This window comes from Thunnus maccoyii, chromosome 6, assembly GCF_910596095.1.
Source record: "Thunnus maccoyii chromosome 6, fThuMac1.1, whole genome shotgun sequence".
Classification (NCBI taxonomy): domain Eukaryota; kingdom Metazoa; phylum Chordata; class Actinopteri; order Scombriformes; family Scombridae; genus Thunnus; species Thunnus maccoyii.
The window spans coordinates 31,277,904-31,349,992 of NC_056538.1; positions in this window are offsets into that span (position 1 = coordinate 31,277,904).

The following is a 72,089-nucleotide window of genomic DNA, read 5'->3' on the forward strand; positions in this document are numbered from 1 at the left end:
TTTTTGTTTATTTCTTCTGAAAACCTGATTGACTCGAAACATGTTGGAAGGTTCCAATGAATTTCCAGCATGGAAGTAAATTCGTACTTTGTTTTTTGTTTTGTTTTTTTAATTCAGATGATCTAATGACATATCAAATCAAAGTTATATTACATGAACCAACTGACACCATACATTTAAAATAAACTAAATTAAAAAAAAATCATATTTTATAACATTTTCTTTCCTTCACTGAACATAAAGCATGAAATGTCAAACGAACTGAGCTGAAACAAGCTGTAAGATTCAGATGTGAGGAATTGCTGCTTTTTTATGTTTTATATCATTGTTAAAATTTTAGAGTTTGGAACTATTGGTTGGACTCAACCAACCATTTAAAGACTGAGTATTGTGACTTTTCTGACATTTTCACTATTTCTTGACATTTTTAGACTAAACAGACAAAAAATATTTGACTGTATGTAATATATGATTTATTAATCAATAATGCAAACAGTTATTAGTTGTGGCCCTAAAACATTTTATTCAAATTATTTCAGTAGATCGAAATACACCTCCAGAATTAACTGAAGTGATAAAGGTGACATGATACAGATTCCTGCCAGTGGTTTGATCGACAGGTATTGATGGTAATGTTCCAAGAGACACAACAAAACATCAGCAATCAGCAATGACAGGAAGAGAGAAGACTGTAAGCTAGTAAACATGGATGAAACAATGCAGGTTTCAAAATGTTAAAACGATCAGCATTGCAAATAATTTATGTGGGAGGAAATAGATTCAAAATGTTGTGTGTTGATACAGAGGTTTTGGTAACACTGAATTATTTGTATTTTCTCACCTGAAACATTTCTCACTGCACATTAGATTAATCAGTGATGAAAACAATCATTACTTGCAGCCTTACCAGAGATCATATATTGTTTTAACCAGCCTCAAATACACTCCTACAACACATAACAATTCAGAAGTCACACATTCAGGTGGTGCTGAATGATTAGCTGATTAATTCATCAGCTGATTGACAGAAAATTACTGGATAACTTTGGGCTTAATCCAGACTTACAGGTCTGACAAAGCTGCCAACCATCTGACCAATCACCTTGTGGAGTTCTGAAACTAGTAATCAATGGCAGAAATTGCCTGATAAAAGTTTTGATGATTGATTAATCTTTCAAGTCAAGTTAACTATCAAGCAAAAATGACAGCTTGTTGGATGAGAGGGTTTGCTGCTTTTCTTTGTTTTATATACATTATACATTCTATAGATCAAATGATCATTGATTAATAACAAAATGATCAACAGTTGCAGCCCAATATTCATTGGTGTTGGTAAGCTCACAGCCTGCCAAAGTGTTCTTGAGCAAGACTCGGCTCTAGCAATGCTGCGCTCTGCTCTGCTACAGAGGAGGAGGAAAGATAATTTCCATATCGAAAGAAGAAACAGACACAGATACAGTTCTTTTGTTGTTGTTTGTGCGCAGGGGTTGAAGAGATTCAGGTGAGGGATGAGGAGGAGGAGGAGGAGGTGGAGGGCAGGATATGTTAGACAGAGCAGAGGGATCTTCCAATAAGCAGAAGGATTTAGTTGGTTGAGGCTTTGCTCCTGTAGAGATGCCTGCAGGCCTGGATTTCTTCTACATATCCGACTCGGGACACAGATAGAATGAACTGGCTGTCACACTCGGCCTCAAGCTCCTTACATCAGACATCCTGTCAGGTTAGAAGCCCACCAGAAAAGGCTTTGACACCGTCTACATCCCACACTTATACCTGCATTTTAATGCCAGTGTTGTTTTTTTTTTTTTTGTTTGTTCGTTTTTTTACCGTCTTGCTCTATTTCTATCTTTATGTTATAAATGCTTTACTTTATATTCCCACTAAAGAGCTACCCAGTGTTCATCTCTTTGTTACTGGGCTGCTCCAGTGGAACAACTGGGCAGTGAGCAGGAACAGTTATATAACCCCCTTTAGCAGGTTGAGTTTGTTACCATCAACACTGCTTTTTCATTCAATCATTCATTTCAGTCATTCAAGACTTTCAACTAGAGCTGAAATGATAAGTCAACTTGGTTAATTTCCTCCAAATTAAATGACCAAATACATCATTTGGTTAAGTGACTCCAGAATGACACATGGGAGTGTTTTCTAATCTGGTGCCCCTATCAGCAGTAATCAGCAGGACAACATCATTTGTCTGTGCTTTCCAAAACCGTTACACATCGCCGTTAAAAAATAATGATGTTTTATGATGTGACGATGCTGTGGTTAAGGTCTGCTTAGGTTTAGGGAAAGATCATGGTTTGGGTTAAAATGATCACTTTGTTAAGGTTAGAGAAACATGTGGTGGGTTAAAGTTATTACTTCCTTAAAGTTAGACCACCTTCATCGTCATGGCTGCAGTTGTAACCACAGGGTTAAGGTTAGGGGACGATTGTGGTTGCAGTTTGTAAATGTGACACTTGAGACAGGAAACGAACAGCTGTCTCCTGTTGCAAAGTCCACTGCTGGGTTAATGCCTCCATCCACTAAATGGGGAACTTTGTCAATTTATGTATATGTCATCTGAACTGCACCACTATTCTGGGTCGGAATTATTATGACTAAATGGCATCTGCCACTCAAATGTAACTATTTCAATCAGGAGAGACAAGCGAATGGAGAAAATATGATGTTTATTATACAAATAGAAATGATAGTCATAAGTCTTTGGCATTTGGACTACACAAGGACAAAGATAGATCCCCCCATGGAGTCCAGACACTGGTGGTAGTGGCTGATGACTTCAGATGGGACTGATGATCCTGCAGAGACTGGGCGGAGACAGGAAGGTGGAGGGACATGCACAGGAACAGCTGCATGCCAGACTAAAGCAGAGAGGGAGAGACATATTTAAAAAAGACAGCAACCAGATGATGGGCTAACAATGAAAATGTGTCGCTGTGCTGTTGGATAGAAGTGATCAGCTGGTGACAACTGAAACTCACACTACACCGCCGGTCATGACAGCCAGAAAATAGAGTGAGCATGCGTGAGAGATGAGTATGACTGAGCAGTAGAACTACACCTGGCATGCAAAAGATAGTATTCCTGACTGAACTTTTGCTAAGCTCCATATGTCATTTTTGGGCGCCATGACATTACGACATATTGTGTCATTTTTCTTGGGAGGACAGTCTCTTAATATTACAAATGTAAGGATTTTGAGGGTCTAAGGATAGAGGATGTTGCATATTGTACAGATTGTAAAGCTCCCTTAGGCAAATTTGTGATTTGCGATACAAATAAAATTGACTTGACTTGCCTCTTTTCTTCGTTTTTTTGGATTTCAAATTGAATTTCTTTGGGTTTTAGATTGTTGGTTGGACAAAACAACCAATTTCAAGACGTCACCTTGGTTCTCGGAAATAGTTTTCTCTCTCTTTTTTTGCTATTTTCTCACTTTTTATAGGCTAAACAATCAATCAACTCATTGAAAAAATAACTGATGCTGATGATGGATTAATCAATAATAAAACCAAAAGGCAACATCGCTTGTAATAAATCCAACACTCATTCAAAGAGTAATTGTTGAAGATGAATTAAAAACCTATTGTCAACCCATATCCTGCTTCTCTCTGTTTCATGTGATGATTGGATAAATAAAAAAATAAAAAAATGTCATGATTTAAATGGTGGTTAACCACTAAACTATTTTTGTCTTCATGACTGAAGAGAAAAATACCATCCTAGTTGTTGAAGGGCACCACATACTTTCACCTATTTTACTTAATTAGCACTAGCAGCTAAGTCCAGCTCCTTATCGTGTTCGCCCTCTGCCAGTACATGCTAAACTTTAAGTGGCCATTTTTCAAGCAATTAATAATTCAGTGTACTTTGAAAATGAGTTGTTAGACCAGTGTTTCCCTCAGAGGCAGATACTGGTGGGGCTGTTGTTTGTTCTAGTTCATTCTCGGGGAGGAAAAGCAGGGGTCACCTACATTCTCTCCTGGTTTCCTTTTAAAACTTCACCTTGAATTGTGCCAACCCTCCACCCTCCCTCTGCCTCTCCACCCCTCCACCTCCCTCTTTTCCTCCCGCTCTTGACTTTGTACCATATGATGAGAACACCAGGCTGTAGTTGTGCTCTCTGTGTGCTGAGCGGGCCAACACAAGCGAATGCTGTTGACGCTTTGATCTTTGCACAGGTAGAACAGGACACTGTTGCACCTGAGTCAGCCCTAAAGCTGAACAGAGACGGTGTGTCATGTGTAAATCATTCAGTCCAGAGTAACTGGAACCCGGATTGGAGGAGTAGACAACCTGTATAGCATGTGACTACTGCAAGGAATGAAAAAATAAAAAATAAAATGGTGATAATAAATAAAAACATTCTTTAAATTAAATAAATGGGAAAAATTTCCACAATGTTGTATAACCGATGTATTTTAGCAATCAGAGAATTCATCAGGGTCTAATGGAGGAGGAGAAACAGCCACCATATGGCATATTAAGCTAAAAAATGAGCAGTAAAGCAGTCTTAATGTTTCCGCTCCCTCCCTGAGGCTTTCGCTAGTGTGGCCCTGTTTTGGTAACATGTTTTAAATTTAAATGTGACACACACAATTAGTTACCAAGAGAAACTTCCTCCTTTTTGCCTTCTGAGTCTCTCGCACCTTCCCATCGAACCACAGCTGTCTTCTCTCCTCTCCAGCAGTTCTGCTAAAATTAAACTATTCTTCATTTTATTCCCTGCAGAGTTTCAGACTCCCTCTTCGCCTGCACCTTGTGGTTCTCCTTTGGGCACCAGTAGCCTATTTCGGCCTGTCAGCTGTATTCATGCTGCCTCCATGACCCCGTGACCTCTGACAGGGTTTGAAATCCACCAGGACTTCTTGTCCGGAACATAGACAGATGCCTGGCTCTGCAGGAGGTTCTGCTTTAGCCAAAGACAGAATGTGCAGATAATTAGTGATTTTTTCTGGCTCTTACCTGTTTTACATTTCTGTTTATGTTTATTAAATATTTTCAACACTAAACACATGTTGGTGACCATTGCATGAAGGTCATAACCGCGAGGAAGAGCTTATGGGCCAGTATTCTTAACTTATCCATATTTCTTGTGTTTTTCCATTTATCTTTCCAGTTTAGTCGTTATCAGTTGCCATGGCAAATCATTGTTACCACTGCCGATAGCTGATGTAACCAAACTAAGTTGGAGTGACAGGACGCCCCGGTAGCTTTCTGGTTAAGTGGTTATTTAACTGTTTCCTGTCTCTCTCTGCAGAAACACTTGTTTTCACCTGACAGTAGTAAATACTTATCACGGTCCTTGATGGCTATCAGAGGAACCCAAACATGCCCGTCACTCATTCATCATGCAGTGTTCTTAGTAACTTACTGCTGCTGCCACTAGTGGCTTCTGGCCACTGAGCAGAAAAGCACTCCAGTGCATGAACGAAGAAGAAATCCTGTACAATCTTTGTCCAAAATCACTCCCTCGTTCAGTCATGCACTCCTTACTATACAATGGACACTAAATAGTTCAGAAAATAGAGACTTTGGACGCTCACTAACCATCATCATTTTACTTCATTGCTGTCAGTTGTAGAGTTGCACAACAGTCATTTTTCACCTCTGTAACATGCAGCACATTGCATTAGAGAAAGTAATGTACATGCTGTGGGCACTGCTTTTTGAGCACAATATACAGTGGATAGAACTCACACAGGATGAATATAGTGAACTATATTGTAAACAGCGAGTGATTTTGGACACAACCTGTGATTTCACACGATCTCTCTTGACGTTAATAGGAGGCACTTTGACTTTTCCTTTAGCGCCACCAGCAGGGTAAAGTTTTCACTTATATCTCCAAATTTACTAGATGCATTCAGACACAATTTTTTGTTCCCTTGAGAATAGATCCTAATGACTTTTTTGTTTTTTAGTAACATGTCTTATCAACTATTTATGTTTTTTCATGTTAGTTTCACACTATAACATGTCCTGTTCAATAAACACCGGATACTGTTGGTCATAATACACTAGAAATCATTACAAAAATGTTTGTGTAGATGCTACACTATATTACACCATTGCACTGAATATGAACAGACAGTGAGGCCCTGGTCTGCCATGAACTGGATGAGTTATACAGCTAATGCCTTTAGGCTATGTTAAAAAATGAATATGGACATCAGATTATTTAAACTTTCAAATATAAATATTGTTGTTAGACCCGATGTGTGAATTCCCTCTGATGGCCACAACGTAAATGGATTCAAATTTGCACCTGGATATGACAAAGATGAGATAATTGAGTGTCTAATAATGGCAGTGTGTGACCTCCATACTACACAGCAACTTTATAGAGGCTGTTAATGTTCAGCCATATTTATTACAGTATGAATAAAGGGTGACATTTGTTCGTGGGGGATAACTGAAGGAAAAGGTCAGACGTGTTTTGCTTTGTTGTATTAATTTACAGGCTAAACGTACAAACTGCAGATGTGGATCACACGGAGGCTGATGAGTTTTGGGTTCTCGGTGGCTTAAGGGAGGTTTTCATCTTGATTAATTTATACGTGCCGTGTGGGAGATGATTCCAGACATTCAGAGCTTGTTTCACTCTCATTCATGCAGAATTTATGCAGAGTTTATTGTTGCATTTCAGCTAGTTTGCAGATACTAAAACATCTGGAAAGTATGAATAAAAACAAAACAACAACAACAAAAGTAGATGACAACCGTGTTGAGAACTTGTATCACTCTCTAAAAGCCATTTCACTTTCAATCCCTGAAGACGGACTTCCATTATTTATAACAGTATAGGCAGTACACATGTTTTTTTGTTTTTTATTTCTCTCAGGGATCCCCCAGTCTCATTAGAACAGGAAATATATTCATTGCTTTGATCTGACCTTTGATTTCAGTGTCAAACACTCACAAGTGCTCTCAAGCCTACACAGACTGACAGCAGAGAATATCTAAATAAGAAGCCACCAACCACAAATCTGATTCAGTTTTATAAATCTGTGCTTTTCTATAAATGCAGTATTGCAGACTTTACTGTTCACAAGGATATAAATCATGCTACACAGCAAACTAATGGATGGATATAATCCAGAGATTGGTGATAAATGGACATTATTAAATGCTTTAAAAAGCCTCAGTTTGGAGTTCACCAACTGATTTGTGGACAACCAACTCTTGATCTCTTGATCCCTCTAAAGGCTCTAATGTACCTCAAATGATCGGTCAATTAATCCATCAAAGGAAAACGAATTAAATGCAATACATCTACTGCAATCGATTAATTGTTTCGATAATCAAAAATCCTTTTCTGGCTTCTCAAATGTGAGGATTTACTGATTTTCACAGATTTATTTCATTGTAAATTGAATATCTTTTGGATTTAGCCTGTAGTTTACTAGCATAGCTTTAGGGATAGTTTCGGTCCCATGCAATGTTTTGGTAAACAGCACCTTTAACTGGATTTGAAAGGTGCTTGTCCTGTGTGTGTGTGTGTGTGTTTTGTGTCTGTGGTCCCAGACTTCTCCTCAGCGGTTCTCAGCCAGTCGAGTGTGCAGAGTTTGGAGCCGCAATCAGATTAAGGCTGAGCATCTCCTTCTGATCGCTGCTTTCTGCTCTGCACCGCCAACTCAATCTGATCCGGCCACAGCCTCGGGCCGCCTCTCTGATCAGCTACACACATACACACATACACATACACACACACACACACACACACACACACACACACACACACACACACACACACACACACACACAAATGTGTACAATCACATATGCACTCTTGAAAGCATGGCGGCTCACTCACACACAGATGCATTCAGACACACAGACACTCCACACAAATACATTCATACACACTCCCAAAGTGGCATATGCCAAGGGAGATGGAGAGTTTCAGTGTGTGTGAGTGAGAGAGAGAGGGAGAGAGAGACAGGGTGAGAGAGAGAGAGAGAGAGAGAGAGAGAGAGAGAGAGAGAGAGAGAGAGAGAGAGGGCTTTAGAGATGGAAAGTGGGCTGGTCAGAGAGACAATTTCCTATTTGGAGTCCTTTGAATCATTCATGAAGAAGAGATGGCAGAAATCAACACAGAATCAATGTGACACACACACACACACAGTCACACACACACACAGTCACACACACACAGACACCCACAGACTCATGCATGCGTGGGTGCTCTCTCAAAACATACCTACGGCATGCACCACTTAACCAGACTCACACACACACACCAGCACATACAGACACAGAAACATGCACACACACATCGACCAACCGACAAAGACACACACTGCCTCTCTCTCACTCATGCACACACACACACACACACACAGTACCACTTGGTTTAACAAGCTGTACCTTTGGTGTGGAGTACGCTGTGGCTGATAGTGAGTGTCAGCAGGCTAACTGTCACGGAGCGCGGTGTCCGCCGACAGAGAGACACTGGAATGGACTTCTCGTGTCAGAGAGAGAGAGAGAGAAAGAGAGAGAGAGGGGGGGAGGGTGTGACATACAGAGGAGGGAGCAGATGAAGAGAAGAAAGATGCTGCGGGAGATAAAAGGGACGGCAGAGAGAGAGAGGGTGAGGGGGTGTTGTGTGAAGTGTGTGTGTGTGTGTGTACGGGATGAATAAACATTTCATGAGCATCCAGCAGTGACAAAAAAATATGAAAGGAGACACAGGCAGCGTTGATCATAATCAGATTTCATACAACATGCATCTTATTATTGTAGCTTTTTTCCATCATTCCTATCAGGAATAATTAAATTTCGTTCAGCAAGTGAATACTGATCTGAACTTCCTGCTTCAGCTTTGACCTACTGTACTTACTGCAGTTGCAATTTTCTTGTGCAATGAGGGATTATTACAGACATTTCAGGTGCGCTCGCTTTCGGTTTGACCCCCATTGGATAATCTGGATGAACTGTCAGCTTGTTTACAACCTGTCTGATCATCTGACTCACATTTTTTGTCAATGTGATGTTGATGTTCTCCTAAATCTCAGCAGTGATGGAGAATTTAGTCAGATCCTTTACTTGAACAATAGTCCAGCATTAAAAAACATTATTTACTGTAAGTAAATCTAGAGAGGAGTTATGAGCAAAATGTACTGTCCTTGTATTGATATTACTGAATGTAATAATACGATGCTTACATGTCAATGTGGAGCATCTGCAGTAGTGCATCATGATCATATGTTTAAATTCTTAATTGGCTCAGTAAAGAGTGACTAGTAACTATAGCTGTCTTATGTAGTAGAGTATTATTTGTCTCTGAGATGTACTGGAGTTGAACTTTAGAATGACATTAAAGGACAGGTTCACAATTTTTCAAGTCTGTCTTAAAACAATAGTCAGGAGCTCAAATGAAACAGTTTTTTTCTTTCTGTAATCATTCCTCTTGTTCATACTGAACATTTGGCTCGAACTTGTACGGATGTATTTGAGAATTTAACAGTTCAAGTAAAGAATGAGGAAAAGTATTGAAATCCTGCTTCTACAGTTTGTTTGATGGTTTTTTGACGTAGCATCCGCAGCTGGCGGAAGTCTCCTGAGGGGCAGCTCCCTGAAGCTAACCAATCAGAACAGAGTGGGGCTCAGTGGGAGGGTTCAGAGAAGCTTCACATCAATGTTTAAATGCATTTTTGTGCAAAATGACTGTGTGGACACACTGTGGATTTTGGCCTCCATCACTTACATTGAAAGCACATTTGAAGGATCTTTTAATATCCAGTATGAACAGGAGGAATGATTACAGCGAGGAAAACCTCTTTCACTGTTCATATGGACACCTGACTGTTTCAAGACAGACAGATAATCTGCCCAGTATCAATAAGTAACTATAGCTGTCTTATATAGTACAGGAAAAAAGTACAATACTCATCTCTGAAATGTACATAAAATAGCATTAAATGGTAATACTTAGGTAGAAGTACCTTGAAATTGTACTTAAGTACAATACTTGACTAAATGTACTTAGTTACACTCCACCTCTGGATCTCAGGTATGAGTACAACTTCATCATAAGAGACTGAAATGGTGGCCAAAGCTAGAAAAAAAGTTATAACCCAAGTTATAATAAACTGGAATTCACTTTTAGCAGCTAAACTAATCGTGTTTACCGTCTTTCCTCCAGTCAATGATAGAGAGCAACCATCGGGTGATTTGTTGTAGAAATGTGTGTGGTGAGTTTACTAAACAGGAAAAAGATTACTGAGCATTTCTGCACCATCACCAATCTCCACTGGCATTAAAAACTTTACATTTTGCCACTGATGGTGCTGTAACTTAACCTAACACCCTTTAAATCCAGGGAAGGGTACGTTGGGGAGATATAGAGGGATGATATAAAAAGAGAGAGGCTGAGCGGAGATAATTTGAGAGATGTGTGTGTAGAAAGATACTACAGCATTGATTTTACACAGATGACACCGAGGCCATGAAAACAGGCAGTATGAATGAGAAACTGTCCAGACTTTGACGTTTTATGGATGCGTACATACTGCATGTTTCTCTAGTGACTATGTCTTGTTGTCAGAGGACCCGGCTGTATTCACAATGGTTTTAATGAGTATGTTTTTATATCCATCTGTGTGGTGAAACACTAAAATTCAAGCTTTTAATGTGGTCACTGGTGCTCTGTACCTGTCCTGTTCCACCTGTTCAGCTGACAGTGCCAGAGCTGACTCCATTACTGTAGTGAATATTCATGTTCGTGATGCTCTGCCAGTCGATGTTTTCACTGCAGACCAACAACAATGAGTGATGTGAAACAGCTTCACTAGTTTTAAGGACACATATTCTGCACATTTCCAGGATCTATATTTATATTCTGGAGCTCTGCTGGAATATCTTTGCATTATTTACAGTTAAAAACTCCTTATTCATCTTATACTGGTCCTTTATGCAGTCCCTCAGTTCAGCCTCTGTCTGAAACAGGCCGTTTTAGCTCCTGTCTCTTCAAAGCCCGCCTCCTGATGAGCCAACTCTGTTCTGATTGGTCGGCTTCAGGTAGCTGCCCCTCAAGAGACTTCTGCCAGCTACGGATGCTACATAAACAAACTGTGAAAGAAACTATAGATGTAGGATTTCACTACTTTTTCTCATTCTTTATTCAAAATCTTGATTTCTCAAGTACATCTGAACAAGTTCGAGCCAAAATCCGATCTGAAATATGAGAGTAGACACCATAAGCAACACATGGAAAAACCTTAGCAACAACCTTAGTAACCAAGGCTATGGAATGGATGACCATTTATGGGAGTGTGCAACAAGCTGATGTCAGCTCGTCTGCAAGGTAGGAAAAAAACGTCATAAACGAAGCTGTCGGTGCAGGTTGAAGCCCTGGCTTTTGACTTGCAGGCAGCATTTCTACATGTTAACCTCAAGTTTTGGAACTTTGACCACGTTTAACATAGATATCCAACATAATAACAGTATATAAATAACAGAAAACAGAAAAAAACCTGTAAAAAAACACAAAAAGCTTTATATGTCCCCTTTAAAGGTGCAGAAAGTTCTGGGTTTCACCTTTTGAGGTAGAAGCCGCGGACAAACAGGGTCAGTTTCTACAGCATTAACCATCTGTACCACTTCTATTGCATTATACTAAATATTACATAGGATTAAATACAGTCTTTTTGTCTGATGTCAAAGCAATCTTTAGGTTTTGGACTATACATTGGACAAAACAAGCAACTTAAAGACATCAGTATAACTAACTGCTAATTTATTAACCAGCTACTCTTTAAGAACAGAGTAAAACATCCACATATTGATCACTTTATGGAATTGTAGGAAGTGTAGGTAGTGTTTAAAACCAAAATATCAGTATAATGAATGGTGATGTACAGCTGTGTGCATAGAGGCCTGTGTTATGCGACTTCATTTGAGGAAGCTTGTGTGTTTTTGCGGTTTCATAGCCAACCAGAGATAATCAGCTGGAGAGGTGCAGCGAAGATGTGAGGGGGGTTAATGAGCTGCAGTGGTGCAGTGGATCAGGCTGCTGTGATGGGATGATAATAGTAATGAGTCACAGTTGTGGCCCTCCGTCATATTATGCAGGTCTTTAAAAAGGATTTATTTACCCTTCGTTTATGAGTTTTGCTGAGGAAATGTGTTCTCTCTTTGTCATAGTTCCCCGCAGTTACACACTGAACTTCAAGTTCTCAGGCCCTGCATGTATATTAAGTACTTTGACACAGTACAGCTCAGTCTACATTAATTAGTATTTTTGGATATTAACATTGCACAGAATTAATCCTTTGTGCCGAAATCCTAGAGAATTATCAGAAACTCTGCAGCTCTTTGGAAGTTTTTTAGCCTCTTTGGCTCAAAGTTTTGATTTTTTACGGCACATTTACTGTTTTGGTTCACACTCTCATAAAATAAGCTCTGATGAACCTACTCTACACCACCAGCACAACACCAAAAGGCAGACAGACAAAGCTAAAGACTAGTTGATGAACAAAGTGGAACATCCTGCAGCTACAGAGCCAGATAATTTTCTCAGGAGTTGATGGAGACCAAACAGCATGAAGCCACAAATCATTTATTTGTTAAACAACAAAAAGATTAGATTGAACTCCTTGGTAACAGTTGCTTGAAGAGTCTATAATCTATTAAATGAAGCTTATTCTCTGTTTTGGTCTTTTAGTGATTCTTCCAGAGATTTCTACTGAAACTATTTCCAGTAGAAATCTCTGATGCGTTCTGTAGCCGACTGGAATGTGTTTTAAAATCACCTGAAGGTAGATTTAATATATTTAATTCCCTTTGTGTGGTTTCCTCACAATGTCCTTCATTTGCTGCTGAAGGTTGCTGTGTGTTCTGAGACATACTAACTACATATCTGCATACTTTGAGGTTTTATTGTGGTTGGCATCCTTGATTTTATCTTCTTCAATGTTCATTCCTTTGAAAGTTGTCTAGTCAGTCCAAAAAACCAAACAGCCATTTTCTCCAAACTCTACTATACTTTTTTACATTGATCTCTACTCGTCCTGTTTTCAGTAACAGTGTGATAATTTCTTGACTTTCTTGTATGAGGACATGCTTTTCTGATCACAATCGCCCGTTGGATGTGTTCCTGTAATGAACGTTGCTGCTACCTGCTCTTTGCATTTTACACACGTCTGCATAAAGTCTTTGCTGTGTTTATATCAACAGAGTTCATATAACTTACAACTTACACAAGCACTCTCTAATTGACCTTGTGCACAGATTAATTTTGCTTCTTCAAGCAAAACCAGTGAATCCATTCAAATAAAATTTTGTGCAGAATATTTTGTGCACAAACAAGGGGGAATTTCAGCCAAGATTCTGATTATTTGTGGTTAAGATAAACTTGGTTGAAAATTATGAAACCAGATTTAAATTTAATCCCTGCCTCGTTTGAACTAACCCCCCTCAGTAAGCACTGATTTGATGACTGGCAGGTGAAAAAACATGTAGGTGAAATTTATTTGAAAAGTGAATGTTTCAGATGTTTAGATTTATTAACAGTTTCAGGAAATTTTTGATGACTTTCAGACAATCATTTAAATGTTCGACCTAGAGGTCTAAAAAACATTTTAATCCACTTAGTCAAGTTTAAAGCTAGATGTTTTTTGGCCTGCAGTTCACCATATTGTCCTTATTGGGTTCAATCTTGTAGCTCATCTGAGATTTGTCATCACAACCACCTCCAAACTGATTTAACCCTTGACCCACCGGGTCACCGGCAACCCGCTTAAGCCAGTTGTAAGCAGTAGCATTACGCAGTAATGAGTAAAAGCAATCGGCACAATTTGGCCAATTGGAGATGATTGGAGAGGTTCGGGGACACCAGTGACACTACAAACTAAAAACTCACATAAGGTTAGAGGCCTAGAGGTCTGGAAGATGTAGAAGGTTTATGGTGTTCCGTATAGTTCTGGCATAAAGCATGTCCTAATTATTGTTCAAATTGTTCATTGTTCATTCAAATATGACTCATTATAGACGAGGACCTAAAACACTTTTTCGAGCCTTATTTGAACTGATGTAGTTTTGTTTGTGTTTTAGCCGCATGCTAAACAAACACATTTCCACAAACTAGAAGATGTCATTTGTCAAATTAAACCTAATACATGCATTATGGCCTTACAGTTCTTCTGTTATAAGCTTTTCCATTTGGGTATGCCAAATAGGAGAAAATTCTATAAAAAGGGTGGATGTTAAGGGGTTAAAAATATATATCCTTTGTTTATTGAAATTTTCCTGATCGTATTAGTTCCATATCGTTTTGTAAACTTTTTGTAAATCTTTTTTAGTAATTTAAGCTTTTTGTCAAAGTTTAAGACATTATAATGGAATCTCTATCTTCAAATCAGTTTCATCAGGGATCAGTGTCTAATCATGACTGTCTTGTAGGATGTATTTATAAAAACAGATAAGACAGACATCAATTAAATTAACTTGTTTCATGCTTGATGCTTCATTAGTCATTTGTATGTGTATGTATAGAGTGTGTGTGTGCGTGGGTGGCTGTGTGTGTGTATGCAGGTATGGACATGATGTGTTTATTGAATATATACCACGTACTTGGACTCAACCGCCTGTCTGCTGGTTCAAATGCTAATACATTCATGCCTCAGCACTTCTCTTGTTTACTCCTTTACTTATACTTGAAACTATACACCGTCATCAGCATAAAAAGTTTCCATGCTGCATGCCATTAGCCCATATACCAACTTTGAAAAGGAAAGCCACACAATAATAGACTATTAGCCTTCCCTTGAATCCATACCTCCCTCCAGCACTCCTCCTTTACTTAGCATCAAAGTCTGCGTGAACTTTACGGCGCCCTCCCTGCTTGTTTTCTGCCATCACATCTTTAAACAGGCCTCACCGTTAATGATGGCACACAGAGGAGGGATTCATAAAAGAATAATATCAGTGAATGCTTGTTTGGATGGAGTAAGGTCTACAGCTGATTAGACCAGACAACCATGACTTATGTTTCTCCTACGACGGTGCAGAGGCTCAGCTGTGAACAGCTGCTGGAGTTGATGTGAAGGCTGTGATGTGACGGCTGCTGCAGAGTCTCAGTTATGGTGTTTTTATGCACACTAGTAATCTGATTATATGATTGATCTTTGGGAATATTCTGTTCTCCCAGGTTTGAATAACTTTTATACTGTGGCATGAAAACATGTCATCAAGGTTTCTGATCACTCTCATGTTTACAACACATATTAGCGCTGCTAATGATGGACGTACTTTGTGTTTTTGTGAGGTTTTGTTCAACTGAATACCGGTGGGAGCAGTGATGAATCTTTGAAGTCTTGTGACATCTTAACCACAACTTAGTCTTTCCTCTTAGAATATTTTTGATGAATGATATAAAAAATATCAATCTTAAGTTCTGATCATGATATAAACCCACAACCTGTAAATCAATGAGCAAAAATCATCAACAAAAAGTTTTGCTAACAAACACAGAACTTTTTGGTCCTCTGATCCTGATCTTGGATTCTTGTTTTGGAAACCAGTCATTGGTATTTTATCCCTTTGCAGACGTCATCGATGTTGTGTTTAGACAACTAGACTGAACAGTTGTCATTCTCATGAATTATATGCATAGAATCAGCCAGAAAATCAATTACCTTCAATAGAAATGGACTATTTTTTCCACTTGTTGCACAATTATGGATTGGATTTGTGACTTTGTGATCCCTGTTTGCTCTTGACAAGGCTGGTATCAGAGGAAAACCCTAATTTTTTTTTTTTTAATTTGGCTTTTCCATGTGAACCTTTTGATAAAAATAAAAAAAAATAGATCTTTTTTTCCCAAATTGCTTCTGTCTTTATATATAGAGCATTTTTGTGTGTGTACCTGTAAACAGTATCTGACTGTGTGCACTCATCTGTGGGTTTCACATACAGTGTGCTGTTGTTAGGTGGCTCAGTGCAGATGGAATCTACAGCATGTTTATTGACAGGCAGACACCTGGTAGATTCATTGCATATGTGCTGTGATAAGTGACCGTCATTGGCAGAAAGTCTTATAATTGAACTAAAATATAAGCTGGAAAAAAAACCCAGTGAATATGGTCATTAGTTGATTATCTGCTTACCTTCATAATTAATTGAGCCCAGAGTGAAACTTGGGGGTCTCCTATCACGAGTCAGCGGAAGCGTCGTGGGCGCTGCTCCAAATCAGGTCGACTTTTTGCAGCGAGCAGAGACAGCTGGAGCCGCCACACACTGAAACATGATACTTTGATGCTGCAGCTGACAGAAAACACACACACATACTGTACCTGTACATCACTGTGTACCCGAAGGCATTTCATCCAAACGCCATCCTTTTGCTACTTCTTAAACCTGAACACCTGACCGTTTAATGCTTAAACCGACCTTTACCTAACATTCGCCCTCACTTTTAAATCCAAATCCCAAAACGGCTCTCATTTTGAGAGCCACTGTGTCTTCTCTTTGGAGGATTTTCCTCTTTTTGTGAGGCCATCTCTTAAGCACACGAACACACACACACACACACACACATACACACGCATGCGTGGAAGGCCCTATGTGATGTTAGCGATGCTATCTCAAGATCAAAGTAGCCGCCTGGCTTTTAAAACTCAAGTAGTCCAATTTGATTCAGAGGCAGACAGCCTGAGAGGGCTTTTGATAATCTACACTGTCTGATGAGATTTCCTCTGCAATAAGTTAGGGAAAGGAAAGGGAAAGGAAAGTTGAGAGAGAAGGAGAGGGGATAAAGGAAGAAAGGAAAGGACGAAAAGAGAAAAGAAGGTTGAAGAGACAGAAGGAAAAGGGGAGAAGACGACACAAGACAAAATGGAGAGAAAAGAGAAACGAGGAGACAAGGAGCACCGCATTCGTAGCTGATCAATTTTTTGCTTCTTCTTTGAATTGCTCTCTCTCAGCATCTCAGCTCTCTGTCTCCTAGAATCACACTCCATCTCTCTCCCCCATTTCCCTCCTCCCCCAGTGTTTATAAGTCATCTATCAGATACAGAGACATGTAGATGGAACAAAACTCGTCTCAGTAATTTATTCTGCTGTTTTTCGTCGCTGTTCATTCTTTCTCCTCCGTGATGACATCCATTTGTCAGCTGCCTTTGCGTCTTTAAAATGAATCCATTTGCCTCTGAATCGCTCCCGTTTCAGCATCTCTTTATTGCGAAGAGATGCAGTTTGGCAACAAATGCTAAAAAAGATGAAATGAGAATCGGTGTCATGATGACTCATCGGGTTCAACGATGTTCTCGCAAACATCAAATCTGACTCATGACTTTACTGTGTGTCGTCTCACTCTCGCTCTGCCCTTCCTCTCTCTAATTGCTGCGATAAAAAATATTTAAGACGACTGTTTGAATGCTGCATATCGGACTTGTTTTAATGCCTCTTGTTATTTTGGTGATGTAACAGTGTAGATCCACTCTTTGTATTACCTGTAAAGGTTGCACATACAGAAAGGTGACAAATTAAATGAAAAACCAACATAAATAGATTTAGATTGGCAGTGACCCTTCCCTCTAAGGGGACAAGTGGAACCAAACCATGCCAGCAAAATGCCCCCCAAAGCAAAAATATGTTTTGTCACACATTAAGGAGTAAAATATTTACTGTCAAAAAATCCCACAGAAGGAGCAGCCAACAATTGATTTACTGTACCGCACCTGATATATCTTATTCCTCTGTGCCGTAGAGCTCCATTGTTCAAAAACTATTAAAAACACATCATTGAGCCACACTGCTGCACTGGGTGACATGTTTCTTCATCACCATGAACACACACACACACACACACACACTGTAGATTATTTTGATCCAATCCCATCTCATCCCACGCACCATCCTGCTGCCAGAAATACTCTCCAGAGCACCAAATGTGGGTTCATGTGCTGCTGAAATAGTCCCCTGCAAATGCTCCATTTCCTCCTGTTTGAGTAACATTTGCTAAAAACTACTCGGGAGGGGAGAGGCTGAGAGCCACAGAAAGGCTAGTAAGTCAAAGTATTAAGAGATGGGTTAACACGTTGTTGGTTTGGTCTTTTCATGATTTGATTTACTGATAATAAGAAAAATAGAGTGAGGTTAGTTTTATTCACATTTAAAGAGGATGTATTCTGCACATTTCTAGCTCTATATTTATATTCTGGGGCTCTACTGGAGTATCTTTTTTTTTACAGTAAAAAAAACTCCTTATTGATCTTCTACTGGTTCTTTATGCAGCCCCTCAGTTCAGCCTCTGTCTGAAACAGGCCGTTTTAGCTCCTGTCTCTTTAAGACCCGCCTCCTGATGAGCCCACTCTGTTCTGATTGGCCGGCTCTTGGAAGCTTCCCCTCGGCAGATATCCACCAACTGCGGAGGCGACGTCAACAAACCATGAAACAAACTATAGCAGCAGGATTTCACTCATTCCTTACTTGAAATATAAACTTCTCAAATACATATTCAAGAAGGAATCCAATCCAAAATATGAGAGTGGACGACATAAATAACATGGAAAAACCTTAACAACAACCTTGGCAACCGAGACTATATGTGACGAGCCAACATCAGCTTGTTGGCGAGGTAGAAGAAAACATTTTTGTTTTGATGATTTATGAAAATGGTTCTGTAGGAAGGCAAGAGCGACAAGAATTCCCCCTACAGTCTGTATGTTATTGCTATTCATGACATTAAAGTGTAACTGCACCCCTAGGTCTGAGCCTAACTCCACCCACTGCATAATTTTGGCTAGCATGGTGGTGTGAGGCAGGAGGGCAGGAGTTGTTCAGTGACATATAATAATAATAAAACAGTGCAACAGCATTTAAATGAGCCAGAAGTCATTCCACATTTCATCCTGTAGCTCTTTAACTCTCGGGCCGTCTGTTCCTGCAGTTACCAGCTGGTAAAATCTTGTTTTAAAATGTTAAATCACAGTGTAACCAAAGCTGTTACGACAGTTTCAGCTGAGTTCCGGTTATACTGCGATTTAACATATTAAAACGAGATTTTACTCATTTGATAACCGCAGGAACAGACAGCCAGAGAGTTGAAGAGCTGCAGGGCGAGATGCGTGGGGGGTTTCTGTTGTTTTTGCGACTGCCAGCAGTTCTTCCCACTGTGGACAGTCGCAGACGGAGAGACCTTGTCAAGTAGGCCAGCGCCGCCGATAGCTGCTGAAGTTAAAACTGTCTCGATCAGTATATATTTGAAAATGCGTGCAGGGCTGGGGAACGTGGGCGTAAACATTCTACCATTTATATAAATTTATTTAAATATTGATGTAAAGTACTCCTGAACGGTCAGCTCTATGTCAGCATTGGCCCCGCCTTGTCAGGGCTGATTATTAACAGAAAATGACACGTTGAGCCATTTTCAACACATGAAATGCATATTTTTACAAATTTGGTGTCAATGTCAATATTACAGTCATTAGTACAGTCATCCAATTTAGTTTACAGCTCAAAAAACATGTTTTAGTGCGCAGTACCTCTTTAAATAATACAGTTGCAGTAATAATTTCCAGTTTTTACAACAATAATTAACAAAAAAAACCCATTTTTTTTCTCGTTGCAGCTCTCAGGAAGGATTGATCTGGCCACCAGATGACAGAAAGGTAAGTGATGAACATTTCTGACATTTGTGAACCCAAACTTAAACCCACAGAATCGTTGACCTTTTCTGCTTTGTTGTACCTGACCGTCTCTCTAAAGAGACTGAACTCTGTTTGAACTCTGAGCAACCTCTGGTGAAACATACAAGCTTTGGTCACATCTGTACATGGGAGGATAGATGATGTGGGTGAATGAATATTAAAAGGTATGTACAAATGGACATGTGGACTAAAGGATAAAAAAAAACGAATGAATGGATTACAGATTTAATGGATTGAATGAACATGAACTGCTGTAAGTATGTATAGAAGGGGAAGAGTCAAATGTCTGATATTATTGAAGAGACAGATGCATTATGGGATCATACAGACAAGAGCTTTGTGGTCAAACAAGTGAGGGACTGTTTAATACAACGATCACAAGCAAATTTACATTTTCACAATGAAACATATGTTTAAAAAAACAGTAAAATCTCACACACACACATACAGTTTTGGCCCACCCATCCTCTAATAAAGCTTCCACTTATCTAGCTTGCTGACCACTGACTGTCTGAATAATGGACGTCTATACTCTATCAGATTAGAGTGGACATTATCTGGAAGTGGGACTGTAGTAATGACAGAACGTCCTCTATCTGATCACAATGGATCAACCGCATTCATTCATTATCTGTAAGTGAAACTGCAGTCATTCATCTGCGCTCGTCCGCTCTGGGATTTAAACAGATCACAGATAAGGAGGACAGGACTTCCTCTGCATCTCTGTTGAAACTGTTTAACCTGCATCAGCTGATTAATGGTGCTGTATTTGTAGTAAAAAAAAAAACCCGATTTGGGCTTCACAATCAGATCAAGTCAGAGTTTCCAGTATTTGCCAGTTGTTGGGAGTCAGCTAGGAGATTAAATCTTTCTGACATAGGAATATGGAGGTCTGCATCGGACAATTTTCATAACTTCCTGAATCCCACATGCTTTATATGTGTAAGTAAGGTGTGTTGAGGTGTGAAAGTAAGCGGTTTATTCGTTTTCTGTGCTCAGCTGATGTTTATCTACTCTGCAGAGTTTACAGTCTGGGCTGCAGTTTGGGTTCAGTAGGTTTCATTTTGGATCTGGTTCCTTGGTAAAAATACCCGGATTTATTAAAGTCTGAATATAACAAATCTCTATATTGTTTCTTCTCTCTCTTTTTTTTAAGAATTAGTAAATCATAAGACATAGGCTCATAAGGCAAACATTGTCGAATGGCAAACTTTATGGTGAAATCTAAAGGATTAAGATTTGATATTGGGCTCAGACTCAATAAAATGCTTTAAAACCTTAAAACCTACCCACTGCCCACATCTCATAACCCACATTTTCATCCATATTTGTCTTGTTTTCCTTACTGTCTTTCCTTTGTGCCCAAATGCAACATAGATTAGTGCAAGAAATGCATTTGGTGGATGTTTCTGTTCTGGTACCTGAACATTGAAGGATTTGGAAGGTTGGTTAGGCATGTGACGTTACTCGGTTAATGCTTCTCTTGGACAGTTAGGACTAAATATCATCTGTATGTTAGTGGAAATAGCCAATATGATTGCGGTGTCTTGGTTCGTAGGCTTCTGTTTAGCTTTAGACACAATCCAGAGGAGGTTTACAGCATGCAACCCAGCACAACTAGTCCTCTACTGGTGGCAGGAGTTCAGGCTCAATCCAAGAATGCACTGGTCCTGTAGGATGCTGGGATTTCATAATATCTGTCCCAACAGTGAACGTTGTAGCCCATCAGTGTGTCAGCAGACTGTGATGCTGCCGTGATGAGATAATGTTCTCATTCAGGCATGTCAGACACATCTGTGTACATATGGCGCCATGTTAGGGACTATGATTAATGTTATTATTACAGTATTAATGAGCTACTGTCCCTGCTGTTTTAACAAGAACACCTCAACTCTGCATTTAATGTGTTTAGACTGTTTGATACAGTGGCGTTAACCAACACCAGAAGACCAGCTCCTTGTCTTCAGTGTGACAAAATTCATCATCATCAACCTTATTTTACCAAAAACCAAGACAATTAAAAATATACAGTAGTGTTAAAGTACAAAGCAGAGAGTACGAGCAATGTATTTTTAGTTCTTGTTGAAACCAGGAACCAATGCAAGCATATGGATTAATGCAGTTAAATGATTCAGATTCTGTTCTTCTCAGCCTGAAAATGTGTCGCCTCTGAATGCTCACAAATCACTTCCAATTTGATATTTTGGCATCATTACAGTGAGCTCCACTGATGTTGAGCACTTGCATTATAGCTTTGTTTAAGCCTCAGTACTGTGACTCATGTTGAATACCAACTGGCCTAAAGTTTAATTTTAAACAGTTTTCTTCTTGTGTTGTCACTGGTTAAAGCTGATCAATGCTTTCAGTCACATGATGTTCAGAACAGGGAAATGGAGGTTTATTCCTCCAGTTTGATGGCTGGTAGTTTGTCACCTCGTTCAAAATGTCCTTGTGTTCTTAGACAACCCTAACCTTGCACTAACTATAAACATCCTCCAATAAAACATGACTATTTCCCCTTTTTATATACAATATGGCTGAAGGACCTGACCACCGGTTCTTCACCTCATCTTCTCCTCTGCTCTCTCCGTCTGTAATAAAACCTCAAACACTCTGCTGTTTATATGAGCAACAATAATAGATAGTTGTAGTGTCCTCCACACAAAGTTTGCAACCCTGTGCTTGACTTTGTAAGAGCCAGTATACTCGGTGCGTGTCTGCTTGTACAATCCACTCAACACAGTATGTATTTTGTATATTTATATGTGCTTAACACTTCAAATACTTTGTTTTATGTGTGCTTAACACAAGTGTATGTCTGTGTTCTAGCTTATATATTTATATGCTCATAACCTGTAGAGATTCTGAGCAGAGTGGCCTCCATCAGTCGTATAAAAACAGAGCAGTGGTGATGCAGGAGGTCATGAGAATGTGTCATGAAGAATAAAGGCATCATTGTGTTGAGGTACATGGGGCTCCGACTTTGAGACAGAATAATACACTTTTCTCCTCCAGTTTTTCTGTTTGTTTGCCTGAAGCCACCAGATGCTGAATTGTCATATACTTTCTCCGTTTTCTCCTTCACCTTGATTGGCGCCTGTGCGACCGATGTTTTCAAGAATGCAGTTCCTGTTTCAATGCAACCTTCGGAAGAATTTTCACAATTAACCCATAAAGTTGTTTCGATGCATCATCTGTTTGAAAACAGAAGCGTCATTATAAAATTGGTGAAAAACAAGCAAACCTCACTGAAACAAGAAAAACCCCTGATATGTGAGCAAAACACATGCAGGCAGACTGATCTGGTCCTTGAGCATCTTTATTAAAGATGCAGCAGAGAAGAAGGAGAAACAATTAATACACTGTGAGGTTGCACAGTGGGACCAGAGGGAGGGAATTAAACATAAAAGAGATGGATGATCCTTCATCGCACCAATACTGTATGCAAGTACCTCATTTGGTTCTACTTGTGTCTCATAAGTTTATTTATTCATACAATCCTTTATGACAGTAACCTTTCATTGGGCTTTACATAGAGTAACGACACTGGATGAGGAAATAGAAACAGTGAAAATCTAAATAGATCTAATGAAATAAACAATAGCAAACCTGTCTAATCTTTGAGGTAGCTGATCCCCTACCAAACATACAAACAAAATCACAAAGAGACAGTGTCTCTTGGGACACTTGATTGTCTTGTCTCGCTTGCAGTCACTTTGGATAAAAGCATCTGCCGAATGACAAAATGTCAAATGTAAATATCTGCTGTGGCTCAGGAGGTAGAGCAAGTTGTCCACTAATTGGAAGATCAGCTGTTCGATTCCCTGCTCCTCCAGTCTGCATGTCGATGTGTTCTTGGGCAAGATACTTAACCCCAAATTGGTCCTGCTGGCTGTGCCATCAGTGTGTTAATGGTTAGTTTCCTCTGATGGGCAGGTTGGGACCTTGCATGGTAGCCCCTGTACCCATTCAGCAAATGAATGGGTGAATGTGATTTGTAGTGTAAAAAAGCGCTTTGAGTGGTCGGAAGACTACAAAGGCGCTATACAAGTACAGTCCATTTACCATTTAAATATCAGAATATTCCACTCCTCTCTAAGGATGACCACTTGGAGGATGCTTTTGGAAATAATGAAATGACAATGTGACCCTTTTTAAATGGGCAAGAGACACAGCTGTGGACCAACACTGTCTCCTTGAAATTACATTTATATACTAAACTGTCCCAAATATGTTATGTTGGCAACTCCAAATATGTTTTGCTACATTTAAATATTACATGCAGGACTCTGTTACCAGACACTGAAGTTTGCATCCATAATCCTGACTGTGTTTAGCTTCAGGTAACAAAAGCACTTTAGTTAAGGTTAGTGAAAGATTGTGTTCATGGTTAAATGTTAATAAACACTTTGCACTTCAAGTCACTGAAGACTGTTTCTGTATTAAACTGAGACCATGATCTTTCTCTAACCTGAGCCAAGTACTGCCAGAGTCTGAAAACAGTATAGCGATAAAAAAGTTAGAGGATGGCCTATTGTACCTCAAGATTTGATATTTTGGCAGAAAGGGAAATAAAAGTTGTCTTTATTAAAAGTATCAACATTTTTGCAACTTGCAAACATTTTCACACTATTTTGAGAGAACTTGCAAAACATATTTTGCTGTTGAAGTTTAGTAGTATATGAATATCATTTCTGGGAGACACGGATGCTGTGGATTTGCCTCCCACAGGTTGGAAATCATGGTTAACTACCATTAATGCTATTTATAACAAAGTGGGAAACTGATTCTTGCAAGTGGAAATACACAGATGGTATACGACACTACACCAGTTACAGTATGTAAGGAGAGTTTGATACCAACAGACTGTTGTTGGAGCTGTGAAGGGGTCCTGCCTCTACACGTCATTTCCACCATTGAGAGAATCATAGAATAATATACAAGTGTTTTTTCTTTTCTGCTTTTTGTCTTTGTTTTTCAGTTCTTTATGAGGCAGTTTTTAAGAACTGGTCATTTTTTTGGCTCAACTGCTGAAATTCAGGAATCAGATTTCTCTTGATTTGGGTCAATTTCAGACCTTTAAAAGTCAATATTGATAAATACATTGATAAATGAGAGGATGGAGGTGAAAGTAGACAAAAGAAAAAAAACACTTTGGACACGCTTGATCAATAAGAGATCAATATGAGTTAACATCAGGCTCTTTCATCGCCTCTTTGTTGACGACTGTGTTGTAATAATCTGATGTTTGTTGTTCAGTTGCAAGTGAGGCAGTTTTTTAATCTCCTCACTTGTGCAAATATTTCAATAATTGATTAATTATAGAAAAAATGAAACAAATGTTTCTCCCCTCCTGTCTTGTGGGTAGAAAGTGGGTAGACCAGTTTTCCTACTGAAGGGACACTTGAAAGAAAACTTCAAACTTTCAATATTCTCCCTTCATAAGATATTTGATTAAGTTCCAATAAGACAGTCCCAATACTGTTCTCTTGAATGGATTCCAGTGGATTTACTTTAAGTCCTTAAAGTTTGTTGTATGGTCTTTGAAGTTAGTTCAAACTAAATCAATCCCTATGTGCAGCTCGCCACACAAGCCTCATGGCAGATGGTGTGTGTTCACCTTTTGTGGGGGGGGGGAGGATGGAGGGAGGTGACTTTTCTCTGAAGTTATGTGTTATGTTTAAAGACCCAAACCTGTCAGTGGAGGCCCAACATCCACTGCTCAAACACTGTGGACCAAAAACAGCTTGGACTGGACTGAAAGGGGTTTTTACGGAGACTGTAAGGAAGTAAGTAGAGTAGTTGTAGTGAGTAATAAGACCAGCAAAAAACATTTACACTGATGTTAAAATGTGATCTAATAACCCTTGCCTTTCAGTTCTGTCCTCAACCAAAGGAATAGTTCAATATTTTGGGAAATACACATATTTGCTTTCCCGCAGAGAGTTAAATGAGAAGATTGAAACCACTAGTTCCAGCAGCTGGTTAGCTTAGCTTAGCATAAAGACTGAAAACAAGGGGAAAAAGCTTGCATGGCTCTGTCTAAAGGTAAAATCCACATTTCAGCACCTCTGAAGCTCACTGATCGACTAAGAGTGACTAAGGGTTAAGTCTTTGTTGCTAAAATATTTGCAAATAGTTGTAACAACTAGATACACATCTAGCAATGATGGAGCGACATTATCATCCTTTAGAAGATGCATTTTTTTTGGTTATTTTATAAATATAGGTCCAATATTCACTCTCCTTTTAGCTCTGGTTTGGTCTCTACCCATTTCCTGAGAAAATATATTTGTCTCTTTACCTGCTTCATCAGTTAGTCTCTTGCTTTGTTGCTGCTAGAAACAAGTTTGATGAAAGCACAGAGGCTCAACCATTAATGTGCCATTGTGCCAACACACAACTGTCAGCTAAAAGAAGCTAAAAAAGCTCTGTAGAGCTGCAGAGTTGGTGGTAATTCTCTGTGGGTTTGTTACTGTGAGCAATTCACTTCACTTTCCCCTGGTGACCAACTGCTATTGTAAAATATCTGCTGAACTGGGCTGTTTTTTTGTCTCTAGCTTCTTAGAATTTCTTGAGGAGAGAGACAGTTTGACTACAGGCCACCACTCCTTTATCAACTTTGGCAGCTAAAAATAGAAAAAAACTGACTTTAGACAATCCTGACTTCCTCTCACTGCCTGGTAAAAAGATTAGACCATGCTCTGACTGCGTCATTATTCAAGACTGTCTTCAGGTCTTTATCACTGTCTTCATCCACCTTTTGTTCTTGGAGACAGTCAGTCAGCCCGCAGAGCCGAGCGATGACAGGCTCTTCAGCTAGACTCTGACACCAATTATCCTGCCGAGCTTTCCAAACTGGCAACACACATACATGCAACGTCCAGCCGACGCTCTGTCACACCAACTCTGGTTTCTCTCTCTCGCTTCCTGTCACCCTTGTTATGTCTCCGTCCTTGTCCTTCTGTTTCTGTGACCGTCACTCCGTCAATCAGTCCGCCTGTTTATTACCATCTCTTTCCCAAAGAGGTTCAAAGCACTTTTTTAGAGTCATTATATCGATGTTAACAAGAAGAAGTGATGTAAATTTCATTAATATGCATGTTCAAGGCCACATTCAGACCAGCAACGGCACTGTTTCAAAAAATCTTAGGGGCTGCATTGTTGTGAGCATGTTGCTACAGGTACATGTTGCTACAGGCCTCAAACTAGACTTTGAGGAAGTCTAGTTTAATGCTTTTTTAGTTGCCAAGATACGGCACAGTGGTTTATGCTCTTTTGAGGTTTAACAAGCCTAAAATATGAACATCAGAATTTGGTCTTTGGTCTTGAAGATTGAGAAGCAGAGTACAAACAAAATACCACCAATAATTCTATACAACTTTATGTGAAATTTACTGTCACGCCTATGCTTCAAATGCAAGACAACCCTGCTTTTCTTTTACTATTGTTGTACTATCGTTACTACCGTATCTATAAGAGCAACGTAACATCCCAACACAATTCAACAGTGATAATGCCAAGATAATACAGCTGCTGTTATATATGTAACTCTTATTTTAACTTCTATATTGGCAGCTCAGTGGTTCACATTTCACTTGCATACCAAAAGTGTCTCCGTTAGCATCCACCTTAGAAAACAGTGACAGTGACTTCAAACTCCACTAGTCTCCCACCTTCACTGTCTGCCACTGCAGAGGTTCAGAGGTATTGCAAGGCTTCAGCAGATGCAGAGGAGATGATGGATGGTTATATGTTTACACACCACTGTGAACTACAAGCTTAGTACTAGAAGTAGTAGTAATTGCAACTGTAGTAGGGTGGGTGTTGAACATGACTTGGGTTTATACATGGGGGATGCAGTACAAGGCATTCATATTTTCTCTATTTGGTCTACATGACAGAATTACTTGATTTCCTCTGGAAAAGGGCAAATAACTGTCTCTTCAATCCACACTACAGACAGGGACCATGGGGATATAAAGACTGTACATAGAATATACTAACTCAAAAAAGTAGATTTAGTGTATATTTTTTGACAAACTGGCTTGAGTTCACAATCCCAAAAAAATCAACCAGTGTTTCTATTGTGGCTGCTGTGTTCATTTGTAATTGTCTTCCCCAACGCCTTCCAGTAGAGTCATGGGTCAATTTGAATGAACCACTGATGTGGTCTTCAGACTTCAGAAGTGGAAATCATTTTAAAGCTTTGAGTTTTGATTGTCACTGATTTTTAAAAATGCTGGAATCAGTTTTTCATGAATTTTGATTTTTCAAAGACAAAGTATGAGTTCTTACTGTTAACATATTGCATACTTGCCTTCTCATATCAGAAAGGTGTTGTGAGCTTTGTGCTTCATTGATACATAGTATGAACACATAATTACTGCTCTAAAGGAAAGTGTAGACGTGCTCACCGCAGGCAGTAGAAGTGTCATGAACTAGAAGTGACTCACACATACTAAACCTGATGGGTCTTTTCTTTAATTCCATTAAGGTGATGGCAATGTTACATTTAGTATTTTAAAGTGTCTCTCTAGTGGTCCCGATAGTGCTGATTATTCTCCTGTAGACATGAAACACAATTACTGTCAATGCACTTCTGTGAACATTAAGATGGTAAGTCAGTGTTATTGCCTGTGTGTGTGTCAGTGTCTGTTGGTGTTTATTTGCTTTATTTCTGCATTCTGTTAATGTTTAATGCTGCTGTAGATCAGCGTGTTGCTCCTTTCAAGGTTGGTCTTCAATCCTCACCAGAAAAATACAACGCAGTCCCCCAAATTAAACAACAAATACATCCTTTGTCTATTTCTTTAGGTTTAAGGCATGAGGACAAAGTGTTAGGGGATCTTAACCAACAGAACATTACTTGATTATGGTTGGTGAAAGATTGTGTATATGGTAAAAATAAACCAGTGTTTACTGGTTTTGTAGGAATCAGGAGGTGAAAACTGGTGTCCTGTGTCTGACATTTTGTTGACCCACCCATCTAGGCTGATTTTGGCTTTAAAACAATCATTTCCTCCTTTGCTCCCAATGTACACAAATCTTATTTTCTTCAGCCGCTAGAGGACTTTGTCACTTGAACACATTTGCTGAAACAACTGATGCTTTCTTTTCTTGAAAGGTCAGTCTCAGAAAACAACTGCAACTTTGGTTTCTTTTGAGCAGGACTTGAAGCAACTAAAGCTACTTGCTTAAGGTTAGAGAAAGATTAAACTTCACCAGACTGTAACCATAGAGATAGTAGATCAGACAAAGGTCATATGAAGTTTTGGAAATGACCTTTTCATCATTTCAGGTACAAAGACATGTTGGTTTTGGAATAAGAAACCCCCAACCCCCCCCTACGGGTTTTACATAACAGAACCCAACAGACCAAACGTAGATGAAACCTGGTAGGTAAGAAATGCCATCACCAAGTGGGGAAAAAAAATCAATCTAGACAAATAGTAGCAGCTGGACTGACAGTGAGAACTCATCAGACTATAAAGATTGCCTCAATGTCTTGATTTAACATGATCAGTAAATTAATGTTATCATGGGTTACATCCTTTATGGATTTACCATGGGACCCCTTGGTTGGAAACCACTGCTCTAAAGGGGACGTATCATGCTTCTTGTGATTTTCTGTTATTTTTATACTATTATAATGTTGGATGCCTATGTTAAATATAGTCAATGTTCCAAAACTTAACGTAAACGTATATAAAAATGCTCCCTGAAAGCCATGTATATTTCAGATCGACTTCAAGCTCCAACATGTACGGATGTATGTGAGAAATTTCCATTTTGAGTAAAGAACGAGAAAAAGAAGTGAAATCCCACAACTACTGTTTGTTGATGTAGCCTCCAGAGCCGGAGGGGGGTCTTAAAGAGACAGGAGCTAAAACAGTAGGAGTTTTTTGAACTGTAAATCATGCAAAGATATTCCAGTAGAGCCCCAGAATATAAATATAGAGCTGGAAATGTGCAGAATATGTCCCCGTTGATGCTATGTCACTCACATTGTAACTTTATTTGAAAAAGTGCTACTGTATGATACCTCCTCTCTTATTATTCCTGAGACCAGAAATCACACGACATAGAATGCAGAGCTGCAAAAACACTGTTACGCAAACATGTGCTCTAATGGATGTCCCTGCTGCCTCGGAGGAACTGCACACAAAACCAGTAATTGAACTCTGTATGTAATTAAATTAAATGTGCTCACTTTGGTTCCAAGTTATTTCTGCAATCCATAAAAAATCACATTAAAATGGCAGTTACACTAAATCTATTAGTGATTATAGTAATTGTAACCATCAGTCTGTGTTATTAGAGGTGAGCTTTTTGCCTTCAGTGAGCACCCATTATCCATTTCATCTCCCTCTGTGCCTACCCATTGCTTTCGGTTTACACACACACGCACATACACACACACATAGAATTGAAGACGGATGCATACACCTGCTGTAATCCTGTGTTCATTTGGAGCTTGTTTTGCAAATACGAAAAACCGCTCTCTTTTACATTCACATACAGCTTGTTTAACTCCCTCTCTGGAACACACACACGGGCCCATGAACACACATTCCTGCACACAGTCCTTCCGAAGCTGCTGCGAGTCCTGTAGCTCTATCCGCACTTGTTAGCGTAACATCAGGTATGCGGAGGATCCCTGCCTCAGCCTTAATTGCATTCCTCTGGGCTCTACTCGCCTCCCCTGGAGAGTCAACAATCTTCTTTGTGCCTTTGATCATAACAAGCCTTATTAACTACCATGGCAACCACAGGGGCTTCTGGGACGGCGGTGCTGTTGGGCCGTTTATTATTGGACAGAAATAAAGGGGCTGGCCTGGCACGTACTGCTGCTGTAGGGAGGTTTTGGATTAGGAGGGATTGTGAATCACAATGGGTACTGTGCTGTTTCAATATATTATCTCTGAGCTAATTGTAATGAGTCCAGTCATTTTTCCTGCAAAAAATAATGATTTTAGCTTTTGTGGAAAATGATTTGGCAGCTGCCTATTGAATATGAATAAATGTTTATTGACTCAAGCTGTTGAGGGAGTTTAAAAAGTAGTCTAATGAGACGCTCTAATCCACAGTCCAGTTGTCAGCAAGAGACTTTGCATATGTGTAGAATACAATCCGATACAATAGCCCTAAAAAATATTGTTTTATTGAATCAATAAATCTCTCGCTCTAGATTGCTGTGTAATATATAACGATGTGATTAGTTGGTCCAGGCTTTAAGGTCTGGCTGACCAGTGAACTGATTCAACAGAGCAGCAGAATGCATTTAATCAATTAACTAATTATGTCTCATTTCTGTTATATATGATTGTAAATTTAATATCTTTGGGGTTTTGCACAGTTTGACAGACTAAAACAAGTGATTTAGATACACCCACTGAACTTGTGAAGGGTATTTTCACAAATATCTGACATTTTATAGAGTAAATGATCAGTTAAAGAATCTAAAATAACATACAGTTAATTTTAAAATGTAAATTATCTTTAGTTACGGCCCTAAAATGGAGTTGTCACTCCTGCAGGATGTCAACAAATAACCTGATTCCACATCACTGTTCTTCAAAAACATAAAAAAAATGACAACATCAGTTGTTTCAGCAAAAGTCAATAACAATAACAAAACAATAATGAAGTAGGCTTACGTTCAAGTGACAAAGACCAAAGAGGACCTTTACGTCGGGAGAAGAGGAGGAAATACTGTTGTGTGTGGTTGTTACAGAGCTACAAAGTCCACAGAGGAAGGAGAACAGTCAACACTGGTTTCTTTTAACTATGACCACAATCTTTCCCTTATCATTCACTTTGTACCCAAACTTAAACTATAGTGGTGTTAGATAAGAGAAAATGTTGTAATATTGTAAAGATCCTGACAGTCTATCAGACCACTAATATGTCACTGTGGCCTGATGAGGGGCAGCAATGAGCCTTTTCATCTAAGAAATAAATTAAACATCAGTACCTAAAACATTTTACGTGTTAGGTCGGAGCCACGTTGACCTTATGAAGGAGAATGCTTTTGCTCATTTATTTATATTAATGCATTGCTTTATTTATTCATCTTAATAGTTTCCTCATCTTCAGACACAAACTAAAAGCAATAAAAGCATAAAAGCATAAATGTCAGTGTTCCAGTTCTTTCCCATACCCACTCCAGCCTACTTAACATTTTTAAATGTCACATTTAATTATACGATTGTGTTGCTTTTATTGTTTGATCTTTTATTACTTTTGAACTTTGTGTACTGCCTCTTTCTATAGTCATCTGCTTCTGTTTTATATCTTTTTATCTTTTTATCCATATTACAGTTATTGCTGCAATTACTTATTTTCACTATTAATCAATGGGTTTATTTGATCTTTTTCAGATTACGATAGGCAGGTAATTAAGTGCTCATGGTATGGCTCACATGTACAGTGCTGCTTGAAAGTTTGTGAACCCTTCAGAATTTTCTCTATTTCTGCATAAATATGACTGAAAACATGATCAGATTTATGTACAAGTCCTAAAATGATACATCACTTAAACAAATAAGACAAAAAATTGACACTTGTTAGTTTATATTATTGAGGAAAATGATCCAATGTTACATATTTGTGTGTGGCAAAAGCATGAGAACCTCTAGGATTATCAGTTCATTTGAAGGGGAAATTAGAGTTGGCTGTTTTAATCAATGGGATGACAATCAAGTGTGAGTCTGGGAGGCCCTGCCTTATTTAAAGAAGAGGAATCTGGGTCTTCACTATCAAAGTCGGAGCTTCACAACACAGGTTTGTGGAAGTGTGTCATGGCTCAAAGGAGATTTCTGAGGACCTTAGAAAAAGAGTTGTTGATGCTCACTAGGCTGGAAAGGGTTACAAAACCATTTCTAAAGAGTTTGGACTCCACCAGTCGACTGTCAGGCATATCATGTACAAATTAAAGACATTCAACACCATTGTTACCCTCCCCAGGAGTGGTCGAACAACAAAGATCACACCAAGAGCAGGTGTGTAATAGTCCAGGAGATCACAAGGGACCCCAGGGTAATGTCTAGGAAACTAAAGGCCTCTCTAGCAGTGGCTACAGTCGATGTCCATGAGTCCACCATCAGGAGAACATTGAACATCAATGGTGTGCAGGGCAGAATTGCAAGGAAAAAAGCAGATTCTCTCCAAAAAGAACATTGCTGCTTGTCTATGGTTTGCTCAAGACCACATGGATAAACCAGAAGGTGATTGGAAAAATGTTCTGTGGATGAGACCAAACTCAACCTTTTCGGCTCGAATGAGAAGCGTTATGTTTGGCGATGAGCAAACACTGCATTCCAGCATAAGAACCTTAACCCATCTGTGAAACATGGTGGTGGTGGTATCATGGTTTGGGACTGCTTTGCTGCCTCTGGACCAGGATGTCTTGCAATCATTGATGTGGCTATGAGTTCTGAGTTGTACCAGCAAATTCTGCAGGAGAATGTCAAGGTATCCATCATGCAGAAAGGCAATGACCTTAAATTCACAAGTCCAATAGAGATGCTGTGGAAGGACCTGAAGTGGGTAGTTCATGCAAAGAAGCCCACCAACATCCCTGAGTTGAGACTGTTCTGTAAAGAGGAATGGGTTAACATTCCTCTAAGCCGATATGCAGGGCTGATAAACAGTTACTGGAAACATTTGGTTGAACTTATTGCTACAAAAGAGGGTCACAGCAGTTACTGAAGGCAAAGGTTCACATACTTTTGCCTCACACAAATATGTAAAATTGGGTAATTTTCCTCAATAAATAAATGAATAAGTTTAATGTTTTTTCCCTCGTTTGTTTAATTGGGTTCCCTTTTATCTAGTTTTAGGAGAAAATCTGATCATGTTTTAGTCATATTTATGCAGAAATAGAGAAAAAATTCTAAAGGGGTTCACAAACTTTCCAGCAGCACTGCATATTCTAAGTTTACTGAGCTCATTAGTGAATGTTTGTTGCCATATTCTCAATGGACTACAATTACTCAGGGACGTCATGTGATTAAGAAATTTAACCCTAACATCTGTGGATTTCATGCAGACTCATGCTGAATAAACTGACTCAACATACTGACTCAAACTTACTGACTCACTTCAGAGCTTTCTCCCCCCTCTGACTCTCCATTCTGAGATGCGCCTCCCAAAATGCTTTCAAAGCTTTCATTAATAATTTCCACAGCAGCCTCTATAATACTCTGCCCAGGAGAGGGGAAAAAAATCTCTGAGGCAAAACCAAGGAACCCTTGTGAAATATATACATGAATTTCAGATGGAGACACAGGGAGATATACTGTATATAACACAGGCCTAATATATTCAGTCAAGGCCACATTTGGTGGGTAACTTGCAGTAGAATTTTTAGTTATTGGCACGACAGAGTCAGAAAACTGCATTCAGATGTGCGTGCATATGTATAAGAGATGTTTGTACAGTGTAGTGGTGATGTGAAACCTATGAAGTACATGCAGACAGTCCTTTACTCAGCCAGGAAAACAGTCAGTGAATCAGTCATTCGTCCGAGGTGAAGACTGGAGCTGGGTGGTAATCGTAGTCTCTCTGCCTGCTGATAGCTGCTGTCGTCATTTCTATCTCTCTGCCCATTTACAGCCATGTTTCACATTTAGCTCTGATAGGCTGTAATACTCTCTGACATCACTCTGACACTAGGCAGTAAATAATTTGTCTATTCATTGATTGGCAGTTTTGATAATCAATTAATCTTTACAGTTTAATCAAGCAAAAAAAGGTAAAAATGTGTCTTTGGGTTTGTCGTGGCTCAGAAACACAGAGGTGCAGCACTCAGAGACACCGTGGTAAAACAGTTCACCTTTATTAAGGTAATGCAGGCAAGAGCAGGTATGGGGGAAAGATGAGGGACAAAGTCAGCAGGTAGGCAGAGGTCAGTAACAGGCGGGCCAAAACACCTGGCAAAAAGAGGCAGGCAAAAGGCAGAGTCCAAAAACATGCAGGAGGTCAAAAAATGGACGGCAAAAACAGGCAGTATATAAAAAAATTAAGGTTGAAACACTACAGCTGGTATTTCTCAATAGACAATCTGGGGAGTGTCCAAGAAGGGACATGGGTGACGCCGCATTTGGTCCATTAACTAGAAAGGTGCGACTAGGGGGTGGTACTTGGGTTTTTGTTAAACCAAATATGTGCCTATTAGATATGGCATACATTAGAATAACTTTGATTAAGATAATAACAAAGTAACAAATAACAAATCAAAGTGTTTCTAATGTATGCCATACCTAATAGGCACATTTTTGGATTAACAAAAACCCAAGTACCACCCCCTAGTCGCATCTTTCTAGTTAATGGACCAAATACAGTGTCACCCATGTCCCTTCTTGGACACTCCCCTTGCCTCTGTTAATCTTGGACAACGATTGGCCTGAAGCCACATGACCATATATCCAACCCATCTTTGTAGATGCCCCATTGGCTGATATGTGTCTGGATGTATATGATTGGTTGCCTTTTATATTTTTTTAATTTTTTAAACTTTTTTTTACCTTTTTTCATACCGAACTTACTTTATTTATATGTTGTTTGTAATGTGTTTTATGATGACCCTGATAAAGGCCACAAGCCGAAACGCATCGGTCAACTAATAATATCTAGAGAGATGAGAACTCCAGCAACACTTGTAGTATGAAGACAAGTGTTGCTGGAGTTCTCATCTCCCTAGACTTCTTTCCCTTCTCCGTGCACCTTGGAAGTAGGTGAAGTTGTGCCAGAGACCCTTACTCTGCATCTACAATAGACAATCTGGTAGAGGGTAAGTGGAAAAGGACAGGTATATATACTATGGAGCTAATGAGGGGAATGGGGAACAGGTGAGCCGGTGGGTGTGGGGGAAAGGCGGGAAGAGCTGAGGTTACTGCAGGGTAGATGGGAGTGACTGAATCTGAGATGACGGGACAGTTGATGAGTCAATGACTGAATGAAAAGATGAATGAACTGTGACTCTGTTGTTGGTTGGACAAAAACAAGACATTGAAGACGTCATTATTTGATATTTTCCTGTTTGCGATGATGAACATTTACTCATCAACTCATCAGGCTGCAACAAGGCAGGAACAGAGTCTGCTAACATGAATGATCACATGATCAGACAGGATAAATGGGTATGTAGATATTTCCAGGTCCTATGTTACTTTCATAAAGCTTTAAAGTATATATAAGGCCCTCTTACATAACTCTGATTCTCTTCCTATGACAAATCAACATTAGGCACACATCATCTCTCTCTGTATGTTACAGTGGGATGGAATTAGGAATCATTAAGCAAAGACTCAGATGTTCAGGGATTAAAAAGGTGCAGTGCATCAGAGCAGAGGAGCAGCAAATTGATATCATTAAGAGGAGGAGGGAGAGCAGGAGGTGATGGGTGAAGAGTTGAGCTGTACTGTGCCAGGGTTTCCTCTGTAGTGAGACAAAATCTGCTCTCAAGAAATTAATTTCTGAGACCATGTTTGCTTTTTTGAGTTCATGGAAAGAGAAGACTGGAGACTGAAACGATGGAACGAAAGGCAAACCCAGCTTTAAAATATGCACAGATTGAAAATACTGATTTGGTAGAGACTGTCCTCCCAAGAAGAATGAGAGGACCTCTCACAAAGGTGGAAATCAGGTGATTAATTTCATAGCGACCAAGTCCTCGTAGGAGGGAGGTCAGGGCGGATGGATGGTCCTGATGAAATTATGTATTTTGTCATTCAATATGGAGGACTTGTTGGTTTGGTAAGTGGAAGGCTAATTGACAAGTAGATGTTTAGGTTAAAACATGGCAAAATGTGTTTTTTTTAGCTGTTACATGACATATAACCATTGTTTCAACAGCATTTTAATGACAGTATTTTATTGAAAAGGAATTAAAAGTGCGTTTTGTATTCCGGCACTTCCTCATAAGAACTAAGAGGTGACAAAAAAATTTTTTTTTCCCTTGGTCCAGACCAAATAGACCAAACTACAGGTTTGAAATTGACCCAAGAAACAAATGTAGGATTTCCCTAACGTTTTTTTTTTTCTGAATTTGTGGAAATTTGTCCGAATTCCCAGAATTCTCAAAGATTTTTCCTTTCAAACTAAACTTTCAAATTAAAAGTATTTTGTCCACTGCACAATAAGTAGTATTTTTGTCATGTATGTTGTTTCTTTGTTTTGGACAAGAAGTAGAAGTAAAAATGGCTTCTTCTTCTTCTGAGTTTTACAAACTTTGTCATGCATTTATGTTACAAAAATTTGCATGTTTAGATCTGTGACTCAAATCTAATAATATATGTGAGTCACAAACTGGTTTAAACCTATATCTCTAGACGTGTTTTGACCTGAAAATCATCACATTAGTAACTTTAGTTATTAGCATTTTGCAAATGTCTGTATATTTGCTGTGTCTTGACATCAGACCGACTGACTCTTAAGTAGGAAACAGGAGGAGTCACTGCACATTTTAATGTCTCTACTTTCTCAAATTTTAATGTCCTCTTAAAAATTAGTGAGGAGGGAAAAGAAGAAGTTCAGAGGAAACAGGAAAAGTACAACAAACGTGAGTCAGAGGTCACTCTGGTGAGAAAAACACTGACTTATTATGAGACAGTGTTTATCAGCTGCAGGCTGTGATGAATAAAGCCGAGCGCAAATATTGATCGTCTCAACAAGGCCGATGTATGTTTTGCTGGAGCTGCAAAAGAAACATGCAAATTTCAATGCTTCAAGTATCTGGCACAGGCTGCTGTAAGACTGATGAGGAGGAGGAGGAGGAGGAGGAGGAGGAGGAAAAGAGAGGACATGAGAGCAGAAGAGAGGATAGAATTAGAGGAGTTTGGAAAGAAGCAGCGAGGAGTCAGGACAGTGCCAGAGCTGTGACTGCGTCTTGGCCTACAAAAAGAGAAGGGGAGTGAATACAGCCTTTGAATAGCAGTAATAGGAGCAGGCAGCTTTTGGACTGCAGACAGAGAATTAACAGCCAAATAAGTATTGACCCAGCTGACTAGCTAGCTGCCAGACGATGCTAGCTAGCTAGAAGCACTGGGTCAAGTGTCTACTGGAGCTCCCTGAACGAATCTTACCGAGCTTCCTCTCTGTCAGCGGATCACTTACAACAACTCAATTAGTAGTCAAGTTCACACACACACACACACACACTACTAGTATTGCTTTCTAATGGAAATGTGTGCATGCATAAAATGTATGCATGTATTGGCAGCCACCCAGTAAATATTCAGTCAACTGCTGAATTTAATCACAAAAACTGCTAAAATCAATTTAATTTACCTCTAAAACATCAACACATATGAATTAGTCCATAAAAATATTGTGGAGCCATTACATAAAGAAAGAATATATACATTTGTAATGCTATCACTGGCTTTTGAAGACAGGAATTTAACGTATGATAAAGTTGCTCAGATAAGAGCTCAGTGTTAAGAAGTATGGATATTGATTGCTTGATTGATAATCAAGAGCACCTGTTTTGTGTCATACAACTGTCAGATCCAAGAAGTGTGTCCCCGTATGTGTATTCAGAATTATATCTACTAGTAGTGGGTAGATCAGGGCTGAATCACCAACCCCCCATCCCCCACCCCCCACCTTCCTTGAACTTCCCTCTAGCTCTATTAGCTTCTCTTCAGAACTTCCCTCCATTGTTATTGTGGTTTGTTCAGAGTCTGTTACTGACTTTGCTTCATTTCTAAAGTTCTGAGCCCGTCATTCATTGGCTTGATTGCATCTCGCAGTTGTTTACTGTTAATATCTGAGGATGAACACAACCAACATGCCATAGGAACACAAAATATGTGAGCTTAGCCATCAACAAACAAATAAGGCTCATTAATGTGCAGAAAAACGTTCTGCAAGATCTCTACAAGCACATCTGCAGATTCATATTAAAGTAAAGAAAGTCTTGAGTCCTTGTTTTGATAATTTTACAGTAACTTTTGACATTTAACTCTTAATTTGATATTGTACAAATAAACAATATGGATTTCATGACCAAAACAGTTTGTAAACTCTGTCTTGGAAGTTAACATGTGGGTGTACCTGGCTGGACGCCGTCCTGAAGGTTCAGTGAACGCAGAGGAAGAAGAAAAGAGAAGATAAAGCCTGTCGCTTCATCTGCCAACAGACTCTGGAAAAACGCCTGTAATATCTGCTGCGATAATTCACAAATACAACTCATAACCTAACAGCTGAAAGTGTAGAGCAGCCAAGTCACATCAAACAAGTAAATAAACACAAATAACAATCATAAATGATCATCTAAAAGGTTAGTCCAAATATAAACCTGAAATAAAACTAGGACCAGTAGAATATAAATATAAATGCATCTAACAATGTAATTAAAGTGAATATAAATAATATACTGCACCTATGCAGATTCTGTATGTTAATTTCACAGCGTTGACATTTTTTACTGCTTCTATCTGCTCCTCAGATACTGTACCTAAACTACTGCTTTTCTTTGTATTGCAATATATTTTGAAGCATCATTATACCAATAATTGTATTATTATTGTAATGTAATCAATAGTATAAGAATTGTAATTGTAACATAAATAGATCCTTTAAATAAGTATACATCACATTATGCGTGCAACTAATGATTACTTTCATTACCAGTTAATCCAATTTATTTTTCTGTTAATTGTGTAAAAATGAAAAAAAAAAATGCTCGTCAGATTCCCAAAACTTTCTGCAACCAGTCACTTAATCTGCTCTACAACACACATTGACACCTGAATTATTGATATCTTATTGACATACTCAACTGGACAAAAGCTCCCAGAGAGCTCTTCTGACCTCTGACCTTCCTTTAGGGACAGACACCTCCCTGCAACGATCAATAGTGTATCACATTAGAAGCTAACAGCTAAACAAGCTCAAGGCTTGACATGTAGATTTGTCTCTCTGGCTGAAAGGCAACATAATGTCAGCTTCACTGTTTGTCCAGCTGCTGCCGATCACGTCTGACACTGTTAATTGGCTTTAAACACTAACTGACACGTCTGGCATCAGCACACTGACATGTGACAATAACAGTGATGAAGTACCACAAGCTGACAGACACACACCTCAGCACAGCGCAGCTGGCACAGACAACATGGCTGTATTAGTCTAATTAATTAGTTGGTTAAGCTCTTGTATGCTTTGACATGATCTCTGTCTGTTTCTCTGGGCTTGTTTATTACATCTGTGTGTTCAGCCAGCAAATATTAACACGCCTCTGCACTCTCTGCTTTGAAATGTGAAAAGAAAGTATAATCATTGTTTGATTCAATGTGGTAAAATACATTTTCAATTCAGTCAATTTGTAGAAAAAAACATGTACGATTTGAAGAGTTGTTCAAAAATGAAAAAAAAAACACCATCTGTGTCACCTGAATTTACATTTCACATTTAATAACTGTGCTGCTGACATTCAGATAAACCCATAATGAGTGCAACAGTGTGAATTCTCACAACTCAAGCTGTCACAAATAAATGGTAGAGCGAAGCACCTTGAGCATGTTACCTCAAAATGGTCATAAGAACCTCTTTTTAAAGTCTGTCAAATTGAAGCGCACAAATATATAGAAGTGCCACAATTTAACTCTTTTCAGTGATAGCAATCTCTCCAACATCTCTGATTGTTGTCTGTAAATTCATGGTTAAAGTGCAAACTAGGGGTGTGCCCGAATACAAATACATTATTCAACAAAGTACAAATAATGTGTTTTTTACGAATATTTGTTTCATACAAATATTTAAAAAAATATATTTGTTAGTTAGAGGTCTGTCTGCAATAAGGTGAAGAGTAAAGTTTTAGCTCAGTCGTCTATGATCTGGAAGACTCCAGTTCAAGACCCGGTGTGGGGACCTCCTTCATAAGGTAGTTTATTTATGAACATTTATTGTAACCACTTTAATTTTCTAAAATTAAAAGTGTAATAAAAACAAAAAACAGGATTTTTAAGCCTCTTTCCACTTTTATTCAAATACAAATACAAATAATTTTGCTGCCTCAACAAATACAGATACAAATACAAATACTGGGCTTTCTGCATATCCCTAGTGCAAACAGGAACTGCTAGTAGCTAACGGAGGATGAGTTTCTATCGTGCAGATTCATGGAAATGTAAACAAATAACAGACTCAGACATGAGGCTCGGGTTCAAGTCTGCAGTTTTGTATTTATTCATTTATTATTCAACCTTTAGCGAGAAAAAAATGGAAGAAACTCTATCGGTTCAGACATTTGCTGTACATTGAAAATCTGTGGACATACGGATGAAAAACAAGCAATTTAACTTGCATTCAACCAATTTCTAATAGACTAATTCACCTGACCTACAGCAGGTGTCATGCTGTTTAATGACACTGCTATTTCTGCAGAGGCAGAGACAAACTCACAGTGACAGCAGAGATGTCTGGGTAAGCACAGTATGCAACCGCCCCCTCTGATAGATGAATTTAACCTGCAGTGTGGAGGTTATTCCTCTATAAACACTCAAATTAAATTAAACATACTGCTTTTGTCAGGCAACCTTGAATTAAGAGGCTTTTTTCTTTTAGGAATCAAAGCCTTGTACATTTTGCTTTCCAAAGGTAAAGACTATCACTGGTGCAGCTGATTGCAACACAGAACAGTAAGTGTGCTTTTTATTGATTTGCAGGTGAAAATGTATTCAGCCATCTGGAGTTGCTGGACTACATTTTGTTAGAAGGTTTTTCACATTATAGCCTTGGATCTTCTGGTTTTCTTTAGATCTCTTGGATATATTTCTCAGCAAAAAGGGTTAAAAGTAAACTCCTGTGAAAATCCGTGTTATTGTGCTGGTTTACCTCTGACTACAACACAGGTTACTCTATATATAAGATGTGTGAAGCCTTACTTATCCTGAAAAGAACAATATACTGTGAGGTACGCTAAACATGTAGTGCCTGTACTAGGGGTGTGCCTGAATACAAGTACATTATTTGGCAAAGCACAAATAGTGTTTTTTTTTTTTTTTTTACGAATATTTGTTTCATACAAATATTTCTAAAAGTATTTGTTAGTTAGAGGTCTGTCTGCAATGAGGTGAAGAGTAAAGTTTTAGCTCAGTAGTCAGCACAGTCGTCTATGATCTGGGAGACTCCAGTTTGAGACCCAGTTTGGGGACCTCCTTCATAAGGTAGTTTATTCATAAACACTTATTGTTACACTTTGATTTTCCAAAATTAAAAGCGTAATAAAAGCAAAAACAGGATTTTTTTAAGCCTCTTTCCACTTTTATTCGAATGCAAATACAAATAATTTTTCTGCCTCAACAAATACAGATACCAATACAAATACTGGGCCCTCTGCACATCCCTAGCCTGTACCATCAGTCTGTAAAACCAAGCAAAAACCAGCCTGCTTCAAAGCATTAAACAATAAATGATCATTAATTCTAAAACATTACGTTTATCTTATGTTATTAGCATCCTTTCTAAATAGTTGTACAAACTGGAGTTACCACTTTAAAGTTATTAACCCGTGCACTGTTCAGCGTGTAATCCATTACATGCCAGGCCCACACCGATTTAAAAAGATGATGATGTTTCATAAACACGGCGATGATGAATTGGACCTGGCCGTGCTGATAAGCAGGGCAATGCCTGGCTGATGAGCCGCTCATTTGATATAATGAATTTTATTGACAAGGGTGGCTCAGTGTGATTAGTGGCGCTAATAGGCAAACAACTGTCCGGTCTCATATTCAGCAACAACAACAACAACAACAGCAGCTTCAGCTGAAAGGATCAAGGCAAAGTGGAGAAGAGACAGAGTCAGCGTTCGATGAAGCTTTTGTGTCCTCCAGGAGCTTCTTTATATAGTTCTCTTCATCTTCTGCTTACATTGTCAGTGAATGTCAGTCTGGTGTATGTTCCAGAGAGAACTGAGAGCTTAGTTTAAAGGCTGAGGCCACACGAGGCAAAACTTCTCAGTTTTAAGTGACTTTTCCAGAAAAGTCTGTAATTGCCGCTAAGGCCAATGTTGCAGAGAGGATTAGACCTAACCTATAAGAGACCGACAAGCAGTTAAAGTAAGGATCTTGCAGTTACATACTGTGGTAAATACTGTAAACTCAGGAATAGAGCCTGACTGATACCAGCATCAGTGTATAAATAACCAGAAAAAGTAGTAAAGAACTGCTATAGATGGTGTTTTAGATCAATTGTGCTACCTACAGAGACCTCTGATGATTTTATGTTTTAAATGCCACAGTCATATCTTGGCAACAGTTCTTAGAAAAAAAAAGAAAATTAAGGGATCGTTATCAAAAATATTTGTTATGCATTTATTTTAAAAAACTAAATATCATCTAATATTGTTATCAGTTTAAAAAAAGTCAAATATCTATATTTGTATCCACTAGGGATGTGCAGAGGGCCCAGTATCTGTATTTGTATCTGTATTTGTTGAGGCAGCAAAATTATTTGTATTTGTATTTGTATTCTAATAAAAGTGGAAAGAGGCTTAAAAATCCTGTTTTTGTTTTTATTACACTTTTAATTTTAGAAAATTAAAGTGTTACAATAAGTGTTCATGAAGCGTGTGTCAGTAGCTCAGCTTTATCTCTGGGGAACACCCCCAACTCTGGGAGTGATGTCCAAATTAGAAAATATGCGTCATGTAGCAGGTGGATGTGACTCCCCTCACTGAGACCTACTGATAGATATAACAGCGGAGCAGAGGAGAGAACTGAGATAGCGATGTAACCGACCTGCACTCTGGTATTTGACATGGTTTATTTTTCTTCCTGAAAACAAATCATTTTTAAAATATTTGTATGAAACAAATATTTGTAAAAAACCCACTATTTGTGCTTTGCCGAATAACATATTTGTGTCCGGGCACACCCCTAGTATCCACCAAAAATCTTGTATCACTCAGGCTGTAGGTATCAGGTACTGTATATGCTTATTGGGATTTTAATGGTAGAGAACAGACACCAAAGAGTAGAGAGATAAAAATGTATTGACAGGTTCAATTCCCATGAATTGCATTCAACAAGCAACAAGGAGGCAACACAATAAATAAAAAAAGATATTAACTTCAAGAAATATTGACATGCTTTTATATTCTACAAAGCCCCTTAAAAGATCCATGTTGCCTTATGACAGGCAGCTATAGAAGAAGTTGTCGAAATAAAATACAATCTAAAAACTAACCAGACACTTCCTGATTTAGATAAAGAATAAGTAAACAAAATCACAAATTTGAACAGACACTCAGTACCTGACTACCTATTTGACAGGTTTTAACACACGGGGCAACATCCTAAATTTCCCAGGATGCTCTCTTGCCAACCTTTTTAAGTTACATTTCAGAGTGTGAATTTTTCTGTAGTCCAGGCTGCAATGCATTCTGGTCCATTGAGCCCATGTGTTCTGTCTCTAGTATTTCGTGTGATTGTTTAAAAATTTATTTCATTTCATTTTTTTCTGTGAAGCACTTAAGAACAGTCCCAAACTCAACAATTAGACTTGACAGGACTTTTCACTTAGCAGCTGTGTCACCTCACCGAGATTTCATCCAATGATATGATGACATATTACAGTCCAGCGCCTGTTTCCTCACCTTCCTCTCACTGCCGTGGATTGTGGCCGCTGACATTTAGAGATGCGGCAAGAGCTTACACAGCAGGTCTCTTCACTGCTGTCTTGTTCTGAGCTAATTGGCTGAAGAAGTCCTGGTCTCACGGCGACAGCCAATGACATGTGAAGGAGAGACCGCTGCTGACTGTGGTGATGCGTCAGACTGACAGATGGATACTGCTCTTACACACACACATGCACACACACACACAAACATAATGTCTGCTGTGTGCTATATATATATATATATATGAACGTGTCTTACACCCTATTATATGTACACACACACACAAGCAGAGATGGTTACACTTGTAAATGCACACACATACGCATACACATACACATAAATATGCAGATAGTGTGAAGAGCAGAGCAGTGACCTGCTGCAGCCAGCGAGTGATGTAACAGAGAGACAATAAGAAACAGATGTTGTGTTTCTGATGCTCATGAGAGAAACCAGAAGCATTTATCTGGTGCAGGTCTGCCTCTGAATGACAACAACACCTCATTCTCTCTCCTTCAATTGATGTCACAACCTCCATCTGAGGCCACTTTGCTCAGGTCATTTCTTATCCTCCACTTTTATTTTCACCCATATCACACGCATGGCAGACTGTGTTCACTTTTTTTATAGATAGTGAAAGATGACCATTAGGTACATAGAGATTTTTTTTTGTGGTTAATGTGTAAATATAAGCACAACATATTGATGAAGAAACAGTATTTAATGTGAATCACTTCTGGCTGATAATCTGGTCAGTGATACAGCAGAGTGTGTGTTTCCTTCATGTATTTACAGTTATATTAAACTCTTGGATTTAAAGAGTTTGGACACAATAAAAGTAACAATAACAGTAAATGTGAGACGATCTGCAAGAATAACCACTTTTGTGAAACTTAAATAGCTCAAATTTAAGTGAGACAGTGTCAGAAACGTGTTTCAATTCTAGTTTTTGTCGGTAAATCCAGACATTTTGAGGATAAATTAACAGGTACATCTTAAAAATATAGTGCAATAAAGTAAACTCAGAGGACCATATTTGGGTTTTAGCTCCTTTGCTATCATCTGATTGTGTATAATTTTCATTTTGCTGAACTGTTTTAGAGTTTTGATTGTATATTTCCTACAGTTTCTGGCAGCCACTGGTGTTCATTAATATTTATACAACACAAAAGTCAATAAGCAGACACTTAAAGCTTCAATTAAAACTGTAATTAATTATAAACTGGGTAAAAATAAAGCTGTTTAACTGTTAATGGATGTTGGAGGTGGAAATTAATAGTGAAAAAAGAGCGGGTCATGGGCCGTATTGCATGATTTTCTTGAAACACTGGTGGTTGTATATACAGTGAGATGCATCTATCATTAAAATACAGCTGTGGTAAGAATGATTGCTGTGGACCTTCAGTCCAGTCGTCAGTTGTTATCACCATGTATCTGTCTCAGCATCATCCTCTGTGGTTTGTTCTCCCTGCATTTGTGTATCTAAGACAACAGCATGTGTGCTTTATGAGAGGACTGTTCTGTAAAGACTGTTATAACACTGACGCTGGTCTTTACCTGCAGGGCAGAGTTTCACCTGAGAGGACATTCGATACTGTGATTAGAGGTACTTCATTCAGCTCTGCCTTGTACCTTTTATTTAACACCATCATACTCATAATCACAGTACTGAATGTCCTTCAGGTACTGACAAATCTATATGGAAGCAGTTTTAACACGTTAATATACTGTTCTGGCCTCAATCAAATGAAATTGTACTGTAATTTTGATATGCATTTTCGTATTTAATTTCGATTTGATGGCAGTCAAGAGAGGGATAGGTTTCCCTGGAGCAAAAAAAAATGTCAAAATCAATCATAATTAGGAGTAAAAAAACTATGAATCAATTATAAGATGAACTGGAAGTGGAAAGGAAGGGTTTTGCTGGATTAATGTCGCTTTAAAGATGAAAAAAATCTGCACTGAGCTCAAAGTAGAAAGGAAGTGAGACAGATAAACACAGAAGAAGAAGGGAGGAATGAGTAGAGCGAAGCAATTAATATGGAAAACCATTCACACAGCAGCTGAACGGTTGCTGCTGGAAAAGACAGAGAAAGATAGACGTGAGACATAGAGGGAGAGAGAAATGTGATATTATTCAGTAGCAGAACTTTTCAAAGACACTCTGCATTTGTGTAGTATTGTGGTTCATAATGGAGAAATGAAGCTAGCTGTCAGCTGTTAGACGCGGTAGATTAATGTCACATTTTCAAACCGACATGGCAATATCGAAACTATGTATACGGTTGGGAAATGATCATCATCATCTCGTCCCTCTCTTTACTGTGCAGCACTGGACTCATCATACACGCAGATTGCTGGTGTAATCCAACAGCTGATTTATGCCTCCTGTGCTTGAGCGACGCTGAAAGCATTTTTACAGACAGTGACAGCAGATATGCTTCGGTTGATCACGGTCGGCAATCGCCCCCTCAAACAAATAAGGGTTTTAGACGGAAAACAGGATTTAATGTAGATTAATTAAAACAAAATTGATTTCACAGAGCAGAGGCTTTTTTTTTTTTACAAAGTGAAATGCTTGTGGAGCAGCTGATAACAGCACCAACCGGTCAGTGTGGTTTCAGTGATTTGCAGGTGAAAAGATGTGTAAATGTCTGCTATGACCTTTTATATTAATGACGTTTCCAGGACTATATTTTCAACATGTAACAGTTCATACAGGATCTCAGGACCATTTCCACCTGATACTGTATTAAAAAGGAAAACTGTTGTTAATGCAGTTATAAATGTACACATTGCAAACAGAAAGGCATGAAATCATCCAGTCCACATCTGGAGGAGGTCTGGTTCACCTTGTGGTCAGATATCATCAAAGTATTTTGACATTTTTTAAGAAAAAAAAAAATCATCCAACAAGTTGAAACCATATGAGTTTAACATCACGAGGTGTGACGTCATTGGTTGGTTTACATTGGAGCTGGTTTGAAGCTCAGAGTTGCAGCTTATAGTCGGCGCCATCTTTTCTGTTTGGAGCCAGGACCTTCCAAATAAGAAGTAAAGGATGTTGCCTTTCTTGGAAACACAAACCGCTACCTCGGACTCAAGCTAAGGCTAGCTTACTGCGAACACTGAGCACTGCACTTTTGGGCTAACGTTAGCTACTTTAGCTAAATTGTGCTAACAGGGCAGGTATCTTAATCAAGTGACATTAAACTTACTGAAATATTGCAACAGTAGTCCAACTCAGAGCAAGTACCTGATCCGGGAAGAGCAGCAGGTGAGACAACTGTCAATCACAGCTGTTAATCAACACCCACACAGCAGACATCAAAATTTCTATAACACTGAAACCACAACAAAAGGCGGCAAAATGTGGTTCATCAGAAAAAATACATTTTTCTGTTGCCGAAGGACGTCTTTTCATTTCTATCATTCTTTGTGCTGCAATAATATACTAGTGATGTGAACCAAAAAACATTCTTGACATATCTGATAGGCTATATTCTCTGAAGTGAGATGGGATGCTTCTTCCTCCACTGTGTATAGGGTACAGTCGAGTCAGTAACATGTGAAACAAAGTTCTGGACAACACATGCACTCCTGTGTGCTGTCATATATGACAATGATTCTGCCTACGTCTCCGACATAAACAGCCTATTTATCACTTGTGTGCGAGGTGGATATTGAACTTGAAGCAGAAAGGCAAACTCTGGTGCACGAATATTATGAAACTGCACATCCAAATATTGACACACATGCAACTATAGCTTCTCAGTTTGAACTCACCAGTCACACCAAGCAGATTGGCGATCTCTATCCATACAGCCTTCTTTGAAACATAGTTCGACATGTTGACAGAGGGTTCTGCGTATTGATTGGCTGCAGGTTTTCTCTGGCCACAATTCGTCGCAGAGGGCAGAGGCCATGGGGAAATGCGGCCACCGCAGGTTTTCTATAGAGATTGCATGGAAGCTTGCCGCACTTCACTGCCCTTTGGTGTGGTTTCAGCATAAGTCTTCGTATTAACAGGGCAATAACCTCCTAAATGACCACTAGCAGACTTATTGGGGGCCTGAATTCAGAGATCATAACGACTTGTTGAAAACATTGACTTCATATTTCTAGAGAGAATTCGAGGCTTTTGAATGGGAGTCAGTTGGAGCATCTAGAGGCTGTTGATGGCACTTTTTTGCATTGGCTTCAGCCTCAAGCCGTGGTAGTTGCCTCTTGCTTTAAACTGCCCATTAAAAAGCTACAGAGAAGGTTCCTCTGCAAAGGAAAATGTAGTCACAGAAAATTTTACAATATATAGAACATGTTGGATAGTCTGAAGAATATAGGAAACAAACTGATAAGAAAATACAAAACAAGAAGAAGCCAGCGGCGCTCTTCCTCAATACTGGACCAATTTCAAAAATGTTGTCCCCATTAGTCACTTAGACACAAAAAGATGGGAAAATGGGGTCCAGGTTGAAAAATACCAAAGTTTTTCTTTAAGTATTTTTGGATTCTTCAGTGACACTGCAGATGAAGTTCAATTGAAGCACTGCATTACAATCCATTTAGTTTATTTACTTGATCTTCTGGCTGCGACTGTTTCCCTCTGTAATGGCAATAACATCTATTTTTTTTATCATAGCATTAGGCTGATAATTGGTTCTATAGTTTGGGCTTCATTGTTTGGTTTGCAGTTAAACTGAAGTAATATGTTTTAATGAGTCTGACTGTCGAGGTGAAACCACTTTTTTTGTTTTTTTTTTTAAATGTCAGATTGTTAATGAGGTGTTTGGTAGTTTGACCTTCGTGTTTGGTTTGCATTCAGCTGTGAAGAAGTAATATGTTTTAATGAGCCTGAGTGCAGCTCAGGGAGTTTCCTGTCTGTAAAAGGTTAAGGACCCTTGATCTAATGGAGCTGATAGTTGCTATTAGACTTTTAATGAGTCCCACAGTACTCTGGCTTTTCCATCAGCTTACTGTTGATTCAGTTACAAGTAGGGGTGTGTGATATGGCGATATTAGATTGAGAACAATTAAAATGTCTAGACGGTCTGCCTTTACAGAGAGATCGTTAGTTTTGTGCTACAGTGCACATTGTATCAGTTCAGCTCCAAGTGTAATCTACTAGCAAATGAGTAACAGCACCGGCATGGCGAGCGCCTTGTACCAGATCTCCAATCTGCTGGAGAAAATTAACTCCAGCGACAAGGATCTCACGGCAGAGCGAACTATCTGCACGGTTCACATCAGGAGCCCAAACTGTTTTTAACCGTAAATGCTATGAAAACAGTGAGCAGCTGCATTTGTGTTGGGCTCTGCTGTTAGCCTGTTAGCCACCTGTCTGAGCATCGCCACCTCGCCAGCTCACCAGTTAGCTCACAGATTTGATGCTTGGTAGCGTGTTTGTGATATCTGAAGCTGTTTTAATATCCTGCTAGGAAGCTCACCTGCTGCACATCATGTTAAACTGACAGCAGGGCTGCAGGTAAACACCATGGTTTAGCTAAATGCTAATTTCTAAGGCACTAACGTCTGTCATGCTGCAAGCTAGCATGATGTCAGCTCTGGTGCACTGTGTTGGTGCCTTTTTTTAACAGTGGGTATCCTGCTAATTATCCGAAACGACAGACTAAAGCTTCTAGACAACATCAGCTGAGCTGTGAAATTAGTTTGATTGTGTGTGTAACCTAAGACAGATTTCAGAGAAAGATCATAGTCTCGGTTTAATACAGAGAAAAAGTCTGTAGTGACTTGAAGCTCAACATATTCATTAACATTTAAACAAAACCACAATCTTTCTCTAACATGAACCAAAGTGCTTTCGTTGACAAGAGTAAAGACATAAACTCTGGTCTCTGGTGTTAAAATCCAGCACTTCAGTACAGTTTTGTTCTCCCTTCGTTCTCTTCCTGCATCATCATGCATTTTTCTCATTTAATATTAAGATATGTGTAGTAAGTATATGACTCTCGACTGCATTATAGTAACTGCTTCTTCACCCCGCGCCTTTGCTGTAACCTGCAAAACAAATACAGAGCATATGTAAGTGATGCGGTATAAACTGTGGTTCCAGTTGTGCCCAGTCCTCCAGTAATCCTAGTTAGACTCCTAATGAAGTCAAAGGTTTGACATTTTTCTGTTCTGTTTCAGCCCTTTTTAAATCATTTCCTTTCAGAAATAAGATAAGAGTGCAAGAAAAGAAAAGACTGAGCATTCAGCTCCACGTCTCTTAAATGATGTGCATGAGTGTGAATATGTACACTTTTATTACTTTTCTGTCTGATACATTTTTCACCCACAAAAAAAAAAAAGACACCTTTGTGTACATTTGCTTTTTCTGCTGTCTTTATACGACTGTGTGAAAGAGCTCACAATCAAGCGTGACTGTGTGTGTGTGTAAGTGTGTATTACTCGGCTAAAAATAAGCCCTTTGTCTCTGGGAAGAGCAGCAGAGAGGTAGAGAGTGAGAGGACAACCTTTATCGGCGTGATCCAACTTTAATAACTCTACAGGATGTTCGCTGACAACAAACACTCGGTCACAGGGAGACACAGGAAGTTTCCTTACAGTACGTGCGTCACAGCTCAGGTGGGGGGGGGGGGCAGGTGATTTTAGCAGGAACCCCTACTGTGACCTCATCTACAGCCTGGAAAGTTTTAAACAGGTATTAAAGATAATTGAGACCGTTTTATTCCAAAATAGAAGACCTGTTTTTTTCCAAAAATGATGCTTTTTACCTGTGAGTGACATCATAATTGTACATCAGACAATTTTTACCTTTTTTAAGAATAAAAAGTCACTTGAACACTTGATTCACAGTTTTTTTTTGTCGTAATTTTCCCCCAGCGTTGCAAAAGCATCACCATCTTTTCAACGTTATTCTCTTATAACTTGTTCACTCAGCTCTAATACTACAGTACCAGGGAACACCAGTCATTTGTAATAATTGTGGAAACTGCCAGTGATTTCAAGGAATCTGCAGCGTCTGTAATTTGTAAAAGTAAAAGTGCAAATTGCCTTCCATATTCTGCTGAAGACAGTGGCCCCCCTGATAATACTACGCCCGTATGAATCAAACTCTACAATTCCAGTCAGTAATTTGTTGTTGTTGCTGTGCAATTTCGCCTACCATTTGTTGTTTTTTTTGTGTTCCTCATGTCACTCAAAAATGGAAGAAGTGGAAAAAGAAAAAGTCTTAAATCAATTTTCAGCTCAATCTTCAGACGTAAAACTTGTTTTGTGAATGCTTGATGTAACATTGAAGTCCTATTCCTTGGTAATCATTTAACCTCAAATGCCTGTTTGAGACATTTTGTGTTAAATATTGTAACCCTTCTTCTCTGTGACATAACTCAGTCAAACCAGAACACACAGACGTCACACTCACACTACTGGAATCAGTGCAACTTACTCATTTCCAGTGGTGGTTCTTCTCATATGTCTGCTGAAGATAAATGTCCTTAAATCCATTTAAAAATCATGAAGAAACACTCACTGTAAGTTCAAATATTGCCTTTTAGTCATCAAGTCTGTACTTTTACTTCAGTATGTACAGTAGTCTGATGAATGTTATCTGTGTTAAGATTCATGTGCAGACATGATTTAAGGCAGCTAACATAGTATGACTTTCAAAAAGCCCACCACTAACTCGCTGACTGCATGGCAATATTACTCCTATTGAGCTTGAAGGTTCATGTTTCACCTTAGAAATAGCAGATTTACCAAAATAAAAACCGTATCACAAGGTCCAAGGTTTGTCTGAAGATGTCAGCCACATCTCGTGGTCTTCCTCAGCAGATGTTATCACAAGACTGAAATTCCACATTTCTCCTTGACAAGTGGGAATAATCTCAGTCTCTCTCCTCTGCTCCACTGTTACGTCTATCAGTAGGTCTCAACGAGGGATGTCACATCCACCTGCTACATGACGCACATTTCCTTATTTGGGCAACACTCCTGGAGTTGGGGGTGTTCCCCAGAGATAAAGCTGAGCTACTGACACATGCAAAGTTCTCCCAAGGGACTCTCCATAACCTGTTGTTCCCCTTCTCCTTTCTCGGTTGTAAAATATAGACAATAAATGAAAAGTGCAAAGCAATAATCACCTCTGAAGTTCTTCTACATGTTACACGCTGTGCTGTCTCTGTGTTATGGGTGTATAAATAGGTAGAGGTCTGTCTGCAATGAGGCGATGAGTAAAGTTTTAGCTCAGTAGTCAGCGCAGTCGTTTATGATCTGGGAGACCCTTGTTCGAGACCTGGTGTGGGGACCTACTTCGTAAGGTAGTTTATTCATGAACACTTATTGTAACACTCTAATTTTCTAAAATTAAAAGCATAATAAAAACAAAAACAGGATTTTTAAGCCTCGTTCCACTTTTATTCGAATACAAATACAAATAATTTTGCTGCCTCAACAAATACAGATACAAATACAAATACTGGGCGCTCTGCACATCCCTATTACAGTGTGTTACAAACAATTTATTAAATGTTTATATACTGCTTATAAATGCTAAATAGTGGAACTTCAAGTGAGGTAAAGATGTGTTGCACTACTGACATGACGAATCATATCTGGTGAGAACATAACTTCTTGCTGTGCATGAGACTGTGACCTTCTTTCTAAAATACATGTCTCAGTTATGGATATGTGTGTGCACCAGCTGCACAGTCACAGTTTCCATCTCCCTGGTTTACATCAGACGCTGATGTTTTGACATCGTCCTCTCCTCGTTTTTCTTCTGGTCTGGAAGCGGAGACATCCCCCCCCCCCCCCCCCCCCAGCTGTCATGAACATATAAAGTGAGCAATCCGCAGATCGAACCGCAGAGGTGAAATAGGTTTCGCTCTTTCGCATTCCAGGACGCTTTGAAGAGCTACCTGTCTGCCTTCCTGTCCATCACTCCGCTCAACTTCGTATCTTCGGAGGCATCTTGTTGAGGCCGGATCGATGGCTCTGTACAACAGGACAGAGATGAGTAGAAAATATTCACAGCCTCTATCGATCAGTCGGGCTGAACAAACAGTTGCGATGGCGGTGCCGGCCCACGGCATGCTGGGTTATTTTATTATCGGGGCTGAGACAAGACAGGCAGCGAGGATGGAGAGAGGAGGGAGAGGGGCTAATGTGGCATGGAAAATAGTCTGTTATGAAGCAATATTAACCCCCGAGCCTTGAGCTGCACACACACACACACACACACACTCTCTCTATTTGTCACACACACATTCTAAGACACAGCACGGAAGCACACACCCAGCATGCAGAATGTGGCAAGCGTGAAGCATCAATAGTGTGATGAATTACCTTAATATCAGGATTGACTTGCATTCAGGCTGTGCCTCTTCGTCCTAATAACCCCCTGAAATTGTCCACCTTAAATATACAGGATGGATGACATCGCACAGGCCGGAGGAGGAGAAGGAGAGAGAAGGAGGGAAAGTGGGGCAGACAGAATCTAACAGATGGAAGGAGCAGTGAAATGCCATTTATCTTAATGTTTTTATGACAAACAGAATCGTTTTGGTTTTTATCATCATAATCGAAACAGGGAAGAGGAAGACCCTACCTACTTCTGGACTGGTCTCAGTTTATTGGCAATATATTTAGCATGACATCTGAGGGTGAAATCAAAAAAGACAACGAAAAGTATTTTCGTCCGAAGTATAAATGCAAAGTATAAAAGGTTCGGGGACAAAACACCCACAATACATCATGACTTTGCAAGCACTGCTGATCAGTGATAATCAATAACCTCACTAGCTGCTGAGTTTCTAAACTTTCTAAACAGACGAACCCTGTTTTGACACTTTGTGTGTTTGCTGGGAATGCTTCCTGCTCCTTGAGCTACTCCACACTTAATCCTTCTGCACTTGAATTCAGTTTCTCCAAAACCTGAGTAAACATCAGCGAAGCTCCGAAAAATGTGGAGGATTTATACTGATACAGAATTATAACGTCATTTGTGGGACAGGAAAACAACCTGTAATGTTCAGACTAACATTAATACTGTATATATGAAAAAAAATGGTTGAACCAAGCTTAACTTTTCCATAATGCAATGCAACATCATCTCATAACATTTGGAAATCAGGGTTTTGTATTTTTAGACAACAGTATTTCAACTTTTACTTAAGTAAAGGATCTGAATATGTCTTCCACCACTGTCTAATAGTATAAAATGTGCAGTGTTTTTGTGTCCTAATCTATCAAACTCATGGATCTGTCTTTGTTGTCTCACATGTAGCTTCAGCATCACGGACACAAACACAGTATTTTTATTTTAGCGAAGTATAATGCTGCTCACTGCTGGACTGGACTCAGTTTGGATATCTATCAGATATTCAGATAATACAATGTTTGTTTGGTTTATTTTCTTTTTCCTAAAGTGGACACAGACATGGTAAGAAGAAATGCAACTGGCATGGAGAGAAAGCTGGAAAAAAACAAAATCTAATGAAGAGCAATTCTTCTAAAGAGAGAGAGGAGAGGAATGAGAGACATAAACATGACACAAAACAGAGACTGAGATCAGTGAAGGAGAAACCCAGATGGAGACAGACAAGCAGAGAGTGGTGAGAGAAATGTATGAAATGTTGGAGAGAAAATGGAGACTTCGAAAGAAAAGAGGCACATGAGATTGAAGAGCTGGAGAGCAGAAAGCTCACTGTAAAGATTCCATCCTGTCTACCTCTTTATGGCTCAGAAGGGGTTTTCTTCTTCATGTCACGCTCTGCTGTGTCAGTATGGTCACCCGTTTCAGGTGTTATCAGCCCATTAAATGGCCATTATCAATTGTTAGCACTACCATTATAATGCTTCAGATGGGGACTGACCATTAGGTGCATATCAACCCATTGGAATAGCAACATAATACACCACTATGTTTTGTTATGCTACGTACTATGCCGTTACAAAATAAGGATGTTTTATGGTGTGACCACTCCCTCTAGAGTATGGATTTAATGGTTTATTGGGAGGGTGGTGGAAGAACAGGGTGAAAAGGAGGAAGGATAGTTAGAGGGATGATGGGAGAGGGAAGGATGGATGGGGGAAGGGAGAGGGTCGGGGGTGTGAGGATGAGGGGGTAAGGGTCGATGAGATGAGGATCGAGGGATGGGGAGAAAGAAGAGCAGGCGGGAAAGAGGGGAAGGAGGGAGTGGATAGGAGAGTGATAGATGTAAGGAGGAGAGGCGTCGACGTCAGGGAGGTAAGTGGGAACAAGGGGGGGTCGAGAGAAGAGAGAAAAGTTAGCGAAGGGGTCAGGGTGGAAGGAGCGGATGTGGTGTGTCTAAATACTCTATGGTGCGGAAATGGGATGCATACAAGGCGTGGTCTTTGGTTCCCGAACTTTGTTTTTAAGTCTATAAACTTCATTTAGAGAAGATCAAGATCAAGATCATGGTTTGGGTTAAAATGATCACTTGAAACGTTGTCAACTGTTAAAGCAGTAAAATGCAGTAAAAATGTCCTGATGTTACGATAGAAATGTCCTGCAACGTCCTCCCACCCCGCCTCATCCTTCCATGGAAGTGAACTTCATAATTACTACTCTGTAACTCAAAGGTGATCTCCAGCTCACCAATAGATGATGACCATCTACTGAGCCAATTAGGAGGTAGAATAGGGCCATACTACCTCAAATCTATGGGTACCGATAACAACTAATAATGGCCATTTAATGGGCTGATTACATCTGGAGCGCTTGTTATGCTGAAATGGAAAATGCTGAAATGGAGGAGTGAAGAGGAAGAGAGAGCAGAGCTGTAGACGGTGTTCTCCTGATGCAGTCAACTCTCATAAACAAGGTGGAGGCGTTCTGGACGTTCGGAGGCGTATTAAACAGCCTGGCAGGAAATCACAGAGGCACAACTTTAGTACACACAGTGAATAGTACTCACATAATACTACAGCACACACTGGTTTAAAAAAAATAATACAACTGGAAACCAGTTTTAGCTGGAAACCAAGAAGCAGGTTTTCCTTTTAATAAAGGCAGCAGAATTCTGATCCATTTAATCCATCCAGTTCAGGGTTTGAACATCTCACAGGCTCACCTCTCTTCCCTTCAGGTTCCTGCTGCCATAAGAAGTAAATTTATGAATTAAGCCTGAGCTGAGGTGACTTGTAGGCCAGCAGCTTATCTCTTGTTTGTGTGGCTTGAAGCAGCTTAGGTGTACCTGCACAGCCCCCTGGACATGACACCTATTCATCACAGGGGCTCAGCCTCAATTTATCTCTTTATTCCTGGAGGCAGAGCAGTGAGGAATCAGGTCCTATTCCCCGAAACATCTACATCTGATGCTTTTATTCGAAAAGACGTGATACTGGGTAAAAAAAGTCAAAATAAACTGCAGATTCTAGATCAAGTAAACACTGCTGAGTAGTGGTCAGATAATACATTAATATTGGTATTTTCTCTATACGACACGAGCATCTCAGTTTTGAGTCTTACCCTTTGTAATGACGTTTAAAACAGAATATAGTAAAACCTATTATTCATTTCATTCTATACACAGTCTGGTGCAGATTCATCACAGTCAGCCTCTGTCAATTATGTACTGACTGTATTTTCTCAGCAGTTGAGGATAACCCACTTTTCTTTGTATCTTCCGCATTTTCACTGTTTATTCTCATTCATCACATTGTTATCATCATATTTTCAGTTTTAGTAACTACCATGCATTTCAAGGACGCACATGTGCACACATAGCAGACAGTCAGGACCCCAGATAAAGTATTTACACATAACTCTATTATGGTCCTTAACAGAGTTTACCAGCTAGCATGTTTGGGTTTCTCAAGAAAGAGTTTTGAATCCAGCAAGATAATACAAAAAAAACGTTGATACTAGTGTCAGTGCAGACATGTTCATTTAGCCTTTGATATGAGAAGGGCAGAATGACTACAATTATTATATGACATTGTTTTTTAATGAAATTCATGGTAATAAAGCGATCGCATAAACCCTGGTGTTGAACAGAGTAACAGAGAGAAGTCTGAGGAGTCCTCCAAACTAAATGACTAATTAAAACTGGCCATTTTCTTCCAAATCAACCTTTATGGGTGTTTTCCAAATCAAAACAAATGTTGGTGTATGACTAATAACAAAATAATTAAAATCACTGTTTTCTGATATGTCACTGCTGCAGTTAGAGTTTAGTTACAATAAGGCACAAAAACCGTTAAGGTGAAGTCAACAGTGGTTTGTTTTCACCGTCAAGATGATCTTTCCCAAACAATAACCAAGTACTTTTAATTCCCTCAACTTAAATTTCACTAACTGAGACCACGCCAAGAACATTAGATTTCAGTAGTTTAATTGAGATAATGAAAGAGAGCTGAGATGTTGATGGATGGGTTGGAGAACCTGATGAAGAATTAGGGATGGAGGGATTAAGTGATGGGCGGAGGAAAGGGGTGAGTTGTGAGAGTTGAGGGACATAGAATGGAGGGTTGAGGGTCAACGATGTATGTATGGTACGTCGACTGGACGACGACTGCCTGGATAGAGCCCCCTGTTCCTGTGTTAAAACAGAGGAGAGAGGATGGTTGATGAAAAGAGAGGGGTTACGGTGGAAGGGACTTGCAACGGAGATGAGGGGAGAAGAACGAATGAGGTGTGCCTAAATACTCTGTTGTGCGGAAGTTGGCGTGGTTTCTGTTCCCAAACTTTGTCTATAAATCTATAAACTTCATAAACGGCACTGATGTTGTCTCTGTCCTATATGTATGAGGCTACCAAATCATGTGATAAAATGTCAGAAAGCTTCCCCAACTCATACAAGTAGCGTTCTAAAGCTGAATTTTTTAAAAGATTTTCCATCCCAGTCACCCTGCATGTTTACATCAGTTCGTTTTCTCTAGAGGAGCTTCAGCCTTTGTTGCTGAAGTCAGTCGTCATCAAGATGGAGCACTGGCGGCTGTTTAGCTAGAAATGAAACCTCCTGTGAATCTGGCACGGTAAAATGTCAGGATAACAGTGGAAGAAGCTGATAAGTGGTGACGCCGTCCCTCCTCTCTGATGAGGAACGGCTATTCCAGTTTGACATTGCCGGCCTGCTCCTCTTTCAGTCTTCTCTGCTCTCCTTCCAAAATGTGAACTTTAGTCGTAGTTCTGCCATGCCCTCAGATTGTTATAAGGTACAGCGATGTTGCACAGAGCAGAGGCCGGATGCACCACTATGCTGAGCAGTGTAACAAAGACAAAATGAGGAAGATTGAGACGGAGAAGAAGGAAGGAGAACTGACGGGACTAATAGCGCTGCCTGGGCACAACCAGTACCAAAGTACAGTTATAACTCTGCAATTATAATTTGCTGCATCTGGGGAACAGCAGAGATATTAATATTAAAATTATCTTCTCTGAAAAGTTTCCATGTAGTCAATGAACTGATTTCAAACTAGACAACATACAGCAGTTTGTCCAGAAACACTAATCTATTTCACATTTCCACAAAAATTGTTTCTGGATGGTTTTTTAGACATTCAATGGGGTTTTTTACTGTTGTTGAATTTAATGACTTCTCAAACTATGAGTTGACTCACAAGATTTCAGAGTCTGCAGACAGCGAGCAGGCTGTGAGAGACTAACAGCGATGAAGATGAGGCTGTCTCCTCCGGTGCATCTTATCAAGTTATCCTTCTGTCTCACTCTTTTTTTTTTTTCTGAGTCTCTCTCATCCTCCCTGTCTAACACGACTCTAGTCAGCGCTCTGACTTTTACTCTGATGCTCCACCAAATCCTCATTACATGCTCCACAGCAAAACCAGAACATTTTCCAGTGAGAAGAAAACAGAAAATTGAATAATATCCATGTAAAAGTTAACCTTTGCATGTTTCAAAGTATTTTGCATAGCCTGTGAGTCTTTTTACATGTAGAAGGTGATACTGTGGCTCCCTATACCTCCTGGAATATATCTGATAATTAACAGTATGTCATCACCTGGTTAAAAATATAATATAGATATATGATAGCAAGACAGCTGGCTATTAAAATAACACAGCATTTAAACATTTCCATATAAGGTCTTACTTGTAGCTATACATGCATTTTGAAGATTTAACTTGACTTGGCTCAGATTTGTTTTGACAGATTTGAGATTTTGGCAAAAGAACTTGCCGCAAACCATTTACAAACAACTCTTGAGGAAAGCTTAGGAGGGCAGAATAAGTGAGGACCACAGGGGTATTTCCTCTACTACAGAACAGCTGGTGGGGGTATCCCATGTGGGGTAATGCAGTCATGCTGAGAATCAGTCACACTCAGAGCAGAAAAAAAAAAAAAAACATCCTCAGTGTTGTGCATAGTCATGGCAGCAGAGTGTGGAGGTGCAGCAGCAGCCAAGAAGAAACCCCCCACTGGGCTTCCAATGGCAGGTTTCTGTGTCAGCATATAAATTCTCCACCAATTCCTCGTCAAAACATAATGATGACTACATTACCCGCAATACAACCAACAGTTTGGGTATGAGATAGCGGCTAATGTAGCTTGAAGCTGCTAGCCTCCAGCAGAGATGAGGAGTAGGCTACAGAGGTCTGGTAACCTCACTTCTACCAAATTCCAGACCCCCTTGAGAGTTGTAGTCTTCTGCCCAAACCAACGCTGACTTATCAGATTTCTTACAGCTCCCTTTGGAGACACAATAGGCTTTATACTACTTTCTTCACATATAACACCTGGAGACACATTACCTTGCAAGGCAGCTGGATTGGCAAGATCACAACATTGCAAAATCATGCGAGAATCCATCTTATCAAGCTAAAAGTTATGCACTTGTGTTCAAGGTATGCGTTCACTAGTGGTTCAGACCAATCAGCGTCGTATGAGGATTCTTGCATAATCTTGTGTTTGCAAGGTAAGACGGTGATAGACAGATAGTTCATCCAATCACCTGCCAAGTATTTTTTGAAAGTGCCTGCCCTTTTTCCAAACAGTTTCCAAGGACGACTTCTCATAACACCTGGAAACACATTATTTTGCAAGGCAGCTGGATTGGCAAGATCACAACATTGCAAAATCATGCGAGAATCCATCATGTCAGGCTAGGAGTTATGCACTTGTGTTCAAGTTATGCGTTCACTGGTGGTTCAGACCAATCAGCGTCCTTTGAGGATTCTTGCGTGATCTTGTGATCTCATAAATCCAGCTGCCTCGCAAGGTAAGACGGTGATAGACAGATAGTTCATCCAATCACCTGCCAAGTACTTTTTGAAAGTGCCTGCCCTTTTTCCAAACAGTTACTTACTAAGTTACTAAGGATGACTTCTCATATGGTTCTATGTAACAAACCGGCGCGTCAGAGGTTAGGTCTTATAAGGTATTTCTAGAAGTATTTCTTTCTTTCTTAGGGGTTTCAGTGGAGTTTAGATATTTCAGTGTCATCTCGTCTAAAAGCAGGTTTTGGATGGAAATCATATTTCTATCCCCCTTTTCTGCCTTTTTGTCTGTCAGCAGGAAATCTTTAAGATTCCCTCCTGACACGTATTAAGACATTTAAACATACTCTGCTTGGAACAATAATGTATGTCTGATATGTTTTTTTCCACAAAAAAGTATAATTACCACTTTAAAATCCTTAAAAGACATCCACTCCTTCTACCTCATTAAAAATTCCAAAATACATGACTATGCAAATATTGTTAATGTCAGAAGTTTAAGTGTTGGACTCGTACTTCACCTTAAGTCCATTCTTAGTGTATGTGTACTGGAGACTTCAAGTGTCCACGTCACACTTGTGTAAGTTGGATATTGGGGCTAGGATTGGCTTCCAAAATAGTTGTGATGTCACCATCGTAGGCTCGTAGGCCCGCCCCTAAAAAAATCTGATTTTCAATTAACTTTCCACTTTCAGTAGAGGAATGTGAAAACAAACTCTGCACATACAAACATCCAACTGAAAGAAAAAGAAGAAAAACATTGAGTGAAATGGGACTTTAAGGTTTTGGATGGTGATGCATCAAACTTTTGGAGATAGTTAAAACTGAGAGAAAAGGAAAGTGGCATGCTCTCCAGTGAATGCTATCTTCATTATTTTTGTTCCAGTGCTCCTTTCTGCACAGGCCCCTGTGGTTAGTTTCACTTTCCACTTCTACCATGTAACCAGATTTTTTGAGAATTGGATATTACAGCCTGCATAGACGTGTCAGCTGCTGGCGAACGGCTGCTAGAAGTTGGTGAGCAGTCCTTTTGGCCTCCAGGGAGCTTGGAAGGAGAATAGAGGCCATACCTGCAGCTAAACTGCTGCCACCGCACTGTTGTTTCTACCTTTACTTTCCAGCTACCTGCTAGTCTTCCCAGTCAGACACAGACCCCCATCGTTCACACAGTCCTTTTGCAGTTATAATGACTGTAAAAAAAAGCCATTCTTCCACTCCATCTGGTTTATTATGTCTTGTAATGTTCTGTGATCTCAGAGTGTGAGGTTACTGTGCTGTCATGACTTTCAGTAGGAATATTATTTTAAGTCACTCCCCGCTGGATGTGATTGAATTTAATGAGCTCGTGGCAGGTCTGTCAGGTTTGCCAACGACTGAGCTCGGATAGAACTGTTCTGTCATCTTTTTCAGGTGTATGAGGAGGATATTGTGGTTAATGCTCAAATATAGATCCGCTTTCTTGTTTTTGCAGGAATATATCACTTTAAATACCTTTAAATACCTCCGCTTTTCAAACTTCTTCTTGTTAAGAACCCCCCAAAAGCTGAGAAATGTTAGAGTACAGAAACTCCCAGCTGAAGGCAGTCTGCTGTAGGTGGGAAGATAACAGAGCCAGTGAATCCTCATCCAGTTCTACCATCTGGTTAAATTCCAGGGACTGAATTTAGAAATGAAAAACCTCTGTTTTGGCGTGCAGCCAGCGAGGGGTACAGAGTGACTTCAGCTGCTAACAGCTACACCGCTCAACCAGATTAAATTATTTGGCTCAGCTCACTCATACAGTCAGCCAGTGATATCTGTGAACTTGATAAGAGGATGCTGGAGAAAAAAAAAAAAATTGTATTGCATGTTAATAATGTAACACATATTAACGTAATTACACAGTATGGAACTGTGGCTTACCGATTTATAGGAAAGCAAGGCTAAAATGCACACATAAGTGAAACACAGTCTAAATATTATGATGGGAGTCATTATTTTAGATATGTTTAATTGTAGTTTAATCAATATTTTGACTGTTACAGCTTGAAGCTAATAGCTAAGCTAGAGATGAGCCTCCACATTTCTATAATGGACAGAATTTAACAAGTTCTCAGTTCATTAATATATAAAAGCACTGCAGAGCCGCCCTGTGCTCGACAGATACTCTATTACTAAATCTACATTTTGTTGATATGTTTGCACTTAATAAACAGGTTTATCACAAGTGATGACACGGTTACAGCGCTAACCTTGTAGCTACAGTAACTGCTGGACATATTTAACATCCACAATCTAATTTAAACAGCAGACAACAGTAATAAGACAGAAATGATATGTTTGGATTTAATACAAATGTAATTAACAGACAAGGATGCTGCAGCAGTTTTTTTGTACAGTATTGTGATGCAAAAATAGAAGTAGACAAATGATTTTAGTTTGTTTTTCTGTGTCTGCTGTGACATATTTGTCTAGTTAACCAATGATTGTGTCATATATATCATTTGGAGGTCTACTCTTGCTTTACATGGAATATGCTTGGATATGCTTATATGGTTATTGTACAGTAAACATACTAGGACTGACACTAACAATAAGTTTCATCATCTTATCATCATCAATTGATTAATTTTGGGTTAATTGTTTAGTGTATAAAATTTCAGAAAATAGTGAAGAATTACTATCAAACATGGCTTCTTCTAATATCTATGATGCGTCAGTGACCAACAGTCCAAAAGCTAAAGATTTACAATCATAAACAACAGAGAACAGAAAACAGATTATTACACTGGAGAAACTGGAGCCACAGGAAGTCTGTCTGGTGCTTTTACTTTGAAAAATGTTTAAACTATTAATTTATAACTGATTAATTGTGCAGAAGCTGCATATGTTTACCTTCTCTCACTACTTGCTTGAACAGGAAACTAACTCATTTACAAAAGCCACCTACTTTCATTAGAAAGTGGTCGTACTGAGTCATTTTACTCGGTCGGACAGATATCTAACTCGCCATGACTCTCATGACTCATGACTTGTCTTCTAAGTCCTGATGTTTTGATCTAATAATCGCCGCTGTTTAAAGATATTCGCCGTCATCTGTGATTTATTGGACAATAAATTGGAAGTGAAGAGATGGCAAAGATGACAGAGAGAGAAGCGATGGGACGTGACGCAACTTTAAAGCAAACTTGTGACACCTCAGGTGATCTGTGACTTTGACTTTTAATACACAACGACACTCCTTCTTAAAAAAAAGTTATAGATCACTCCAGTGTAATTAACCTCTCCGCAGGCTAGAGGCTCCCTCCGTCGCTCTCACAAGAACCGGCGCATGTTGTTTTGAAACATCAGGACCGCCGGCTGTAAAATAAGTTAAGGTAAGAGGTGACAGTTAAGAAGAAAAGAGATAGAGAGAGATCCAGCAGGATGCCTTTAATCCTCGCTGTCACACACACACAAACACACAAACACACACTGTCAAATCTGATTTAGCTGCTGTTCTGATGACCGGCGAAAGAGTTTGGGGACATTTAATCAATCTAAGAGTTGGACCAAAAACTTGTCTGCAAATGAAACATTATCGAACGCGCAGAGCCATGACCTCTGACCTTCCAGTCAGAGAGAAAAAAACAAATAAAATGCGCTTCATAGATCAGTGGGTGTCTCAATAAATCGCTCCACACCTGCAAGTTCATTTGCCACCAGAGGATGATGGTCCTGATTTAACAGAAGTCTCTCGCCTTCGTGGAAACCTGCAGAATCTAAAATTAGCTTCCTGTAGTGTTTCCATCCTGTTTTATTGAAAAAATGTTTGCTTCATTGAGATCTTTAGACACAGCGGTTTATAATGATGAGACGAGTATCTTCCTCTGTGAATTACTGCAGCCTGATTGGTGCTGCTCAGGTTTTCAAAATAAGACTACATAAAGAACACATGCAAGAACTCAAGTCATGACTGATCAAAATGTAGACCCCATTGCCTAGTGTTAATGAGACTTTTTGAATAAGAGTTCAAATGAAATAAAACAGAATTGTGATTTGCTACGAGGTCATACATCTGTGAGGCCTAACGAAGGCTATATCTGAACTAACTAAGCGTTTCTCTTTAAGGGAGGCCTTTGATAAAATAAAGTCACGCTGTTATAGTTTCATATCTTCCTGTCGATGGTGTAAATGCTGTTGCTGCTGTATAGAAACAGAGGAAACTGCTAAATATAAACCAGCGTCCAATACAGAATCAGTCACATGATTTCTAGTCTTCAAAACCAACAAGACTGCAGCTCACTGCACCCAGCACACACACACAAACACACACACACACACACACACGCACACACACAAGAGGAGACTCACTAGAGAACTACTGCATCTCAATCCCAATCATAGTGATGATGGTGATGTATCGGCTAACAATTGTGAAGCTAATTATTATTATTTTAATCCCTACCTGTGTTTTTTTTATTATCATTATTATTTATTGATTTTATTATCCTTATTTTTAATTCTTCTTGTGCTTTTCTATTCTGTGTTATTGCTTTTGCTGCTGTAATAAAGATATTTCCCTCTGGGGATTAATGAAGTACCTCCCTACCTAATTAGCTTCTTGAACACAGAGCATGATAAGAAAGACATGCTGATGACAGGATAGCAGAGAGAGAGAGAGAGAGAAAGAGAGAGAGAGCGGGGTGAAGAATGGCAGAAAGAAAATCAAAGTTAAAAAAAAAAAAGAGGCAGATGATACACTTGAGGAGGTGATATTAAGACACAGCTGCAGGGTTTTTAATGCACATTTTGAATTGATGCAGGGAAAGAATCCATTAAAATAAACAAAAGCTTAAATATTATGAAAAATCCCTTTTTTCTACTTTTTTTGGCTCTGAAGATGCACAGTTTCATACTGTTAATGGGCGAATAAATGTTGGCACAAAGACATATTTTACATCCAGCTGTTTACCATCAGTCTGCTGCTGCAAATACAAAAAAACCCCAGAATCTAAAAGTAAAAATAGCTTCCAACAAAAACACCACAGAGCATCTATTTGATTCATGCAAGTAACATAAATAACATTTTAGACGTATGTCAACACATCAGAATACGTCAGTCGATTTCTCAGTGTTGATGCATGTCATCTCAACTGGTTCAAACTGGTCGCTACATACACACATATACACTCTGGGTGTTAATCAGCTCCTCCTCTGTGCAGGAAAACACTCAGGGAATTCCCACTGGCTCACCTGTTCACTGACAGAGCAGCAACTGCAACCTTCCATTCAAATTATATATATATAACATAAGCATTAACACATCAATACATGATTTATAAGATCTAATATCTTCACATTTGAACGCTGCCCCTTGAGTGGATCTTCTGTCACTATGATACATTCAGTGTGTGCGATGAGCATCAATTAATGCAAAGTTACTGTAAAGACATTACTTAGAGTAAAATTAGGGCTTTTTGTTTATCGAAAATCAAATGTATCTATTTATACCTGATTGAAATTGTATTTGCAGTGGAAACCGTAGAGTTTAACTTTTTTTGTTATTCTTGGAAAGATTCTGCTCATTTGCATTTTCTACCCATTTTTCTCACTTTCAGAGCTGTCGACAACACAATTGATCCTTGTTTACTAAGCAACCTGGTATTTTTTTTTTCCCATTGAAAAATGAAAACAATGAGAACAATGATTCACATTTTCAGTTAAAGTTTACGCAGCATTTGAATGGAAACATGTTTTAGAGAGAGAGAAGAGAAAGTGATAGGAGGAGCGGTAAACAGCTTAGTTATGTGTTCCTCAACTGCATCGTTTATGCGTGTGTGTGTGTGTGTGTGTGTGTTAGAGAGAGAAACTAAGAGAAAAAACAATGAAGCTGTTTGCCAGGCAGCATTGTTTACCTCTCTGACTGTCTATAAATACTTCTCTCCTCCCCTGCATCCCTCGCTCCCTCCTCTCTCCTCTTTCCCCTCCCTTCCTCTATCACGTTCCCAAATCGTGGTCAGATCTGCAGCTGAGCGTGAGAGACTTCCACGTTTTATTTAATGAAAGTGCAGCACAACTAGCTAGAAGGTAAAATAACCACAAACACATCTTACACTCAGGGATACACAAACAACCAGACCTACATATATATATATATATATGAAAAAATAGAAGAAGAGGAAGATGGAGGAACTATGCAGGAGTGAGGTGGAGGATGTTGTTTGAGAAAGAGAGAGGGAGAAGTTGGGGGTAGTTGTTCAGTGCTCTGATTGGAGCAGATTAAACGGCGGACAGTCAATCATTCGTCAAAAGCTTCAAAGCCGAGCAGACAGCAGAACAACAACATTTGTGTGAGCGTACAGTGAAGACCGGAGAAGTTTATTCTGGATTTTAACTACAAGCTGAGTCTGTCACACTTGTGCTTTTCATTCTTAATGCAGAGTTTCTCCTGACAGCAGCAGCAGGAAGCAGGTTCTCTCTCTCTCTCTGCAGAGGAGAAACGGTCAGAAGAAGGTGTTAATTCGTGTTTTCACTTTTTAATATTTCTCTCTGCACAGCAGCTCCTAGGTACATGAATGGAAGTCCTGGTCTTCCTTGTCAAGATCAAGACTGTTTTACACTTTGTGTCTTTGCTGATTGTTGGTCCAGAACTCTACATATGAGGGTGTTTAGTCCATTCATAGTCTATTCATATCTTTTGAAACAGTTTGCTCCAACTGTGAAAAGATGACTAACTGACCTTTTTAAACCTTTGCATTGTTAAAGGGGACATATTATGTTTCTGGTTTTCTGTTGTTTATATATTGTTATGATGTCTGAGGTTAAACATGGTCAAAGTTCCAAAGCTTGAGGTTAACATGTGTAGAAATGCTGCCTGCAAGACAAAAAAACAGGGCGTCAATCTGCTCCAAATCCTTAGTTTGCAACATTTTTTTCTACTTTGCAGATGAGCTGCTGTCATGCAGCTCATGCATGCAAGGCTTGTTCTGCAGCCTTGGTTGCTAAGGTTGTTGCTAAGATCCTCGCTCAAACATGTATGACTGTGGAAAAAGTAGTGAAATTGTACTACGATAGGTGGTTTCATGGTTTGTTGATGCAGCTTTCTGAGCAGCCAGACGTCAACCGTGATGAAACCGAGATTTTTTAAACCATAAATCATGTAAAGATATTCAAGTTGAGCCCCAGAATATAAATATAGACATGAACAGGTGCGTGATACTTCCCTTTTAAGTGTGTCATGCATTCATCCAGTAGAAAGTGGTCTGGTATGAGATACAAGCAGCTTCTATATCTGCATGACGTTGTATTCAAAGTGCTTCACAGAGCTTAAATGAAGACAAAATGAAAAAGGCGAAATAGAAAATAGACAGTTATGAATAAGGATAAAATATACTCAAGAGTATAATCATTACCTGACAAGAGAAGCTGGAAGTTATAAACATTTAATCAGAGAAAATTAAAATGCTTGTGTCTTAAATCAGATACAAGAGAAACTTCAGTTTTAACTATTTCATTCATTGCTTTGTACAAATTAACAGTCAATTACATGCACGTCACTGCAACCTGATATATTTCTTTAAGCTTTTTTTTTTTTCTATGTTTTATTTTCATGCATAAATGAGGAGCCCTTGAGCAATGTGAACGCTTTAAATTCACTGCTGTAACTACACTTTGATCTCATCTCTTCATTCGCTATTTAAATGTATTCAGACGGCAGTACAGAGGCCAAGTGAGGGATGAAGGAAGGTGGAGGATACCTGAAAATGAAATTGAACTAAATGATTATTATTGAGATGCTTTGTCAACTTTGAACACTCATGAATATCAGATGATGACTTAAGTGCTGCTGATGAGACAGAAGCCGCCGCACTGTGTTGTTTATTGAACAGAGCGGGAAACATACTGTAGCATCCATGTTGAAAAGGTTTGCATTGTCATCACACTATGTACGATTTGTGTTGCTGTTCGTTTTAAAACAACAACAACAACAAAGAAAACAGGGCATGTGCAGATATGATACTGTTCAAAAATGTTGCATAATAGCTTTTTATCGCAATAATCTGTTTTACGATTAACAGAAACTTTATATTCTGAATTGATGAGCTCGTGACTGCGACTGATTAGACGAGATGCACGCTGATAATATGACACCATGAATAGATGTAGAAGCTAGGGATGTGCAGAGAGCCCAGTATTTGTATTTGTATCTGTATTTGTTGAGGCAGCAAAATTATTTGTATTTGTATTCAAATAAAAGTGGACAGAGGCTTAAAAATCCTGTTTTTGTTTTTATTATGCTTTTAATTTTAGAAAATTAGAAAGTGTTACAATAAGTGTTCATGAAGCTTGTGTCAGTAGCGCAGCTTTATCTCTGGGGAACACTCTCAACTCTGGGAGTGATGTCCAAATTAGGAAATGTGTGTCATGTAGCAGGTGGATGTGACTCCCCTCACTGAGACCTGCTGATAGACGTAACAGCGGAGCAGAGGAGAGACACTGAGATAGTGATGTAACCAACCTGCACTCTGGTATTTGACATGGTTTATTTTTCTTCTTGAAAACAAATAATTTTTGAAATATTTGTATGAAACAAATATTCGTAAAAAAAAAAAAAAAAAAAAAAAGAAAACACAATTTGTGCTTTCTTTGTATTTGTATTCGGGCACACCCCTGGTAGAAGCTGTATCAGACAGAGTATCAACGTGATGTCAAAACTTTGAAAACAGGAGCTAAAATAAAAGTGGTTCTGGAGCAGCACACAGAACAGGAAGGAGATGGAGAAGCACTCAATCAAATAAAAACACAATATGACTCCTAACCTCACACCCTGTGTTGTTATTGGCTGGGGGGCAACACACCCACTGCACAAAGCATCCTGAATGCAGCAAAATAATAAATTACAGGCCGAGTCTCTGCAGATAAACACACTGCCACACACTTCTAAGTGATGATTGACTGGGATTATTTTTGCACGAGTCTGCATATAGTTTTTAAGTAAAATCCTGCATAGTAAAACTTTAATAATGCATACTTATATCAACAGCTGCCGGAGTAGTAGCAAGGTGGAGGTAGTGTTGCATTAATTCATAACTAAGGGCTGTTATACATTATTCTACTATAATACACATTCTTACTATTCAGTTTTAGGAAATGGAGATGGAGCAGATATCAGATTAGAGTTCACTTGTCAACCCTGTCTCCTAGAAATTAAGTTGATATGTTGTACAATATATGTACAATATGTTTCGCTGGAAACATAATGATGCTGAATGACATTTTCTCTCAATATAATGTTAATTAACATATTTGTTAATACTGAACATATGAGTGAAGACAGCACAGTTATTTTTATTTTTCCACCAAAATATCCAATCCTGCAGTACAGTATCTGCTGGTAATAGCGACAGCAATGTTAAACTTTTTATGGTTATGTTCAGGCACTGGCAGCGTCCTGCATCTTCCACCCCGACCTCCTCCCTCCGACTCCAGAGCTTGTAACACTTCATTCATTTGAAAAACATTGCCTCTGAACATAATCCTGGCAGCGATTATGTTTGCCAGCGTAACATAGCTGGGAAAACAATTTAGTTTCATATGAACGTAATATCTAGGAGACAGGGTTGCACTTGTCAACACATGCCAAAGGAACATAGTGAACATCAGCCAGCTTTTGACATGAGAGCTGAATATTACTGGCAGCCTCCACATGTGGTAATTTATTTTAGATGCCTCACACAGCAAAACACAGATCAGTGTGAGCTTTAATACAAGTGCTTCGAGATGTAATCTTATACAGAGCGGAGAGAGGCTGATGATATGCAACAAAGATTACCAGCTGGAATCAATTTGGATTGGGAGTATTGGTTAGATGGTATGTATCATATCCTACTGTCAACCACCAGTATTAAGCTTTTCTCTCAATATGCTGTTTCCACTGGGAGGTCAACTACAGAACAGCTACTTGTAGATAATCAGTGTTTTGCTCCCTGTCAGTGGGACATTAAACCTGGTTGTTTTAAAGACTTACCATCTCTTGTCATCTCTGTTCTGTAGTGAATCCATCTGGTAAAATATAGAGTTAACCAGTAGACCAAGGGATAAAACACAAAAAAAAGAGAGACTTGTCACGAGGGCCCAGTATTTGTATTTGTATCTGTATTTGTTGAGGCAGCAGAATTATTTGTATTTGTATTTGAATAAAAGTGGACAGAAGCTTAAAAATCCTGTTTTTGTTTTTATTGCACTTTTAATTTTAGAAAATTAAAGTGTTACAATAAGTGTTCATGAAGCTTGTGTCAGTAGCTCAGTTTTATCTCTGGGGAATACGCCCAACTCCGGGAGTGATGTCCAAATTAGGAAATATGCGTCATGTAGCAGGTGGATGTGACTCCCCTCGTTGAGACCTGCTGATAGACGTAACAGTGGAGCAGAGCAGAGACACTGAGATAGTGATGTAACCGACCTGTACGCTGGTATTTAACATGTTTTTTTTTTCTTCCCGAAAACAAATAATTTTAAAAATATTTGTATGAAACAAATATTCGTAAAAAAAACCCCACTATTTGTGCTTTGCCGAATAACGTAACCCCTACTTGTCACTCAGTTTTGTCTCGCCTTTATCAGGTGGTACAAAGTGAACAGACTTCTACTGACTTGGTTTTCAGATTTAGCTCGTGTCTAACAACATGGTGAAAAGCTCGGAGCTGGTGAGGATTGTCCAAAAAAATGGTCGACGCACCGAGGTGTGTAGTCGGCGGCGAGGCTGCCGTTGTGTGCTTTGCCCTTTTACTAGACTAATAGACACAGTGTGCTGGGGTTTCCGAAAGCCTCCAGCAACAACCTGAATGCAGAGCAGTCCATTAAAGTAGACCTCCTTTGCTCTACACCTCCACCTCCATCTGTCCTTCACCGCTTCTCACTGTCCTTTTTTTTTTCTCTTCCCCTCCCCTGTCATATTGTTTGTTTCTCTTCTTCTTCTTCTTCTATCTCTTGTTTGTGTCTGTTCTCCCTCTTTTTTCTCTTTTCTCTCTGCGTTTCTTCCTCCCTGACTGTGTTCTTTATGCCTGAGCCCTGTGCTGGCTGTGCTAACATTATTTACTGTACAGCTGGAAACTGCACACACACACACACACACACACACACACACACACACACACACACACACACATAATGACATGATGAATGTATGAACACAGAGACATTGATAAGAAATAGGGGAAATAGAAGAATGCTAATGCAGAACACCAGTTTGCCCGCACACACACACACACACACACACACTAACACACACACACATTATGATAATTGTCTTTGAACCCTTTACATGTAAAATATATGTGTGAATATGAATGTTTGTGTGTATAACTACACACGCTTGTGCTATTTAAACATGTTTGTGTGTTTTATCACATCTGTGTGTGTTTATTTTAGTATCTTTTTGGGCTTCAAATGTATCTGTGTGTGTGTGTGTGTGTGTGTGTGTGTGTGTGTGTGTGTGTGTGTGTGTATACATGTGTGTCAGGGAGCAGAGGGATTTAACCAGGAGGAGGAGGAGGAGGAGATAGATGGAAGCCCTGTGATAGAGGCAGTTGCCGGGTGACAGTTGGGGGTGACTTAGCGACCCGCTGCCAAATTACTTTCTTGGAAGAAGAGCAGAGTAGAGCTTAAGATAGCTCCATACTTA